General features: G+C 38.4%; 1 protein-coding gene across 2 annotated transcripts; it reads right to left on the reverse strand.

The window, feature by feature from the left end:
- Positions 1-46075: 46075 nt before the first annotated feature.
- Positions 46076-51923, reverse strand: LOC143854271 (uncharacterized). 2 transcript variants are annotated; one of them, XM_077364529.1, is made up of 2 exons: positions 51726-51923; positions 46076-47880 (listed from the first exon to the last, which is right to left on the reverse strand). In XM_077364529.1, exon 2 carries the CDS (start codon positions 47745-47747, stop codon positions 46389-46391), a length of 1359 nt encoding a protein of 452 aa, XP_077220644.1. In that variant the 5' UTR covers positions 47748-47880; positions 51726-51923; the 3' UTR covers positions 46076-46388. The 2 variants fall into 2 exon arrangements, with proteins under 2 accessions (XP_077220644.1, XP_077221308.1); XM_077365193.1 differs by lacking the exon at positions 51726-51923 and adding an exon at positions 51031-51474.
- Positions 51924-72089: the final 20166 nt, after the last annotated feature.

Raw genomic sequence — 72089 nt, forward strand, 5'->3', positions numbered from 1 at the left:
GTGAGTTATGGTCAATCAATCGGAGGTAGGTTTCTAAACCACTAGACTAAAGCGCGAGTGTAACTATTTCCACCATAACTCTCAAAATACATGGTGGTTTTCATCTCCGTTTATTCCGTTTTAAACTACACTTCGACACCTTCGAAAGGGAATAAATTCAAATGAATTATGTGTTGAATTGAGTGAGTCTTGGTCAATCAATCGGAGGTAGGTTTGTAAAATGCTAGACCAAAGCGCGAGTCTAACTATTTCCATCATAACTCTCAAAATACTTGGAGTTTTTCTTCTCCGTTTCTTCCGTTTTAAACTACACTTCGACACCTTCGAAATGGAACAAATTACAATTAATTCCGAGTTGAATTGAGTGAGTCATGGTCAATCAATCGGAGGTAGATCTGAAAAATGCTAGACCAAAGCGCGAGTCTAACTATTTCCATCATAACTCTCAAAATACTTGGAGTTTTTCATCTCCGTTTCTTCCGTTTTAAACTACACTTCGACACCTTCGAAAGGGAATAAATTTCAATGAATTCCGAGTTGAATTGAGTGAGTCTTGGTCAATCAATCGAAGGTAGGTCTGTAAAATGCTAGATCAAAGCGCGAGTCTAACAATTTCCACCATAACTCTCAAAATACTTGGAGTTTTTCATCTCCGTTTCTTCCGTTTTAAACTACTCTTCGACACCTTCGAAATGGAACAAATTTCAATGAATCCCGAGTTGAATTGAATGAGTCATGGTCAATCAATCGGAGGTAGGTCTGTAAAATGCTTGACCAAAGCGCGAGTCTAACTATTTCCATAATAACTCTCAAAATACTTGGAGTTTTTCATCTCCGTTTCTTCCGTTTTAAACTATACTTCGACACCTTCGAAATGGAAGAAATTTCAATGAATTCTGAGTTGAATTGAGTGAGTCATGCTCAATCAATCGGAGGTAGGTCTGTAAAATGCTAGACCAAAGCGCGAGTCTAACTATTTCCATCATAACTCTCAAAATACTTGGAGTTTTTCATCTCCGTTTCTTCCGTTTTAAACTATACTTCGACACCTTCGAAATGGAATAAATTTCAATGAATTCCGAGTTGAATTGAGTGAGTCATGCTCAATCAATCGGAGGTAGGTCTGTAAAATGCTAGACCAAAGCGCGAGTCTAACTATTTCCATCATAACTCTCAAAATACTTGGAGTTTTTCGTCTCCGTTTCTTCCGTTTTAAACTACAATTCGACACCTTAGAAATGGAATAAATTTCAATGAATTCCGAGATGAATTGAGTGAGTTATGGTCAATCAATCGGAGGTAGATATGTAAAATGCTAGACCAAAGCGCGAGTCTAACTATTTCCATCATAACTCTCAAAATACTTCGAGTTTTTCGTCTCTGTTTCTTCCGTTTTAAACTACACTTCGACACCTTCGAAATGGAATAAATTTCAATGAATTCCGAGTTGAATTGAGTGAGTTATGGTCAATCAATCGGAGTTAGGTCTGTAAAATGCTAGACTAAAGCGCGAGTCAAACTATTTCCATCATAACTCTTATAATACTTGGAGTTTTTCATCACCGTTTCTTCCGTTTTAAACTACACTTTGACACCTTCGAAATGGAACAAATTTCAATGAATTCCGAGTTGAATTGAGTGAGTCATGCTCAATCAATCGGAGGTAGGTCTGTAAAATGCTAGACCAAAGCGCGAGTCTAACTATTTCCATCATAACTCTCAAAATACTTGGAGTTTTTCGTCTCCGTTTCTTCCTTTTTAAACTACACTTCGACACCTTTGAAATGGAACAAATTTCAATGAATTCCGAGTTGAATTGAGTGAGTCATGGTCAATCAATCGGAGGTAGGTCTGTAAAATGCTAGACCAAAGCGCGAGTCTAACTATTTCCATCATAACTCTCAAAATACTTGGAGTTTTTCATCTCCGTTTCTTCCGTTTTAAACTACTCTTCGACACCTTCGAAATGGAACAAATTTCAATGAATCCCGAGTTGAATTGAGTGAGTCATGGTCAATCAATCGGAGGTAGGTCTGTAAAATGCTAGACCAAAGCGCGAGTCAAACTATTTCCATCATAACTCTCAAAATACTTGGAGTTTTTCATCTCCGTTTCTTCCGTTTTAAACTACACTTCGACACCTTCGAAAGGGAATAAATTTCAATGAATTCCGAGTTGAATTGAGTGAGTCTTGGTCAATCAATCGAAGGTAGGTCTGTAAAATGCTAGATCAAAGCGCGAGTCTAACAATTTCCACCATAACTCTCAAAATACTTGGAGTTTTTCTCTCCATTTTTCCGTTTTAAACTACTCTTCGACACCTTCGAAATGGAACAAATTTAATGAATTCCGAGTTAAATTTAGTGAGTTATGGTCAATCAATCGGAGGTAGGTTTCTAAACCACTAGACTAAAGCGCGAGTGTAACTATTTCCACCATAACTCTCAAAATACATGGTGGTTTTCATCTCCGTTTATTCCGTTTTAAACTACACATCGACACCTTCGAAAGGGAAAAAATTCAAATGAATTATGTGTTGAATTGAGTGAGTATTGGTCAATCAATCGGAGGTAGGTTTGTAAAATGCTAGACCAAAGCGCGAGTCTAACTATTTCCATCATAACTCTCAAAATACTTGGAGTTTTTCTTCTCCGTTTCTTCCGTTTTAAACTACACTTCGACACCTTCGAAATGGAACAAATTACAATTAATTCCGAGTTGAATTGAGTGAGTCATGGTCAATCAATCGGAGGTAGATCTGAAAAATGCTAGACCAAAGCGCGAGTCTAACTATTTCCATCATAACTCTCAAAATACTTGGAGTTTTTCGTCTCCGTTTCTTCCTTTTTAAACTACACTTCGACACCTTTGAAATGGAACAAATTTCAATGAATTCCGAGTTGAATTGAGTGAGTTATGGTCAATCAATCGGAGTTAGGTCTGTAAAATGCTTGACCAAAGTGCGAGTCTAACTATTTCCATCATAACTCTCAAAATACTTGGAGTTTTTCATCTCCGTTTCTTCCGTTTTAAACTACACTTTGACACCTTCGAAATGTAACAAATTTCAATGAATTCCGAGTTGAATTGAGTGAGTCATGCTCAATCAATCGGAGGTAGGTCTGTAAAATGCTAGACCAAATCGCGAGTCTAACTATTTCCATCATAACTCTCAAAATACTTGGAGTTTTTCGTCTCCGTTTCTTCCTTTTTAAACTACACTTCGACACCTTTGAAATGGAACAAATTTCAATGAATTCCGAGTTGAATTGAGTGAGTCATGGTCAATCAATCGGAGGTAGGTCTGTAAAATGCTAGACCAAAGCGCGAGTCTAACTATTTCCATCATAACTCTCAAAATACTTGGAGTTTTTCGTCTCCGTTTCTTCCGTTTTAAACTACAATTCGACACCTTGGAAATGGAATAAATTTCAATGAATTCCGAGATGAATTGAGTGAGTTATGGTCAATCAATCGGAGTTAGGTCTGTAAAATGCTTGACCAAAGTGCGAGTCTAACTATTTCCATCATAACTCTCAAAATACTTGGAGTTTTTCATCTCCGTTTCTTCCGTTTTAAACTATACTTCGACACCTTCGAAATGGAATAAATTTCAATGAATTCCGAGTTGAATTGAGTGAGTTATGGTCAATCAATCGGAGTTAGGTCCGTAAAATGCTAGACCTAAGCGCGAGTCAAACTATTTCCATCATAACTCTCAAAATACTTGGAGTTTTTCATCTCCGTTTCTTCCGTTTTAAACTACACTTCGACACCTTCGAAAGGGAATAAATTTCAATGAATTCCGAGTTGAATTGAGTGAGTCTTGGTCAATCAATCGAAGGTAGGTCTGTAAAATGCTAGATCAAAGCGCGAGTCTAACTATTTCCATCATAACTCTCAAAATACTTGGAGTTTTTCTCTCCATTTTTCCGTTTTAAACTACTCTTCGACACCTTCGAAATGGAACAAATTTCAATGAATTCCGAGTTAAATTTAGTGAGTTATGGTCAATCAATCGGAGGTAGGTTTCTAAACCACTAGACTAAAGCGCGAGTGTAACTATTTCCACCATAACTCTCAAAATACATGGTGGTTTTCATCTCCGTTTATTCCGTTTTAAACTACACTTCGACACCTTCGAAAGGGAATAAATTCAAATGAATTATGTGTTGAATTGAGTGAGTCTTGGTCAATCAATCGGAGGTAGGTTTGTAAAATGCTAGACCAAAGCGCGAGTCTAACTATTTCCATCATAACTCTCAAAATACTTGGAGTTTTTCGTCTCCGTTTCTTCCGTTTTAAACTACACTTCGACACCTTCGAAATGGAACAAATTACAATTAATTCCGAGTTGAATTGAGTGAGTCATGGTCAATCAATCGGAGGAAGATCTGTAAAATGCTAGACCAAAGCGCGAGTCTAACTATTTCCATCATAACTCTCAAAATACTTGGAGTTTTTCATCTCCGTTTCTTCCTTTTTAAACTACACTTCGACACCTTTGAAATGGAACAAATTTCAATGAATTCCGAGTTGAATTGACTGAGTCATGGTCAATCAATCGGAGGTAGGTCTGTAAAATGCTAGACCAAAGCGCGAGTCTAACTATTTCCATCATAACTCTCAAAATACTTGGAGTTTTTCATCTCCGTTTCTTCCGTTTTAAACTACTCTTCGACACCTTCGAAATGGAACAAATTTCAATGAATCCCGAGTTGAATTGAATGAGTCATGGTCAATCAATCGGAGGTAGGTCTGTAAAATGCTTGACCAAAGCGCGAGTCTAACTATTTCCATAATAACTCTCAAAATACTTGGAGTTTTTCATCTCCGTTTCTTCCGTTTTAAACTATACTTCGACACCTTCGAAATGGAAGAAATTTCAATGAATTCTGAGTTGAATTGAGTGAGTCATGCTCAATCAATCGGAGGTAGGTCTGTAAAATGCTAGACCAAAGCGCGAGTCTAACTATTTCCATCATAACTCTCAAAATACTTGGAGTTTTTCATCTCCGTTTCTTCCGTTTTAAACTATACTTCGACACCTTCGAAATGGAATAAATTTCAATGAATTCCGAGTTGAATTGAGTGAGTCATGCTCAATCAATCGGAGGTAGGTCTGTAAAATGCTAGACCAAAGCGCGAGTCTAACTATTTCCATCATAACTCTCAAAATACTTGGAGTTTTTCGTCTCCGTTTCTTCCGTTTTAAACTACAATTCGACACCTTAGAAATGGAATAAATTTCAATGAATTCCGAGATGAATTGAGTGAGTTATGGTCAATCAATCGGAGGTAGATATGTAAAATGCTAGACCAAAGCGCGAGTCTAACTATTTCCATCATAACTCTCAAAATACTTCGAGTTTTTCGTCTCTGTTTCTTCCGTTTTAAACTACACTTCGACACCTTCGAAATGGAATAAATTTCAATGAATTCCGAGTTGAATTGAGTGAGTTATGGTCAATCAATCGGAGTTAGGTCTGTAAAATGCTAGACTAAAGCGCGAGTCAAACTATTTCCATCATAACTCTTATAATACTTGGAGTTTTTCATCACCGTTTCTTCCGTTTTAAACTACACTTTGACACCTTCGAAATGGAACAAATTTCAATGAATTCCGAGTTGAATTGAGTGAGTCATGCTCAATCAATCGGAGGTAGGTCTGTAAAATGCTAGACCAAAGCGCGAGTCTAACTATTTCCATCATAACTCTCAAAATACTTGGAGTTTTTCGTCTCCGTTTCTTCCTTTTTAAACTACACTTCGACACCTTTGAAATGGAACAAATTTCAATGAATTCCGAGTTGAATTGAGTGAGTCATGGTCAATCAATCGGAGGTAGGTCTGTAAAATGCTAGACCAAAGCGCGAGTCTAACTATTTCCATCATAACTCTCAAAATACTTGGAGTTTTTCATCTCCGTTTCTTCCGTTTTAAACTACTCTTCGACACCTTCGAAATGGAACAAATTTCAATGAATCCCGAGTTGAATTGAGTGAGTCATGGTCAATCAATCGGAGGTAGGTCTGTAAAATGCTAGACCAAAGCGCGAGTCTAACTATTTCCATCATAACTCTCAAAATACTTGGAGTTTTTCGTCTCCGTTTCTTCCGTTTTAAACTACAATTCGACACCTTGGAAATGGAATAAATTTCAATGAATTCCGAGATGAATTGAGTGAGTTATGGTCAATCAATCGGAGTTAGGTCTGTAAAATGCTTGACCAAAGCGCGAGTCTAACTATTTCCATCATAACTCTCAAAATACTTGGAGTTTTTCATCTCCGTTTCTTCCGTTTTAAACTATACTTCGACACCTTCGAAATGGAATAAATTTCAATGAATTCCGAGTTGAATTGAGTGAGTTATGGTCAATCAATCGGAGTTAGGTCCGTAAAATGCTAGACCAAAGCGCGAGTCAAACTATTTCCATCATAACTCTCAAAATACTTGGAGTTTTTCATCTCCGTTTCTTCCGTTTTAAACTACACTTCGACACCTTCGAAAGGGAATAAATTTCAATGAATTCCGAGTTGAATTGAGTGAGTCTTGGTCAATCAATCGAAGGTAGGTCTGTAAAATGCTAGATCAAAGCGCGAGTCTAACAATTTCCACCATAACTCTCAAAATACTTGGAGTTTTTCTCTCCATTTTTCCGTTTTAAACTACTCTTCGACACCTTCGAAATGGAACAAATTTCAATGAATTCCGAGTTAAATTTAGTGAGTTATGGTCAATCAATCGGAGGTAGGTTTCTAAACCACTAGACTAAAGCGCGAGTGTAACTATTTCCACCATAACTCTCAAAATACATGGTGGTTTTCATCTCCGTTTATTCCGTTTTAAACTACACTTCGACACCTTCGAAAGGGAATAAATTCAAATGAATTATGTGTTGAATTGAGTGAGTCTTGGTCAATCAATCGGAGGTAGGTTTGTAAAATGCTAGACCAAAGCGCGAGTCTAACTATTTCCATCATAACTCTCAAAATACTTGGAGTTTTTCTTCTCCGTTTCTTCCGTTTTAAACTACACTTCGACACCTTCGAAATGGAACAAATTACAATTAATTCCGAGTTGAATTGAGTGAGTCATGGTCAATCAATCGGAGGTAGATCTGAAAAATGCTAGACCAAAGCGCGAGTCTAACTATTTCCATCATAACTCTCAAAATACTTCGAGTTTTTCGTCTCTGTTTCTTCCGTTTTAAACTACACTTCGACACCTTCGAAATGGAATAAATTTCAATGAATTCCGAGTTGAATTGAGTGAGTTATGGTTAATCAATCGGAGTTAGGTCTGTAAAATGCTAGACCAAAGCGCGAGTCAAACTATTTCCATCATAACTCTTATAATACTTGGAGTTTTTCATCACCGTTTCTTCCGTTTTAAACTACACTTTGACACCTTCGAAATGTAACAAATTTCAATCAATTCCGAGTTGAATTGAGTGAGTCATGCTCAATCAATCGGAGGTAGGTCTGTAAAATGCTAGACCAAAGCGCGAGTCTAACTATTTCCATCATAACTCTCAAAATACTTGGAGTTTTTCGTCTCCGTTTCTTCCTTTTTAAACTACACTTCGACACCTTTGAAATGGAACAAATTTCAATGAATTCCGAGTTGAATTGAGTGAGTCATGGTCAATCAATCGGAGGTAGGTCTGTAAAATGCTAGACCAAAGCGCGAGTCTAACTATTTCCATCATAACTCTCAAAATACTTGGAGTTTTTCGTCTCCGTTTCTTCCGTTTTAAACTACAATTCGACACCTTGGAAATGGAATAAATTTCAATGAATTTCGAGATGAATTGAGTGAGTTATGGTCAATCAATCGGAGTTAGGTCTGTAAAATGCTTGACCAAAGTGCGAGTCTAACTATTTCCATCATAACTCTCAAAATACTTGGAGTTTTTCATCTCCGTTTCTTCCGTTTTAAACTATACTTCGACACCTTCGAAATGGAATAAATTTTAATGAATTCCGAGTTGAATTGAGTGAGTTATGGTCAATCAATCGGAGTTAGGTCCGTAAAATGCTAGACCAAAGCGCGAGTCAAACTATTTCCATCATAACTCTCAAAATACTTGGAGTTTTTCATCTCCGTTTCTTCCGTTTTAAACTACACTTCGACACCTTCGAAAGGGAATAAATTTCAATGAATTCCGAGTTGAATTGAGTGAGTCTTGGTCAATCAATCGAAGGTAGGTCTGTAAAATGCTAGATCAAAGCGCGAGTCTAACTATTTCCATCATAACTCTCAAAATACTTGGAGTTTTTCTCTCCATTTTTCCGTTTTAAACTACTCTTCGACACCTTCGAAATGGAACTAATTTCAATGAATTCCGAGTTAAATTTAGTGAGTTATGGTCAATCAATCGGAGGTAGGTTTCTAAACCACTAGACTAAAGCGCGAGTGTAACTATTTCCACCATAACTCTCAAAATACATGGTGGTTTTCATCTCCGTTTATTCCGTTTTAAACTACACTTCGACACCTTCGAAAGGGAATAAATTCAAATGAATTATGTGTTGAATTGAGTGAGTCTTGGTCAATCAATCGGAGGTAGGTTTGTAAAATGCTAAACCAAAGCGCGAGTCTAACTATTTCCATCATAACTCTCAAAATACTTGGAGTTTTTCGTCTCCGTTTCTTCCGTTTTAAACTACACTTCGACACCTTCGAAATGGAACAAATTACAATTAATTTCGAGTTGAATTGAGTGAGTCATGGTCAATCAATCGGAGGTAGATCTGAAAAATGCTAGACCAAAGCGCGAGTCTAACTATTTCCATCATAACTCTCAAAATACTTCGAGTTTTTCGTCTCTGTTTCTTCCGTTTTAAACTACACTTCGACACCTTCGAAATGGAATAAATTTCAATGAATTCCGAGTTGAATTGAGTGAGTTATGGTCAATCAATCGGAGTTAGGTCTGTAAAATGCTAGACTAAAGCGCGAGTCAAACTATTTCCATCATAACTCTTATAATACTTGGAGTTTTTCATCACCGTTTCTTCCGTTTTAAACTACACTTTGACACCTTCGAAATGGAACAAATTTCAATGAATTCCGAGTTGAATTGAGTGAGTCATGCTCAATCAATCGGAGGTAGGTCTGTAAAATGCTAGACCAAAGCGCGAGTCTAACTATTTCCATCATAACTCTCAAAATACTTGGAGTTTTTCGTCTCCGTTTCTTCCTTTTTAAACTACACTTCGACACCTTTGAAATGGAACAAATTTCAATGAATTCCGAGTTGAATTGAGTGAGTCATGGTCAATCAATCGGAGGTAGGTCTGTAAAATGCTAGACCAAAGGGCGAGTCTAACTATTTCCATCATAACTCTCAAAATACTTGGAGTTTTTCATCTCCGTTTCTTCCGTTTTAAACTACTCTTCGACACCTTCGAAATGGAACAAATTTCAATGAATCCCGAGTTGAATTGAGTGAGTCATGGTCAATCAATCGGAGGTAGGTCTGTAAAATGCTAGACCAAAGCGCGAGTCTAACTATTTCCATCATAACTCTCAAAATACTTGGAGTTTTTCGTCTCCGTTTCTTCCGTTTTAAACTACAATTCGACACCTTGGAAATGGAATAAATTTCAATGAATTCCGAGATGAATTGAGTGAGTTATGGTCAATCAATCGGAGTTAGGTCTGTAAAATGCTTGACCAAAGCGCGAGTCTAACTATTTCCATCATAACTCTCAAAATACTTGGAGTTTTTCATCTCCGTTTCTTCCGTTTTAAACTATACTTCGACACCTTCGAAATGGAATAAATTTCAATGAATTCCGAGTTGAATTGAGTGAGTTATGGTCAATCAATCGGAGTTAGGTCCGTAAAATGCTAGACCAAAGCGCGAGTCAAACTATTTCCATCATAACTCTCAAAATACTTGGAGTTTTTCATCTCCGTTTCTTCCGTTTTAAACTACACTTCGACACCTTCGAAAGGGAATAAATTTCAATGAATTCCGAGTTGAATTGAGTGAGTCTTGGTCAATCAATCGAAGGTAGGTCTGTAAAATGCTAGATCAAAGCGCGAGTCTAACAATTTCCACCATAACTCTCAAAATACTTGGAGTTTTTCTCTCCATTTTTCCGTTTTAAACTACTCTTCGACACCTTCGAAATGGAACAAATTTCAATGAATTCCGAGTTAAATTTAGTGAGTTATGGTCAATCAATCGGAGGTAGGTTTCTAAACCACTAGACTAAAGCGCGAGTGTAACTATTTCCACCATAACTCTCAAAATACATGGTGGTTTTCATCTCCGTTTATTCCGTTTTAAACTACACTTCGACACCTTCGAAAGGGAATAAATTCAAATGAATTATGTGTTGAATTGAGTGAGTCTTGGTCAATCAATCGGAGGTAGGTTTGTAAAATGCTAGACCAAAGCGCGAGTCTAACTATTTCCATCATAACTCTCAAAATACTTGGAGTTTTTCTTCTCCGTTTCTTCCGTTTTAAACTACACTTCGACACCTTCGAAATGGAACAAATTACAATTAATTCCGAGTTGAATTGAGTGAGTCATGGTCAATCAATCGGAGGTAGATCTGAAAAATGCTAGACCAAAGCGCGAGTCTAACTATTTCCATCATAACTCTCAAAATACTTCGAGTTTTTCGTCTCTGTTTCTTCCGTTTTAAACTACACTTCGACACCTTCGAAATGGAATAAATTTCAATGAATTCCGAGTTGAATTGAGTGAGTTATGGTTAATCAATCGGAGTTAGGTCTGTAAAATGCTAGACCAAAGCGCGAGTCAAACTATTTCCATCATAACTCTTATAATACTTGGAGTTTTTCATCACCGTTTCTTCCGTTTTAAACTACACTTTGACACCTTCGAAATGGAACAAATTTCAATGAATTCCGAGTTGAATTGAGTGCGTCATGCTCAATCAATCGGAGGTAAGTCTGTAAAATTCTAGACCAAAGCGCGAATCTAACTATTTCCATCATAACTCTCAAAATACTTGGAGTTTTTCGTCTCCGTTTCTTCCTTTTTAAACTACACTTCGACACCTTTGAAATGGAACAAATTTCAATGAATTCCGAGTTGAATTGAGTGAGTCATGGTCAATCAATCGGAGGTAGGTCTGTAAAATGCTAGACCAAAGCGCGAGTCTAACTATTTCCATCATAACTCTCAAAATACTTGGAGTTTTTCATCTCCGTTTCTTCCGTTTTAAACTACTCTTCGACACCTTCGAAATGGAACAAATTTCAATGAATCCCGAGTTGAATTGAGTGAGTCATGGTCAATCAATCGGAGGTAGGTCTGTAAAATGCTAGACCAAAGCGCGAGTCTAACTATTTCCATCATAACTCTCAAAATACTTGGAGTTTTTCGTCTCCGTTTCTTCCGTTTTAAACTACAATTCGACACCTTGGAAATGGAATAAATTTCAATGAATTCCGAGATGAATTGAGTGAGTTATGGTCAATCAATCGGAGGTAGATATGTAAAATGCTAGACCAAAGCGCGAGTCTAACTATTTCCATCATAACTCTCAAAATACTTCGAGTTTTTCGTCTCTGTTTCTTCCGTTTTAAACTACACTTCGACACCTTCGAAATGGAATAAATTTCAATGAATTCCGAGTTGAATTGAGTGAGTTATGGTCAATCAATCGGAGTTAGGTCTGTAAAATGCTAGACCAAAGCGCGAGTCAAACTATTTCCATCATAACTCTTATAATACTTGGAGTTTTTCATCACCGTTTCTTCCGTTTTAAACTACACTTTGACACCTTCGAAATGGAACAAATTTCAATGAATTCCGAGTTGAATTGAGTGAGTCATGCTCAATCAATCGGAGGTAGGTCTGTAAAATGCTAGACCAAAGCGCGAGTCTAACTATTTCCATCATAACTCTCAAAATACTTGGAGTTTTTCGTCTCCGTTTCTTCCTTTTTAAACTACACTTCGACACCTTTGAAATGGAACAAATTTCAATGAATTCCGAGTTGAATTGAGTGAGTCATGGTCAATCAATCGGAGGTAGGTCTGTAAAATGCTAGACCAAAGCGCGAGTCTAACTATTTCCATCATAACTCTCAAAATACTTGGAGTTTTTCATCTCCGTTTCTTCCGTTTTAAAATACTCTTCGACACCTTCGAAATTGAACAAATTTCAATGAATCCCGAGTTGAATTGAGTGAGTCATGGTCAATCAATCGGAGGTAGGTCTGTAAAATGCTAGACCAAAGCGCGAGTCTAACTATTTCCATCATAACTCTCAAAATACTTGGAGTTTTTCGTCTCCGTTTCTTCCGTTTTAAACTACAATTCGACACCTTGGAAATGGAATAAATTTCAATGAATTCCGAGATTAATTGAGTGAGTTATGGTCAATCAATCGGAGTTAGGTCTGTAAAATGCTTGACCAAAGCGCGAGTCTAACTATTTCCATCATAACTCTCAAAATACTTGGAGTTTTTCATCTCCGTTTCTTCCGTTTTAAACTATACTTCGACACCTTCGAAATGGAATAAATTTCAATGAATTCCGAGTTGAATTGAGTGAGTTATGGTCAATCAATCGGAGTTAGGTCCGTAAAATGCTAGACCAAAGCGCGAGTCAAACTATTTCCATCATAACTCTCAAAATACTTGGAGTTTTTCATCTCCGTTTCTTCCGTTTTAAACTACACTTCGACACCTTCGAAAGGGAATAAATTTCAATGAATTCCGAGTTGAATTGAGTGAGTCTTGGTCAATCAATCGAAGGTAGGTCTGTAAAATGCTAGATCAAAGCGCGAGTCTAACTATTTCCATCATAACTCTCAAAATACTTGGAGTTTTTCTCTCCATTTTTCCGTTTTAAACTACTCTTCGACACCTTCGAAATAGAACAAATTTCAATGAATTCCGAGTTAAATTTAGTGAGTTATGGTCAATCAATCGGAGGTAGGTTTCTAAACCACTAGACTAAAGCGCGAGTGTAACTATTTCCACCATAACTCTCAAAATACATGGTGGTTTTCATCTCCGTTTATTCCGTTTTAAACTACACTTCGACACCTTCGAAAGGGAATAAATTCAAATGAATTATGTGTTGAATTGAGTGAGTCTTGGTCAATCAATCGGAGGTAGGTTTGTAAAATGCTAGACCAAAGCGCGAGTCTAACTATTTCCATCATAACTCTCAAAATACTTGGAGTTTTTCGTCTCCGTTTCTTCCGTTTTAAACTACACTTCGACACCTTCGAAATGGAACAAATTACAATTAATTCCGAGTTGAATTGAGTGAGTCATGGTCAATCAATCGGAGGTAGGTCTGTAAAATGCTAGACCAAAGCGCGAGTCTAACTATTTCCATCATAACTCTCAAAATACTTGGAGTTTTTCATCTCCGTTTCTTCCGTTTTAAACTACTCTTCGACACCTTCGAAATGGAACAAATTTCAATGAATCCCGAGTTGAATTGAGTGAGTCATGGTCAATCAATCGGAGGTAGGTCTGTAAAATGCTTGACCAAAGCGCGAGTCTAACTATTTCCATCATAACTCTCAAAATACTTGGAGTTTTTCATCTCCGTTTCTTCCGTTTTAAACTATACTTCGACACCTTCGAAATTGAATAAATTTCAATGAATTCCGAGTTGAATTGAGTGAGTTATGGTCAATCAATCGGAGTTAGGTCCGTAAAATGCTAGACCAGAGCGCGAGTCAAACTATTTCCATTATAACTCTCAAAATACTTGGAGTTTTTCATCTCCGTTTCTTCCGTTTTAAACTACACTTCGACACCTTAGAAAGGGAATAAATTTCAATGAATTCCGAGTTGAATTGAGTGAGTCTTGGTCAATCAATCGAAGGTAGGTCTGTAAAATACTAGATCAAAGCGCGAGTCTAACTATTTCCATCATAACTCTCAAAATACTTGGAGTTTTTCTCTCCATTTTTCCGTTTTAAACTACTCTTCGACGCCTTCGAAATGGAACAAATTTCAATGAATTCCGAGTTAAATTTAGTGAGTTATGGTCAATCAATCGGAGGTAGGTTTCTAAACCACTAGACTAAAGCGCGAGTGTAACTATTTCCACCATAACTCTCAAAATACATGGTGGTTTTCATCTCCGTTTATTCCGTTTTAAACTACACTTCGACACCTTCGAAAGGGAATAAATTCAAATGAATTATGTGTTGAATTGAGTGAGTCATGGTCAATCAATCGGAGGTAGGTCTGTAAAATGCTAGACCAAAGCGCGAGTCTAACTATTTCCATCATAACTCTCAAAATACTTGGAGTTTTTCGTCTCCGTTTCTTCCGTTTTAAACTACAATTCGACACCTTGGAAATGGAATAAATTTCAATGAATTCCGAGATGAATTGAGTGAGTTATGGTTAATCAATCGGAGTTAGGTCTGTAAAATGCTTGACCAAAGCGCGAGTCTAACTATTTCCATCATAACTCTCAAAATACTTGGAGTTTTTCATCTCCGTTTCTTCTGTTTTAAACTATACTTCGACACCTTCGAAATGGAATAAATTTCAATGAATTCCGAGTTGAATTGAGTGAGTTATGGTCAATCAATCGGAGTTAGGTCCGTAAAATGCTAGACCAAAGCGCGAGTCAAACTATTTCCATCATAACTCTTAAAATACTTGGAGTTTTTCATCTCCGTTTCTTCCGTTTTAAACTACACTTCGACACCTTCGAAAGAGAATAAATTTCAATGAATTCCGAGTTGAATTGAGTGAGTCTTGGTCAATCAATCGAAGGTAGGTCTGTAAAATGCTAGATCAAAGCGCGAGTCTAACTATTTCCATCATAACTCTCAAAATACTTGGAGTTTTTCTCTCCATTTTTCCGTTTTAAACTACTCTTCGACACCTTCGAAATGGAACAAATTTCAATGAATTCCGAGTTAAATTTAGTGAGTTATGGTCAATCAATCGGAGGTAGGTTTCTAAACCACTAGACTAAAGCGCGAGTGTAACTATTTCCACCATAACTCTCAAAATACATGGTGGTTTTCATCTCCGTTTATTCCGTTTTAAACTACACTTCGACACCTTCGAAAGGGAATAAATTCAAATGAATTATGTGTTGAATTGAGTGAGTCTTGGTCAATCAATCGGAGGTAGGTTTGTAAAATGCTAGACCAAAGCGCGAGTCTAACTATTTCCATCATAACTCTCAAAATACTTGGAGTTTTTCGTCTCCGTTTCTTCCGTTTTAAACTACACTTCGACACCTTCGAAATGGAACAAATTACAATTAATTCCGAGTTGAATTGAGTGAGTCATGGTCAATCAATCGGAGGTAGATCTGAAAAATGCTAGACCAAAGCGCGAGTCTAACTATTTCCATCATAACTCTCAAAATACTTCGAGTTTTTCGTCTCTGTTTCTTCCGTTTTAAACTACACTTCGACACCTTCGAAATGGAATAAATTTCAATGAATTCCGAGTTGAATTGAGTGAGTTATGGTCAATCAATCGGAGTTAGGTCTGTAAAATGCTAGACCAAAGCGCGAGTCAAACTATTTCCATCATAACTCTTATAATACTTGGAGTTTTTCATCACCATTTCTTCCGTTTTAAACTACACTTTGAAACCTTCGAAATGGAACAAATTTCAATGAATTCCGAGTTGAATTGAGTGAGTCATGCTTAATCAATCGGAGGTAGGTCTGTAAAATGCTAGACCAAAGCGCGAATCTAACTATTTCCATCATAACTCTCAAAATACTTGGAGTTTTTCGTCTCCGTTTCTTCCTTTTTAAACTACACTTCGACACCTTTGAAATGGAACAAATTTCAATGAATTCCGAGTTGAATTGAGTGAGTCATGGTCAATCAATCGGAGGTAGGTCTGTAAAATGCTAGACCAAAGCGCGAGTCTAACTATTTCCATCATAACTCTCAAAATACTTGGAGTTTTTCATCTCCGTTTCTTCCGTTTTAAACTACTCTTCGACACCTTCGAAATGGAACAAATTTCAATGAATCCCGAGTTGAATTGAGTGAGTCATGGTCAATCAATCGGAGGTAGGTCTGTAAAATGCTAGACCAAAGCGCGAGTCTAACTATTTCCATCATAACTCTCAAAATACTTGGAGTTTTTCTCTCCATTTTTCCGTTTTAAACTACTCTTCGACACCTTCGAAATAGAACAAATTTCAATGAATTCCGAGTTAAATTTAGTAAGTTATGGTCAATCAATCGGAGGTAGGTTTCTAAACCACTAGACTAAAGCGCGAGTGTAACTATTTCCACCATAACTCTCAAAATACATGGTGGTTTTCATCTCCGTTTATTCCGTTTTAAACTACACTTCGACACCTTCGAAAGGGAATAAATTCAAATGAATTATGTGTTGAATTGAGTGAGTCTTGGTCAATCAATCGGAGGTAGGTTTGTAAAATGCTAGACCAAAGCGCGAGTCTAACTATTTCCATAATAACTCTCAAAATACTTGGAGTTTTTCGTCTCCGTTTCTTCCGTTTTAAACTACACTTCGACACCTTCGAAATGGAACAAATTACAATTAATTCCGAGTTGAATTGAGTGAGTCATGGTCAATCAATCGGAGGTAGGTCTGTAAAATGCTAGACCAAAGCGCGAGTCTAACTATTTCCATCATAACTCTCAAAATACTTGGAGTTTTTCATCTCCGTTTCTTCCGTTTTAAACTACTCTTCGACACCTTCGAAATGGAACAAATTTCAATGAATCCCGAGTTGAATTGAGTGAGTCATGGTCAATCAATCGGAGGTAGGTCTGTAAAATGCTTGACCAAAGCGCGAGTCTAACTATTTCCATCATAACTCTCAAAATACTTGGAGTTTTTCATCTCCGTTTCTTCCGTTTTAAACTATACTTCGACACCTTCGAAATGGAATAAATTTCAATGAATTCCGAGTTGAATTGAGTGAGTTATGGTCAATCAATCGGAGTTAGGTCCGTAAAATGCTAGACCAGAGCGCGAGTCAAACTATTTCCATCATAACTCTCAAAATACTTGGAGTTTTTCATCTCCGTTTCTTCCGTTTTAAACTACACTTCGACACCTTAGAAAGGGAATAAATTTCAATGAATTCCGAGTTGAATTGAGTGAGTCTTGGTCAATCAATCGAAGGTAGGTCTGTAAAATGCTAGATCAAAGCGCGAGTCTAACTATTTCCATCATAACTCTCAAAATACTTGGAGTTTTTCTCTCCATTTTTCCGTTTTAAACTACTCTTCGACACCTTCGAAATGGAACAAATTTCAATGAATTCCGAGTTAAATTTAGTGAGTTATGGTCAATCAATCGGAGGTAGGTTTCTAAACCACTAGACTAAAGCGCGAGTGTAACTATTTCCACCATAACTCTCAAAATACATGGTGGTTTTCATCTCCGTTTATTCCGTTTTAAACTACACTTCGACACCTTCGAAAGGGAATAAATTCAAATGAATTATGTGTTGAATTGAGTGAGTCATGGTCAATCAATCGGAGGTAGGTCTGTAAAATGCTAGACCAAAGCGCGAGTCTAACTATTTCCATCATAACTCTCAAAATACTTGGAGTTTTTCGTCTCCGTTTCTTCCGTTTTAAACTACAATTCGACACCTTCGAAATGGAATAAATTTCAATGAATTCCGAGATGAATTGAGTGAGTTATGGTCAATCAATCGGAGTTAGGTCTGTAAAATGCTTGACCAAAGCGCGAGTCTAACTATTTCCATCATAACTCTTAAAATACTTGGAGTTTTTCATCTCCGTTTCTTCCGTTTTAAACTACTCTTCGACACCTTCGAAATGGAACAAATTTCAATGAATCCCGAGTTGAATTGAGTGAGTCATGGTCAATCAATCGGAGGTAGGTCTGTAAAATGCTAGACCAAAGCGCGAGTCTAACTATTTCCATCATAACTCTCAAAATACTTGGAGTTTTTCTCTCCATTTTTCCGTTTTAAACTACTCTTCGACACCTTCGAAATAGAACAAATTTCAATGAATTCCGAGTTAAATTTAGTAAGTTATGGTCAATCAATCGGAGGTAGGTTTCTAAACCACTAGACTAAAGCGCGAGTGTAACTATTTCCACCATAACTCTCAAAATACATGGTGGTTTTCATCTCCGTTTATTCCGTTTTAAACTACACTTCGACACCTTCGAAAGGGAATAAATTCAAATGAATTATGTGTTGAATTGAGTGAGTCTTGGTCAATCAATCGGAGGTAGGTTTGTAAAATGCTAGACCAAAGCGCGAGTCTAACTATTTCCATAATAACTCTCAAAATACTTGGAGTTTTTCGTCTCCGTTTCTTCCGTTTTAAACTACACTTCGACACCTTCGAAATGGAACAAATTACAATTAATTCCGAGTTGAATTGAGTGAGTCATGGTCAATCAATCGGAGGTAGGTCTGTAAAATGCTAGACCAAAGCGCGAGTCTAACTATTTCCATCATAACTCTCAAAATACTTGGAGTTTTTCATCTCCGTTTCTTCCGTTTTAAACTACTCTTCGACACCTTCGAAATGGAACAAATTTCAATGAATCCCGAGTTGAATTGAGTGAGTCATGGTCAATCAATCGGAGGTAGGTCTGTAAAATGCTTGACCAAAGCGCGAGTCTAACTATTTCCATCATAACTCTCAAAATACTTGGAGTTTTTCATCTCCGTTTCTTCCGTTTTAAACTATACTTCGACACCTTCGAAATGGAATAAATTTCAATGAATTCCGAGTTGAATTGAGTGAGTTATGGTCAATCAATCGGAGTTAGGTCCGTAAAATGCTAGACCAGAGCGCGAGTCAAACTATTTCCATCATAACTCTCAAAATACTTGGAGTTTTTCATCTCCGTTTCTTCCGTTTTAAACTACACTTCGACACCTTAGAAAGGGAATAAATTTCAATGAATTCCGAGTTGAATTGAGTGAGTCTTGGTCAATCAATCGAAGGTAGGTCTGTAAAATGCTAGATCAAAGCGCGAGTCTAACTATTTCCATCATAACTCTCAAAATACTTGGAGTTTTTCTCTCCATTTTTCCGTTTTAAACTACTCTTCGACACCTTCGAAATGGAACAAATTTCAATGAATTCCGAGTTAAATTTAGTGAGTTATGGTCAATCAATCGGAGGTAGGTTTCTAAACCACTAGACTAAAGCGCGAGTGTAACTATTTCCACCATAACTCTCAAAATACATGGTGGTTTTCATCTCCGTTTATTCCGTTTTAAACTACACTTCGACACCTTCGAAAGGGAATAAATTCAAATGAATTATGTGTTGAATTGAGTGAGTCATGGTCAATCAATCGGAGGTAGGTCTGTAAAATGCTAGACCAAAGCGCGAGTCTAACTATTTCCATCATAACTCTCAAAATACTTGGAGTTTTTCGTCTCCGTTTCTTCCGTTTTAAACTACACTTCGACACCTTCGAAATGGAACAAATTACAATTAATTCCGAGTTGAATTGAGTGAGTCATGGTCAATCAATCGGAGGTAGGTCTGTAAAATGCTAGACCAAAGCGCGAGTCTAACTATTTCCATCATAACTCTCAAAATACTTGGAGTTTTTCATCTCCGTTTCTTCCGTTTTAAACTACTCTTCGACACCTTCGAAATGGAACAAATTTCAATGAATCCCGAGTTGAATTGAGTGAGTCATGGTCAATCAATCGGAGGTAGGTCTGTAAAATGCTTGACCAAAGCGCGAGTCTAACTATTTCCATCATAACTCTCAAAATACTTGGAGTTTTTCATCTCCGTTTCTTCCGTTTTAAACTATACTTCGACACCTTCGAAATTGAATAAATTTCAATGAATTCCGAGTTGAATTGAGTGAGTTATGGTCAATCAATCGGAGTTAGGTCCGTAAAATGCTAGACCAGAGCGCGAGTCAAACTATTTCCATTATAACTCTCAAAATACTTGGAGTTTTTCATCTCCGTTTCTTCCGTTTTAAACTACACTTCGACACCTTAGAAAGGGAATAAATTTCAATGAATTCCGAGTTGAATTGAGTGAGTCTTGGTCAATCAATCGAAGGTAGGTCTGTAAAATACTAGATCAAAGCGCGAGTCTAACTATTTCCATCATAACTCTCAAAATACTTGGAGTTTTTCTCTCCATTTTTCCGTTTTAAACTACTCTTCGACGCCTTCGAAATGGAACAAATTTCAATGAATTCCGAGTTAAATTTAGTGAGTTATGGTCAATCAATCGGAGGTAGGTTTCTAAACCACTAGACTAAAGCGCGAGTGTAACTATTTCCACCATAACTCTCAAAATACATGGTGGTTTTCATCTCCGTTTATTCCGTTTTAAACTACACTTCGACACCTTCGAAAGGGAATAAATTCAAATGAATTATGTGTTGAATTGAGTGAGTCATGGTCAATCAATCGGAGGTAGGTCTGTAAAATGCTAGACCAAAGCGCGAGTCTAACTATTTCCATCATAACTCTCAAAATACTTGGAGTTTTTCGTCTCCGTTTCTTCCGTTTTAAACTACAATTCGACACCTTGGAAATGGAATAAATTTCAATGAATTCCGAGATGAATTGAGTGAGTTATGGTTAATCAATCGGAGTTAGGTCTGTAAAATGCTTGACCAAAGCGCGAGTCTAACTATTTCCATCATAACTCTCAAAATACTTGGAGTTTTTCATCTCCGTTTCTTCTGTTTTAAACTATACTTCGACACCTTCGAAATGGAATAAATTTCAATGAATTCCGAGTTGAATTGAGTGAGTTATGGTCAATCAATCGGAGTTAGGTCCGTAAAATGCTAGACCAAAGCGCGAGTCAAACTATTTCCATCATAACTCTTAAAATACTTGGAGTTTTTCATCTCCGTTTCTTCCGTTTTAAACTACACTTCGACACCTTCGAAAGAGAATAAATTTCAATGAATTCCGAGTTGAATTGAGTGAGTCTTGGTCAATCAATCGAAGGTAGGTCTGTAAAATGCTAGATCAAAGCGCGAGTCTAACTATTTCCATCATAACTCTCAAAATACTTGGAGTTTTTCTCTCCATTTTTCCGTTTTAAACTACTCTTCGACACCTTCGAAATGGAACAAATTTCAATGAATTCCGAGTTAAATTTAGTGAGTTATGGTCAATCAATCGGAGGTAGGTTTCTAAACCACTAGACTAAAGCGCGAGTGTAACTATTTCCACCATAACTCTCAAAATACATGGTGGTTTTCATCTCCGTTTATTCCGTTTTAAACTACACTTCGACACCTTCGAAAGGGAATAAATTCAAATGAATTATGTGTTGAATTGAGTGAGTCTTGGTCAATCAATCGGAGGTAGGTTTGTAAAATGCTAGACCAAAGCGCGAGTCTAACTATTTCCATCATAACTCTCAAAATACTTGGAGTTTTTCGTCTCCGTTTCTTCCGTTTTAAACTACACTTCGACACCTTCGAAATGGAACAAATTACAATTAATTCCGAGTTGAATTGAGTGAGTCATGGTCAATCAATCGGAGGTAGATCTGAAAAATGCTAGACCAAAGCGCGAGTCTAACTATTTCCATCATAACTCTCAAAATACTTCGAGTTTTTCGTCTCTGTTTCTTCCGTTTTAAACTACACTTCGACACCTTCGAAATGGAATAAATTTCAATGAATTCCGAGTTGAATTGAGTGAGTTATGGTCAATCAATCGGAGTTAGGTCTGTAAAATGCTAGACCAAAGCGCGAGTCAAACTATTTCCATCATAACTCTTATAATACTTGGAGTTTTTCATCACCATTTCTTCCGTTTTAAACTACACTTTGAAACCTTCGAAATGGAACAAATTTCAATGAATTCCGAGTTGAATTGAGTGAGTCATGCTTAATCAATCGGAGGTAGGTCTGTAAAATGCTAGACCAAAGCGCGAATCTAACTATTTCCATCATAACTCTCAAAATACTTGGAGTTTTTCGTCTCCGTTTCTTCCTTTTTAAACTACACTTCGACACCTTTGAAATGGAACAAATTTCAATGAATTCCGAGTTGAATTGAGTGAGTCATGGTCAATCAATCGGAGGTAGGTCTGTAAAATGCTAGACCAAAGCGCGAGTCTAACTATTTCCATCATAACTCTCAAAATACTTGGAGTTTTTCATCTCCGTTTCTTCCGTTTTAAACTACTCTTCGACACCTTCGAAATGGAACAAATTTCAATGAATCCCGAGTTGAATTGAGTGAGTCATGGTCAATCAATCGGAGGTAGGTCTGTAAAATGCTAGACCAAAGCGCGAGTCTAACTATTTCCATCATAACTCTCAAAATACTTGGAGTTTTTCTCTCCATTTTTCCGTTTTAAACTACTCTTCGACACCTTCGAAATAGAACAAATTTCAATGAATTCCGAGTTAAATTTAGTAAGTTATGGTCAATCAATCGGAGGTAGGTTTCTAAACCACTAGACTAAAGCGCGAGTGTAACTATTTCCACCATAACTCTCAAAATACATGGTGGTTTTCATCTCCGTTTATTCCGTTTTAAACTACACTTCGACACCTTCGAAAGGGAATAAATTCAAATGAATTATGTGTTGAATTGAGTGAGTCTTGGTCAATCAATCGGAGGTAGGTTTGTAAAATGCTAGACCAAAGCGCGAGTCTAACTATTTCCATAATAACTCTCAAAATACTTGGAGTTTTTCGTCTCCGTTTCTTCCGTTTTAAACTACACTTCGACACCTTCGAAATGGAACAAATTACAATTAATTCCGAGTTGAATTGAGTGAGTCATGGTCAATCAATCGGAGGTAGGTCTGTAAAATGCTAGACCAAAGCGCGAGTCTAACTATTTCCATCATAACTCTCAAAATACTTGGAGTTTTTCATCTCCGTTTCTTCCGTTTTAAACTACTCTTCGACACCTTCGAAATGGAACAAATTTCAATGAATCCCGAGTTGAATTGAGTGAGTCATGGTCAATCAATCGGAGGTAGGTCTGTAAAATGCTTGACCAAAGCGCGAGTCTAACTATTTCCATCATAACTCTCAAAATACTTGGAGTTTTTCATCTCCGTTTCTTCCGTTTTAAACTATACTTCGACACCTTCGAAATGGAATAAATTTCAATGAATTCCGAGTTGAATTGAGTGAGTTATGGTCAATCAATCGGAGTTAGGTCCGTAAAATGCTAGACCAGAGCGCGAGTCAAACTATTTCCATCATAACTCTCAAAATACTTGGAGTTTTTCATCTCCGTTTCTTCCGTTTTAAACTACACTTCGACACCTTAGAAAGGGAATAAATTTCAATGAATTCCGAGTTGAATTGAGTGAGTCTTGGTCAATCAATCGAAGGTAGGTCTGTAAAATGCTAGATCAAAGCGCGAGTCTAACTATTTCCATCATAACTCTCAAAATACTTGGAGTTTTTCTCTCCATTTTTCCGTTTTAAACTACTCTTCGACACCTTCGAAATGGAACAAATTTCAATGAATTCCGAGTTAAATTTAGTGAGTTATGGTCAATCAATCGGAGGTAGGTTTCTAAACCACTAGACTAAAGCGCGAGTGTAACTATTTCCACCATAACTCTCAAAATACATGGTGGTTTTCATCTCCGTTTATTCCGTTTTAAACTACACTTCGACACCTTCGAAAGGGAATAAATTCAAATGAATTATGTGTTGAATTGAGTGAGTCATGGTCAATCAATCGGAGGTAGGTCTGTAAAATGCTAGACCAAAGCGCGAGTCTAACTATTTCCATCATAACTCTCAAAATACTTGGAGTTTTTCGTCTCCGTTTCTTCCGTTTTAAACTACAATTCGACACCTTCGAAATGGAATAAATTTCAATGAATTCCGAGATGAATTGAGTGAGTTATGGTCAATCAATCGGAGTTAGGTCTGTAAAATGCTTGACCAAAGCGCGAGTCTAACTATTTCCATCATAACTCTTAAAATACTTGGAGTTTTTCATCTCCGTTTCTTCCGTTTTAAACTACACTTCGACACCTTCGAAAGGGAATAAATTTCAATGAATTCCGAGTTGAATTGAGTGAGTCTTGGTCAATCAATCGAAGGTAGGTCTGTAAAATGCTAGATCAAAGCGCGAGTCTAACTATTTCCATCATAACTCTCAAAATACTTGGAGTTTTTCTCTCCATTTTTCCGTTTTAAACTACTCTTCGACACCTTCGAAATGGAACAAATTTCAATGAATTCCGAGTTAAATTTAGTGAGTTATGGTCAATCAATCGGAGGTAGGTTTCTAAACCACTAGACTAAAGCGCGAGTGTAACTATTTCCACCATAACTCTCAAAATACATGGTGGTTTTCATCTCCGTTTATTCCGTTTTAAACTACACTTCGACACCTTCGAAAGGGAATAAATTCAAATGAATTATGTAATGAATTGAGTGAGTCATGGTCAATCAATCGGAGGTAGGTCTGTAAAATGCTAGACCAAAGCGCGAGTCTAACTATTTCCATCATAACTCTCAAAATACTTGGAGTTTTTCGTCTCCGTTTCTTCCGTTTTAAACTACAATTCGACACCTTCGAAATGGAATAAATTTCAATGAATTCCGAGATGAATTGAGTGAGTTATGGTCAATCAATCGGAGTTAGGTCTGTAAAATGCTTGACCAAAGCGCGAGTCTAACTATTTCCATCATAACTCTCAAAATACTTGGAGTTTTTCATCTCCGTTTCTTCCGTTTTAAACTATACTTCGACACCTTCGAAATGGAACAAATTACAATTAATTCCGAGTTGAATTGAGTGAGTCATGGTCAATCAATCGGAGGTAGATCTGAAAAAAGCTAGACCAAAGCGCGAGTCTAACTATTTCCATCATAACTCTCAAAATACTTCGAGTTTTTCGTCTCTGTTTCTTCCGTTTTAAACTACACTTCGACACCTTCGAAATGGAATAAATTTCAATGAATTCCGAGTTGAATTGAGTGAGTCATGCTCAATCAATCGGAGGTAGGTCTGTAAAATGCTAGACCAAAGCGCGAATCTAACTATTTCCATCATAACTCTCAAAATACTTGGAGTTTTTCGTCTCCGTTTCTTCCTTTTTAAACTACACTTCGACACCTTTGAAATGGAACAAATTTCAATGAATTCCGAGTTGAATTGAGTGAGTCATGGTCAATCAATCGGAGTTAGGTCTGTAAAATGCTAGACCAAAGCGCGAGTCAAACTATTTCCATCATAACTCTTATAATACTTGGAGTTTTTCATCTCCGTTTCTTCCGTTTTAAACTACACTTTGACACCTTCGAAATGGAACAAATTTCAATGAATTCCGAGTTGAATTGAGTGAGTCATGCTCAATCAATCGGAGGTAGGTCTGTAAAATGCTAGACCAAAGCGCGAATCTAACTATTTCCATCATAACTCTCAAAATACTTGGAGTTTTTCGTCTCCGTTTCTTCCTTTTTAAACTACACTTCGACACCTTTGAAATGGAACAAATTTCAATGAATTCCGAGTTGAATTGAGTGAGTCATGGTCAATCAATCGGAGGTAGGTCTGTAAAATGCTAGACCAAAGCGCGAGTCTAACTATTTCCATCATAACTCTCAAAATACTTGGAGTTTTTCATCTCCGTTTCTTCCGTTTTAAACTACTCTTCGACACCTTCGAAATGGAACAAATTTTAATGAATCCCGAGTTGAATTGAGTGAGTCATGGTCAATCAATCGGAGGTAGGTCTGTAAAATGCTAGACCAAAGCGCGAGTCTAACTATTTCCATCATAACTCTCAAAATACTTGGAGTTTTTCTCTCCATTTTTCCGTTTTAAACTACTCTTCGACACCTTCGAAATAGAACAAATTTCAATGAATTCCGAGTTAAATTTAGTGAGTTATGGTCAATCAATCGGAGGTAGGTTTCTAAACCACTAGACTAAAGCGCGAGTGTAACTATTTCCACCATAACTCTCAAAATACATGGTGGTTTTCATCTCCGTTTATTCCGTTTTAAACTACACTTCGACACCTTCGAAAGGGAATAAATTCAAATGAATTATGTGTTGAATTGAGTGAGTCTTGGTCAATCAATCGGAGGTAGGTTTGTAAAATGCTAGACCAAAGCGCGAGTCTAACTATTTCCATCATAACTCTCAAAATACTTGGAATTTTTCGTCTCCGTTTCTTCCGTTTTAAACTACACTTCGACACCTTCGAAATGGAACAAATTACAATTAATTCCGAGTTGAATTGAGTGAGTCATGGTCAATCAATCGGAGGTAGGTCTGTAAAATGCTAGACCAAAGCGCGAGTCTAACTATTTCCATCATAACTCTCAAAATACTTGGAGTTTTTCATCTCCGTTCTTCCGTTTTAAACTACTCTTCGACACCTTCGAAATGGAACAAATTTCAATGAATCCCGAGTTGAATTGAGTGAGTCATGGTCAATCAATCGGAGGTAGGTCTGTAAAATGCTTGACCAAAGCGCGAGTCTAACTATTTCTATCATAACTCTCAAAATACTTGGAGTTTTTCATCTCCGTTTCTTCCGTTTTAAACTATACTTCGACACCTTCGAAATGGAATAAATTTCAATGAATTCGGAGTTGAATTGAGTGAGTTATGGTCAATCAATCGGAGTTAGGTCCGTAAAATGCTAGACCAGAGCGCGAGTCAAACTATTTCCATCATAACTCTCAAAATACTTGGAGTTTTTCATCTCCGTTTCTTCCGTTTTAAACTACACTTCGACACCTTAGAAAGGGAATAAATTTCAATGAATTCCGAGTTGAATTGAGTGAGTCTTGGTCAATCAATCGAAGGTAGGTCTGTAAAATGCTAGATCAAAGCGCGAGTCTAACTATTTCCATCATAACTCTCAAAATACTTGGAGTTTTTCTCTCCATTTTCCCGTTTTAAACTACTCTTCGACACCTTCGAAATGGAACAAATTTCAATGAATTCCGAGTTAAATTTAGTGAGTTATGGTCAATCAATCGGAGGTAGGTTTCTAAACCACTAGACTAAAGCGCGAGTGTAACTATTTCCACCATAACTCTCAAAATACATGGTGGTTTTCATCTCCGTTTATTCCGTTTTAAACTACACTTCGACACCTTCGAAAGGGAATAAATTCAAATGAATTATGTGTTGAATTGAGTGAGTCATGGTGAATCAATCGGAGGTAGGTCTGTAAAATGCTAGACCAAAGCGCGAGTCTAACTATTTCCATCATAACTCTCAAAATACTTGGAGTTTTTCGTCTCCGTTTCTTCCGTTTTAAACTACAATTCGACACCTTCGAAATGGAATAAATTTCAATGAATTCCGAGATGAATTGAGTGAGTTATGGTCAATCAATCGGAGTTAGGTCTGTAAAATGCTTGACCAAAGCGCGAGTCTAACTATTTCCATCATAACTCTCAAAATACTTGGAGTTTTTCATCTCCGTTTCTTCCGTTTTAAACTATACTTCGACACCTTCGAAATGGAATAAATTTCAATGAATTCCGAGTTGAATTGAGTGAGTTATGGTCAATCAATCGGAGTTAGGTCCGTAAAATGCTAGACCAAAGCGCGAGTCAAACTATTTCCATCATAACTCTTAAAATACTTGGAGTTTTTCATCTCCGTTTCTTCCGTTTTAAACTACACTTCGACACCTTCGAAAGGGAATAAATTTCAATGAATTCCGAGTTGAATTGAGTGAGTCTTGGTCAATCAATCGAAGGTAGGTCTGTAAAATGCTAGATCAAAGCGCGAGTCTAACTATTTCCGTCATAACTCTCAAAATACTTGGAGTTTTTCTCTCCATTTTTCCGTTTTAAACTACTCTTCGACACCTTCGAAATGGAACAAATTTCAATGAATTCCGAGTTAAATTTAGTGAGTTATGGTCAATCAATCGGAGGTAGGTTTCTAAACCACTAGACTAAAGCGCGAGTGTAACTATTTCCACCATAACTCTCAAAATACATGTTGGTTTTCATCTCCGCTTATTCCGTTTTAAACTACACTTCGACACCTTCGAAAGGGAATAAATTCAAATGAATTATCTGTTGAATTGAGTGAGTCTTGGTCAATCAATCGGAGGTAGGTTTGTAAAATGCTAGACCAAAGCGCAAGTCTAACTATTTCCATCATAACTCTCAAAATACTTGGAGTTTTTCGTCTCCGTTTCTTCCGTTTTAAACTACACTTCGACACCTTCGAAATGGAACAAATTACAATTAATTCCGAGTTGAATTGAGTGAGTCATGGTCAATCAATCGGAGGTAGATCTGAAAAATGCTAGACCAAAGCGCGAGTCTAACTATTTCCATCATAACTCTCAAAATACTTCGAGTTTTTCGTCTCTGTTTCTTCCGTTTTAAACTACACTTCGACACCTTCGAAATGGAATAAATTTCAATGAATTCCGAGTTGAATTGAGTGAGTTATGGTCAATCAATCGGAGTTAGGTCTGTAAAATGCTAGACCAAAGCGCGAGTCAAACTATTTCCATCATAACTCTTATAATACTTGGAGTTTTTCATTACCGTTTCTTCCGTTTTAAACTACACTTTGACACCTTCGAAATGGAACAATTTTCAATGAATTCCGAGTTGAATTGAGTGAGTCATGCTCAATCAATCGGAGGTAGGTCTGTAAAATGCTAGACCAAAGCGCGAATCTAACTATTTCCATCATAACTCTCAAAATACTTGGAGTTTTTCGTCTCCGTTTCTTCCTTTTTAAACTACACTTCGACACCTTTGAAATGGAACAAATTTTAATGAATTCCGAGTTGAATTGAGTGAGTCATGGTCAATCAATCGGAGGTAGGTCTGTAAAATGCTAGACCAAAGCGCGAGTCTAACTATTTCCATCATAACTCTCAAAATACTTGGAGTTTTTCATCTCCGTTTCTTCCGTTTTAAACTACTCTTCGACACCTTCGAAATGGAACAAATTTCAATGAATCCCGAGTTGAATTGAGTGAGTCATGGTCAATCAATCGGAGGTAGGTCTGTAAAATGCTAAACCAAAGCGCGAGTCTAACTATTTCCATCATAACTCTCAAAATACTTGGAGTTTTTCGTCTCCGTTTCTTCCGTTTTAAACTACAATTCGACACCTTGGAAATGGAATAAATTTCAATGAATTCCAAGATGAATTGAGTGAGTTATGGTCAATCAATCGGAGGTAGATATGTAAAATGCTAGACCAAAGCGCGAGTCTAACTATTTCCATCATAACTCTCAAAATACTTCGAGTTTTTCGTCTCTGTTTCTTCCGTTTTAAACTACACTTCGACACCTTCGAAATTGAATAAATTTCAATGAATTCCGAGTTGAATTGAGTGAGTTATGGTCAATCAATCGGAGTTAGGTCTGTAAAATGCTAGACCAAAGCGCGAGTCAAACTATTTCCATCATAACTCTCAAAATACTTGGAGTTTTTCGTCTCTGTTTCTTCCGTTTTAAACTACTCTTCGACACCTTCGAAATGGAACAAATTTCAATGAATCCCGAGTTGAATTGAGTGAGTCATGGTCAATCAATCGGAGGTAGGTCTGTAAAATGCTAGACCAAAGCGCGAGTCTAACTATTTGCATCATAACTCTCAAAATACTTGGAGTTTTTCGTCTCCGTTTCTTCCGTTTTAAACTACAATTCGACACCTTGGAAATGGAATAAATTTCAATGAATTCCGAGATGAATTGAGTGAGTTATGGTCAATCAATCGGAGTTAGGTCTGTAAAATGCTTGACCAAAGTGCGAGTCTAACTATTTCCATCATAACTCTCAAAATACTTGGAGTTTTTCATCTCCGTTTCTTCCGTTTTAAACTATACTTCGACACCTTCGAAATGGAATAAATTTCAATGAATTCCGAGTTGAATTGAGTGAGTTATGGTCAATCAATCGGAGTTAGGTCCGTAAAATGCTAGACCAAAGCGCGAGTCAAACTATTTCCATCATAACTCTCAAAGTACTTGGAGTTTTTCATCTCCGTTTCTTCCGTTTTAAACTACACTTCGACACCTTCGAAAGGGAATAAATTTCAATGAATTCCGAGTTGAATTGAGTGAGTCTTGGTCAATCAATCGAAGGTAGGTCTGTAAAATGCTAGATCAAAGCGCGAGTCTAACTATTTCCATCATAACTCTCAAAATACTTGGAGTTTTTCTCTCCATTTTTCCGTTTTAAACTACTCTTCGACACCTTCGAAATGGAACAAATTTCAATGAATTCCGAGTTAAATTTAGTTAGTTATGGTCAATCAATCGGAGGTAGGTTTCTAAACCACTAGACTAAAGCGCGAGTGTAACTATTTCCACCATAACTCTCAAAATACATGGTGGTTTTCATCTCCGTTTATTCCGTTTTAAACTACAATTCGACACCTTGGAAATGGAATAAATTTCAATGAATTCCGAGATGAATTGAGTGAGTTATGGTCAATCAATCGGAGGTAGATATGTAAAATGCTAGACCAAAGCGCGAGTCTAACTATTTCCATCATAACTCTCAAAATACTTCGAGTTTTTCGTCTCTGTTTCTTCCGTTTTGAACTACACTTCGACACCTTCGAAATTGAATAAATTTCAATGAATTCCGAGTTGAATTGAGTGAGTTATGGTCAATCAATCGGAGTTAGGTCTGTAAAATGCTAGACCAAAGCGCGAGTCAAACTATTTCCATCATAACTCTCAAAATACTTGGAGTTTTTCGTCTCTGTTTCTTCCGTTTTAAACTACTCTTCGACACCTTCGAAATGGAACAAATTTCAATGAATCCCGAGTTGAATTGAGTGAGTCATGGTCAATCAATCGGAGGTAGGTCTGTAAAATGCTAGACCAAAGCGCGAGTCTAACTATTTGCATCATAACTCTCAAAATACTTGGAGTTTTTCGTCTCCGTTTCTTCCGTTTTAAACTACAATTCGACACCTTGGAAATGGAATAAATTTCAATGAATTCCGAGATGAATTGAGTGAGTTATGGTCAATCAATCGGAGTTAGGTTTGTAAAATGCTAGACCAAAGCGCGAGTCTAACTATTTCCATCATAACTCTCAAAATACTTGGAGTTTTTCATCTCCGTTTCTTCCATTTTAAACTATACTTCGACACCTTCAAAATGGAATAAATTTCAATGAATTCCGAGTTGAATTGAGTGAGTAATGGTCAATCAATCGGAGTTAGGTCCGTAAAATGCTAGACCAAAGCGCGAGTCAAACTATTTCCATCATAACTCTCAAAATACTTGGAGTTTTTCATCTCCGTTTCTTCCGTTTTAGACCACAATTCGACACCTTCGAAAGGGAATAAATTTCAATGAATTCCGAGTTGAATTGAGTGAGTCTTGGTCAATCAATCGAAGGTAGGTCTGTAAAATGCTAGATCAAAGCGCGAGTCTAACTATTTCCATCATAACTCTCAAAATACATGGAGTTTTTCTCTCCATTTTTCCGTTTTAAACTACTCTTCGACACCTTCGAAATGGAACAAATTTCAATGAATTCCGAGTAAAATTTAGTGAGTTATGGTCAATCAATCGGAGGTAGGTTTCTAAACCGCTAGACCAAAGCACGAGTGTAACTATTTCCACCATAACTCTCAAAATACATGGTGGTTTTCATCTCCGTTTATTCCGTTTTAAACTACACTTCGACACCTTCGAAAGGGAATAAATTCAAATGAATTTTGTGTTGAATTGAGTGAGTCATGGTCAATCAATCGGAGGTAGGTCTGTAAAATGCTAGACCAAAGCGCGAGTCTAACTATTTCCATCATAACTCTCAAAATACTTGGAGTTTTTCGTCTCCGTTTCTTCCGTTTTAAACTACACTTCGACACCTTCGAAATGGAATAAATTTCAATGAATTCCGAGTTGAATTGAGTGAGTTATGGTCAATCAATCAGAGTTAGGTCTGTAAAATGCTAGACCAAAGCGCGAGTCAAACTATTTCCATCATAACTCTTATAATACTTGGAGTTTTTCGTCACCGTTTCTTCCGTTTTAAACTACACTTTGACACCTTCGAAATGGAACAAATTTCAATGAATTCCGAGTTGAATTGAGTGAGTCATGCTCAATCAATCGGAGGTAGGTCAGTAAAATGCTAGACTAAAGCGCGAGTCTAACTATTTCCATCATAACTCTCAAAATACTTGGAGTTTTTCGTCTCCGTTTCTTCCTTTTTAAACTACACTTCGACACCTTTGAAATGGAACAAATTTCAATGAATTCCGAGTTGAATTGAGTGAGTCATGGTCAATCAATCGGAGGTAGGTCTGTAAAATGCTAGACCAAAGCGCGAGTCTAACTATTTCCATCATAACTCTCAAAATACTTGGAGTTTTTCGTCTCCGTTTCTTCCGTTTTAAACTACTCTTCGACACCTTCGAAATGGAACAAATTTCAATGAATCCCGAGTTGAATTGAGTGAGTCATGGTCAATCAATCGGAGGTAGGTCTGTAAAATGCTAGACCAAAGCGCGAGTCTAACTATTTCCATCATAACTCTCAAAATACTTGGAGTTTTTCGTCTCCGTTTCTTCCGTTTTAAACTACAATTCGACACCTTGGAAATGGAATAAATTTCAATGAATTCCGAGATGAATTGAGTGAGTTATGGTCAATCAATCGGAGTTAGGTCTGTAAAATGCTTGACCAAAGCGCGAGTCTAACTATTTCCATCATAACTCTAAAAATACTTGGAGTTTTTCGTCTCCGTTTCTTCCTTTTTAAACTACACTTCGACACCTTTGAAATTGAACAAATTTCCGTTTCTTCCGTTTTAAACTACAATTCGACACCTTGGAAATGGAATAAATTTCAATGAATTCCGAGATAAATTGAGTGAGTTATGGTCAATCAATCAGAGTTAGGTCTGTAAAATGCTAGACCAAAGCGCGAGTCTAACTATTTCCATCATAACTCTCAAAATACTTGGAGTTTTTCATCTCCGTTTCTTTCGTTTTAAACTACACTTCGACACCTTCGAAATGGAATAAATTTCAACGAATTCCGAGTTGAATTGAGTGAGTTATGGTCAATCAATCGGAGTTAGGTCTGTAAAATGCTAGACGAAAGCGCGAGTCAAACTATTTCCATCATAACCCTCATAATACTTGGAGATTTTCATCACCGTTTCTTCCGTTTTAAACTACACTTTGACACCTTCGAAATGGAACAAATTTCAATGAATTCCGAGTTGAATTGAGTGAGTAATGGTCAATCAATCGGAGGTAGGTCTGTAAAATGCTAGACCAAAGCGCGAGTCTAACTATTTGCATCATAACTCTCAAAATACTTGGAGTTTTTCGTCTCCGTTTCTTCCGTTTTAAACTACAATTCGACACCTTGGAAATGGAATAAATTTCAATGAATTCCGAGATGAATTGAGTGAGTTATGGTCAATCAATCGGAGTTAGGTTTGTAAAATGCTAGACCAAAGCGCGAGTCTAACTATTTCCATCATAACTCTCAAAATACTTGGAGTTTTTCATCTCCGTTTCTTCCATTTTAAACTATACTTCGACACCTTCAAAATGGAATAAATTTCAATGAATTCCGAGTTGAATTGAGTGAGTAATGGTCAATCAATCGGAGTTAGGTCCGTAAAATGCTAGACCAAAGCGCGAGTCAAACTATTTCCATCATAACTCTCAAAATACTTGGAGTTTTTCATCTCCGTTTCTTCCGTTTTAGACCACAATTCGACACCTTCGAAAGGGAATAAATTTCAATGAATTCCGAGTTGAATTGAGTGAGTCTTGGTCAATCAATCGAAGGTAGGTCTGTAAAATGCTAGATCAAAGCGCGAGTCTAACTATTTCCATCATAACTCTCAAAATACATGGAGTTTTTCTCTCCATTTTTCCGTTTTAAACTACTCTTCGACACCTTCGAAATGGAACAAATTTCAATGAATTCCGAGTAAAATTTAGTGAGTTATGGTCAATCAATCGGAGGTAGGTTTCTAAACCGCTAGACCAAAGCACGAGTGTAACTATTTCCACCATAACTCTCAAAATACATGGTGGTTTTCATCTCCGTTTATTCCGTTTTAAACTACACTTCGACACCTTCGAAAGGGAATAAATTCAAATGAATTTTGTGTTGAATTGAGTGAGTCATGGTCAATCAATCGGAGGTAGGTCTGTAAAATGCTAGACCAAAGCGCGAGTCTAACTATTTCCATCATAACTCTCAAAATACTTGGAGTTTTTCGTCTCCGTTTCTTCCGTTTTAAACTACACTTCGACACCTTCGAAATGGAATAAATTTCAATGAATTCCGAGTTGAATTGAGTGAGTTATGGTCAATCAATCAGAGTTAGGTCTGTAAAATGCTAGACCAAAGCGCGAGTCAAACTATTTCCATCATAACTCTTATAATACTTGGAGTTTTTCGTCACCGTTTCTTCCGTTTTAAACTACACTTTGACACCTTCGAAATGGAACAAATTTCAATGAATTCCGAGTTGAATTGAGTGAGTCATGCTCAATCAATCGGAGGTAGGTCAGTAAAATGCTAGACTAAAGCGCGAGTCTAACTATTTCCATCATAACTCTCAAAATACTTGGAGTTTTTCGTCTCCGTTTCTTCCATTTTAAACTACACTTCGACACCTTTGAAATGGAACAAATTTCAATGAATTCCGAGTTGAATTGAGTGAGTCATGGTCAATCAATCGGAGGTAGGTCTGTAAAATGCTAGACCAAAGCGCGAGTCTAACTATTTCCATCATAACTCTCAAAATACTTGGAGTTTTTCGTCTCCGTTTCTTCCGTTTTAAACTACTCTTCGACACCTTCGAAATGGAACAAATTTCAATGAATCCCGAGTTGAATTGAGTGAGTCATGGTCAATCAATCGGAGGTAGGTCTGTAAAATGCTAGACCAAAGCGCGAGTCTAACTATTTCCATCATAACTCTCAAAATACTTGGAGTTTTTCGTCTCCGTTTCTTCCGTTTTAAACTACAATTCGACACCTTGGAAATGGAATAAATTTCAATGAATTCCGAGATGAATTGAGTGAGTTATGGTCAATCAATCGGAGTTAGGTCTGTAAAATGCTTGACCAAAGCGCGAGTCTAACTATTTCCATCATAACTCTAAAAATACTTGGAGTTTTTCGTCTCCGTTTCTTCCTTTTTAAACTACACTTCGACACCTTTGAAATTGAACAAATTTCCGTTTCTTCCGTTTTAAACTACAATTCGACACCTTGGAAATGGAATAAATTTCAATGAATTCCGAGATAAATTGAGTGAGTTATGGTCAATCAATCAGAGTTAGGTCTGTAAAATGCTAGACCAAAGCGCGAGTCTAACTATTTCCATCATAACTCTCAAAATACTTGGAGTTTTTCATCTCCGTTTCTTTCGTTTTAAACTACACTTCGACACCTTCGAAATGGAATAAATTTCAACGAATTCCGAGTTGAATTGAGTGAGTTATGGTCAATCAATCGGAGTTAGGTCTGTAAAATGCTAGACGAAAGCGCGAGTCAAACTATTTCCATCATAACCCTCATAATACTTGGAGATTTTCATCACCGTTTCTTCCGTTTTAAACTACACTTTGACACCTTCGAAATGGAACAAATTTCAATGAATTCCGAGTTGAATTGAGTGAGTAATGGTCAATCAATCGGAGGTAGGTCTGTAAAATGCTAGACCTAAGCGCGAGTCTAACTATTTCCATCATAACTCTCAAAATACTTGGAGTTTTTCGTCTCCGTTTCTTCCGTTTTAAACTACACTTCGACACCTTTGAAATGGAACAAATTTCAATGAATTCCGAGTTGAATTGAGTGAGTCATGGTCAATCAATCGGAGGTAGGTCTGTAAAATGCTAGACCAAAGCGCGAGTCTAACTATTTCCATCATAACTCTCAAAATACTTGGAGTTTTTCATCTCCGTTTCTTTCGTTTTAAACTGCACTTCGACACCTTCGAAATGGAAGAAATTTCAACGAATTCCGAGTTGAATTGAGTGAGTTATGGTCAATCAATCGGAGTTAGGTCTGTAAAATGTTAGATCAAAGCGCGAGTCAAACTATTTCCATCATAACCCTCATAATACTTGGAGTTTTTCATCTCCGTTTCTTCCGTTTTAAACTACACTTCGACACCTTCGAAAGGGAATAAATTTCAATGAATTCCGAGTTGAATTGAGTGAGTCTTGGTCAATCAATCGAAGGTAGGTCTGTAAAATGCTAGATCAAAGCGCGAGTCTAACTATTTCCATCATAACTCTCAAAATACTTGGAGTTTTTCTCTCCATTTTTCCGTTTTAAACTACTCTTCGACACCTTCGAAATGGAACAAATTTCAATGAATTCCGAGTTAAATTTAGTTAGTTATGGTCAATCAATCGGAGGTAGGTTTCTAAACCACTAGACTAAAGCGCGAGTGTAACTATTTCCACCATAACTCTCAAAATACATGGTGGTTTTCATCTCCGTTTATTCCGTTTTAAACTACAATTCGACACCTTGGAAATGGAATAAATTTCAATGAATTCCGAGATGAATTGAGTGAGTTATGGTCAATCAATCGGAGGTAGATATGTAAAATGCTAGACCAAAGCGCGAGTCTAACTATTTCCATCATAACTCTCAAAATACTTCGAGTTTTTCGTCTCTGTTTCTTTCGTTTTAAACTACACTTCGACACCTTCGAAATTGAATAAATTTCAATGAATTCCGAGTTGAATTGAGTGAGTTATGGTCAATCAATCGGAGTTAGGTCTGTAAAATGCTAGACCAAAGCGCGACTCAAACTATTTCCATCATAACTCTCAAAATACTTGGAGTTTTTCGTCTCCGTTTCTTCCGTTTTAAACTACTCTTCGACACCTTCGAAATGGAACAAATTTCAATGAATCCCGAGTTGAATTGAGTGAGTCATGGTCAATCAATCGGAGGTAGGTCTGTAAAATGCTAGACCAAAGCGCGAGTCTAACTATTTGCATCATAACTCTCAAAATACTTGGAGTTTTTCGTCTCCGTTTCTTCCGTTTTAAACTACAATTCGACACCTTGGAAATGGAATAAATTTCAATGAATTCCGAGATGAATTGAGTGAGTTATGGTCAATCAATCGGAGTTAGGTTTGTAAAATGCTAGACCAAAGCGCGAGTCTAACTATTTCCATCATAACTCTCAAAATACTTGGTGTTTTTCGTCTCCGTTTCTTCCGTTTTAAACTACACTTCGACACCTTCGAAAGGGAATAAATTTCAATGAATTCCGAGTTGAATTGAGTGAGTCTTGGTCAATCAATCGAAGGTAGGTCTGTAAAATGCTAGATCAAAGCGCGAGTCTAACTATTTCCATCATAACTCTCAAAATACTTGGAGTTTTTCTCTCCATTTTTCCGTTTTAAACTACTCTTCGACACCTTCGAAATGGAACAAATTTCAATGAATTCCGAGTAAAATTTAGTGAGTTATGGTCAATCAATCGGAGGTAGGTTTCTAAACCGCTAGACCAAAGCACGAGTGTAACTATTTCCACCTGTGGGACATGATCCCGCGAGAGGGGCGTGGGGCGCGAGCCGCCGCGCGCTCTCTCTTGGTCTCTCGTACCCACGCGATTGGCGTGTGCATTTTAATGTTGATTTGAATTAATCTTTCCTGTGAACTTGGGATCACTAAGGCAATCCGAATTCCACACGAAAGAGACTGACAGAGTCGCCACCTAGATGTGGGATCTAGGACCCGTAATTAACCAGAAATCTAGACTCGCTACCTGGTTACGAGAATGGAAGGTATGGGGAGTTATCCGCCACATGCACCATTCCTGCCCGATAATCGGTCTTCGATTCCAAAAGCTAATTCTTTTAAATTTATTTTAAATGGCTCATTCAACTCTATGTTAATGTGCGAACTAAGTGACATGCATCCTATGATCTAATTTTAATGTGAATCCTAGATGTGTATCTTGATTTATTAATTTGTCTGGATTCATTCTAAGTGAAAGTTCTCCTAGAATTCTAATTTCATGGAAAATCCTAAGTGATTTGATTAAGCATTTACAAGAAAATTAATATACAAAACACCACAATTTGTTTGTGGTGCCGACTCGCGGGTGGTATGCCATCAGACATCCAAGCTGCCTACGTACCCAAGCCTTACTGGGATCAGAGTCGACGTAGTTCGGTGCACCTAAGCTAAGTTACATATGCCTAACTCAACTAAGACACCGACCTAGACGGGATTGACTGTTTCAACAGTTTTAGGAGAAGTTATTTAATTCAAGTTGAAGATTTTATTATCTTAGGATTTCATCTAAGATGCTATATGATTCTCATCTAAATGCAAATGGTCCCTTAGACTAATGCAGGTTTGCCTTACATCCTAGTTTACTAGGCTTGTCCTAGGGAAAGATTGGGTGACTAGTGTAACTAGACCTATGGCACGGTTGCTATACATAGCAAGCGTCCGTGATGAGGCCGGACTCCTAACTCTAGGACTCCCTAAAACTTAGGACACGACACGACACCGGTGTTCCTAAATTGGGCTCTAAGGGTCCTTACGACGGAAACCGTGATCCAACGGTTCTGAAAGACACAAGACAAATCGATTTAAATTCTCGAGGTTAGTGAAAAAAGGGATGGAAGAGATGATGAAATAGTGTGAGGGAATGAGAAAGATAGAGAAAGGTGCGACTGAACTTGGGAGTACCAAATTGCCTACGTACCCCGCGATGGGGATCAAGCCACACGTAGTTCCGTTGGGGAGGTTGCTTGGATTTTGGAAAACAGGATTGGTATTTGGATCAGGAATCGGGTTTGTATTTGAGCATTGGACTTGAGATTCAGAAACATTGATTTAGCAATGGGATTTTGGAATTGGGAATTTGCATCAAAGAATTGAGCATACAGGAATCATCAAGGGTTTGAATTTTGGGAATTCAAAATGGGCGGGCTTATGAGATTCGGCCAAATGGATTCAAACATGCGACTCAGATTGTGTTGGGATATGACTTGGTTAGGCAAAAGGGAGGAAGTTCTATTAGGTGTAAAAGGGCATTAGTAGAATAGGGGAATGACTCGGTTGTGACATGGAAGGCCGCAACTTGGTCGAATGCGACTCGGTTGCATTGGGATGGGTTGATTAAGGAATTGGATTGAGTCAACTAAGGGGAGAGTCCAATTAGTTAAAGAGGTTGAGCATACTCGACTAGAGAGTTGGGTCAACTCGACTAGGGAGGTTGGCTAGAGTTGACTCAGTTGAGCTGGGTTGGGATCCCACTTGGTTGGATTGTATTGGGGCGATTTGACTTAAGCTGCAGGTGGCCTGGCTGGGTTAGATTTAATGTAACCAAATTTATGGATAAATGGTGTGCCTCAGTGAGTGGACAAAGGTATGGCTTGGGTTGATGTGTGGCTATGGTTATAGGGTTTAAGGCTTATGGGTATGGGGTTTAGTGAGTCGGGTCTAAGTTAGGAGCAAACCCGAGACTAGCCATGGTCTAACCAGGAGGAAGCAGGGTACAAACCAGGGTGCGGACCAGGGTGCACCAGGGTGCGAACCAGCAGGGAACCAGGGTGCGAACCAGCAGGGGAACCAGGGTGCAACCAGCATCGAACCTGGGTGCAACCAGCAGCGAACCTGGGTGCAACCAGGGTCTAACCAGAGGCTAACCAGGGGGAACCAGGGTGTGAACCAGGGTGCGAACCAGCAGGGAACCAGGGTGCGAACCAGCAGGGGAACCTGGGTGCAACCAGCAGCGAACCTGGGTGCAACCAGGGTCTAACCAGAGGCTAACCAGGGGGAACCAGGGTGTGAACCAGGGTGCGAACCAGAGTACAACCAGGGGCTGGCCAGGGTGCGAACCAGGGTGCGAATTAGTAGGGAACCAGGGTGCGAACCAGCAGGGGAACCAGGGTGCGAACCAGCAGGGAACCAGGGTGCAACCAGCATCAACCTGGGTGCAACCAGCAACGAACCTGGGTGCAACCAGGGTCTAACCAGAGGCTAACCAGGGGGAACCAGGGTGTGAACCATTAGGGAAAAATAAAAATGAAGATAAGATGGGTTAAGAGAAGAGGGAAACATGTATAACTTCAAAGTCTACCATCAAGAAGAATATGATTAAGGATTGATCCTAGATGCTTCCTAACATGGTTTTTCTTTTAAAGTAAAAGATATGCATGAAAGCAGACCCTACATAGAATTGAAATAAATGCCTACCTCTTTGAAAATCCACTTTGTGTTTGATTTTTCTTTGATGTTAATTCCTTGAAGATGATTCCTTGCTTGATAATGACTGCTTTTGATATATATCACCCAACGTATAAAATCACCCGATCCGGCAAGGATGGCCGAACCCTTGAAGAGATGAGGGAGAGGGATGAATTTTCTAAGAGAGGGGTTCCTTTTCCTCTTTTCTTTTTTTTCCTCTTTTTTTTGGTGAGATGAGAGGGTATTTATAGGAGAATGGGATAGGAGGTTAGGTGAGGTTAGGTGAGGTTAGGTAAGGTTAGGTGAGGTTAGGTGATGTTAGGTGAGGTTAGGTGAGGTTAGGTGAGGTTTGGATGGTTATGATGGGAGGAGAGGTTAGGTGAGGTTAGGTGAGGTTTGAATGGTTAGGATGAGAGGAGAGGTTAGGTGGTTTTGGATGGTTAGACCCAGGTCATGATCTGCCATTGATCTAACGATTTACGGAAATCGGGTCTCGGAATGGAATCAGGGTCCGGGCTATGAAGTGACCCTAGCTTATTTTGTCCCGATTGATGATCCGTAAAGTCAGATCAAGATATTAATGACCTAAAACATATAAATCAATGATAGAGGGGGTTCTCACATGGATTTAACACACTAAATTCACCAATCAGGGTATTTTTCAATTTTTCGGATCTAATCATCTCACCAGGTACATCTCTTTATCATTTTGTTTTTTTCAAAAAATTTGAGGATGCATACTTTACCAATGAAATTCTACGGATCAATATATTAGGTTATTGTTGGTTAAAGTAAAGCAAAATGTGGGTGTCTACAGATGCCCCTCTTTGGTAGAGACGACGTAGTCATCGAATACCAAAGTCAAAATGACAGAACCATTTTGCGTAGCTTTAATCGACAAATGACTCCCTAGACATAATGCAACCTACTATAATGCAAGACCCTAGATGAAATCCTAGAATAAAAAAACTCGATGCGGCGCCGTTCACAAACGGGCAATTAGAGAATGAGATATCATTTTCGAATGGATTCTGAAGGGAAAGGACAAAGATCGTTCTCAAACAGTTTTTAGAAGGAGATGAGACGCCGCTCACAAGCGGGTTCAACGAGGATAAGAAGCATTCCCAAATGGACTTGGACAATGAGGCACCGTTCACAAACGGCCTCAAGGAGGATAGAAAACCATTCACAAATGGACTCGAGAAAAGAGGCACCGTTCACAAACGGGCTCAAGGAGAAGACAAGACCATTCACAAATGGACTCGAGAAATGAGGCACCGATCACAAACGGGCTCAAGGAGGACGATACCATTCACAAATGGATTCGAGAAAAGAGGCACCGTTCACAAACGGGCTCAAGGAGAAGACAAGACCATTCACAAATGGACTCGAGAAATGAGGCACCGTTCACAAACGGGCTCAAGGAGGACGATACGATTCACAAATGGATTCGAGAAAAGAGGCACCATTCACAAACGGGCTCAAGGATAAGACAAGATTATTCACAAATGGACTCGAGAAATGAGGCACCATTCACAAACGGGCTCAAGGAGAAGATGAGACCATTCACAAATGGACTCAGAGAATGAGACACCGTTCACAAACGGGTTCAAGGAGAAGACGAGACCATTCACAAATGGACTCAAAAAAATGAGGCACCGTTCACAAACGGGCTCAAGGAGAAGACGAGACCATTCACAAATGGACTCGAGAAAAGAGGCACCGTTCACAAACGGGCTCAAGGAGAAGACAAGACCATTCACAAATGGACTCGAGAAATGAGGCACCGTTCACAAACGGGCTCAAGGAGAAGATGAGACCATTCACAAATGGACTCAGAGAATGAGACACCGTTCACAAACGGGTTCAAGGAGAAGACGAGACCATTCACAAATGGACTCAAAAAAATGAGGCACCGTTCACAAACGGGCTCAAGGAGAAGACGAGACCATTCACAAATGGACTCGAGAAAAGAGGCACCGTTCACAAACGGGCTCAAGGAGAAGACAAGACCATTCACAAATGGACTCGAGAAATGAGGCACCGTTCACAAACGGGTTCAAGGAGGACAATACCATTCACAAATGGATTCGAGAAAAGAGGCACCATTCACAAACGGGCTCAAGGATAAGACAAAACCATTCACAAATGGACTCGAGAAATGAGGCACCGTTCACAAACGGGCTCAAAGAGGACACGAGACCATTCACAAATGGACTCAGAAAATGAGGCACCGTTCACAAACGGGCTCAAGGAGAAGATGAGACCATTCACAAATGGACTCAGAGAATGAGACATCGTTCACAAACGGGTTCAAGGAGAAGACGAGACCATTCACAAATGGACTCGAGAAATGAGACCCTGTTCACAAACGGGCTCGAAGAATTTAGAGATTTTTTATGAACTTGAATTTGACGTAGGAATGGATTTTTATTTTTATTTTTTAATTAAGGATTTGGATTTGATAAATTTTTTTATTTTTGGAAAATGAGGTACCGTCCGCAAACGGGCTCAAGGAGAAGATGAGACCATTCACAAATGGCCTCGAGAAAAGAGGCACCGTTCACAAACGGGCTCAAAGAGGACATGAGACCATTCACAAATGGACTCAGAGAATGAGAAACCTGTTCACAAACGGGTTCAAGGAGAAGACGAGACCATCCCCAAATGGCCTCGAGAAAAGAGGCACCGTTCACAAACGGGCTCAAAGAGGGCATGAGATTTTTCATGAACTTGAATTTGACGTAAGATTGGATTTGTTTGAATCGGGGATTGGTTTTGATGAATTTTTTATTTTTGGGAAATGAGGTACCGTCCGCAAACGGGCTCAAGGAGAAGACGAGACCATTCACAAACGGCCTCGAGAAATGAGGCACCTTTCACAGAAGGGCTCAAAGAGGACATGAGATTTTTCATGAACTTGAATTTGACGTAAGATTGGATTTGTTTGAATCGGGGATTGGATTTGATGAATTTTTATTTTTGGGAAATGAGGTACCGTCCGCAAACGGGCTCAAGGAGAAGACGAGACCATTCACAAATGGGCTCGAGAAATGAGGCACCGTTCACAAACGGGCTCGACGACACAAGATAGCTTTGATTGATGAATTCAACAATGAAAAATTTAGAGATTTTTATGAATTTGAATTTGACGTAGGATTGGATTTTTTGAATTGGGGATTGGATTTGATGAATTTTTGATTTTTTGAGAAATGAGGCACCGTCCACAAACGGGCTCAAGGAGGACATGAGACCATTCATAAATGAACTCAGAAAATGAGGCACCGTTCACAAATGGGCTCAAGGAGGAGACGAAACCATTCACAAATGGACTCGAGAGATGAGGCACCGTTCACAAACGGGCTCAAGGAGAAGACGAGGCCATTTGCAAATGGGCTCGAGAAAAGAGGTACCGTTCACAAACGGGCTCGAAGAATTTAGAGATTTTCCATGAACTTGAATTTGACGTAAGATTGGATTTGATGAATTTTTTATTTTTTTGAACTCAATGAAATCGGGGATATTATGGATCGTGCCCGACAAAGATATCGGAAACTAGGACTTTGACGAATGATGAAACGGCAAACCGAAGAACCATTACTAACAAGAATGGATTAGAAACACTTTTATGAAACTTCAACAAGATTTTTCTCAAAGAGACTGCTGGTCTTGTCTTTGGGGATTTGGATGACTGAAACCTTGAACAAGACACTTGAAATTGGTAATCTAGAACAACGGCTCTCTTGGATATAATCATGGAAAAGTGGGACTTGCCTCTTGATAGGTGTTTAGATAAACATTTCTTGACCAGGAAAGTATTTAACTAACTGGAAGGAAATTCTGAATTTTAACGGTTCATCTTTCTGAGAAATTGGCTCGACCATCATTGCATCTGAGGCTCTTCCAAGCTTAAGATGCCTTCCTGGGGTATGATCTTTTTACGGAAGCTGGGCTTTCTGATGTTTCTACTTCTGAATTCTTCTGGGTTGATCATCTTTGAAATATAGCTGTTTGACTAGATTCTCGAACTTTTTCAGGTACAATCGCAGGGAGCTGACGAGGCCGGGCCTCCTTCACCGAGACAGTTGCATCATTTGGACATATGGATGACGATTGACTCTTTTTAAATAGAAAACTTAGATAAAAGGCACTACTCAAAGGATTGAGGAGCTCTAAAGGAGTGAACATAGAATAACAACGATTGATTAACTACACTGACAGACACAGTAATGCTTCTGACTTAGTTAACGTTTTATTTGGTAAGTCTATCCTTTCAAGGAATATTTTTTTCAATTGGTAAACACTGGACTTTTTCCTTAAAACAGTAATGCCTCAATGATTTAATTACAACTCCTAGGATTGCTTAGCTCCAATGCCCCCAGTTTTGAGGATGTCACTTGAATTTGTTTGAACTTCAATTGATCTTCAGTCCTGATACCGGCTGTAACCTTCTTATAAATTTGCTTGAACTTCAGTTGATCTTCAGTCTTGATACTGGCTGTAGCCTTCTTATAATGATTCTCTTACCGTGACCAAGTCACCTCTTCAGGGTTTTTAACTTGGCGGACCGTGGTAGCCTTAACTTTTGCCTGAACCGTCTTTCTAGGTTTTCGATTCAGCAGGCTATCCCCTTAGCTTTTGCCTAAGCCGCCCTTTCGGGTTTTCAACTTAACAGGGGAATGATCTTAAATTTTGCCTAAACCGCCCTTTCAGGTTTTCAGTCTAGCAGATCTTCAAACTCCATTTTTTTTTATTCATCATCATTTTTTTTTGTTTCGGGACCTAGATCATTAGTTCTGAACACCGGAAGGACTTTATAGGTAGGATAGGGCTTTTCAAAGAATGGCTTAAGGTTCAACAAAGATTTCGACCGAACCTGTGAATAGGTTGCCTACATATCCCCATGTAGGAATTAGGACGTGTGTAGTTCAGGGCAAATGCCCCTAGTTTGAAAATAAATTGTTTGAAGGTTAATTGATTTTTCTTTTTTTCTTTTCTTTCTGGAATAATTATCTTCTCTTCTTTTGGAACTTGTCCCTCTTTTTTTTTGGAACGATTGATTTTTCTTTTTCTTTTTCTTTTGAATCGACCGAACTCGGTTTAACCGAGCTGCCTACGTACCCCAGTGTAGGGATCAGGTCTCGTGTAGTTCGGGGGAATGCCCCAAGTTTGATGGGTTTTCAAGAAAATTTGATTTAGGCTCGAAGGGTTTGCAAATCGGTATTCTTTTGACATTGGGTTTTGATTTTGGGATTTAATCGGCCAAAGGGGGCCTTCCGATGTTCAGATTGGCTAGAGTCCGTCTGGTACTGATTATTTTTTTCTTTTTTGTTTTGTTTTGTTTTTTTTTTTTTTTTTACGGAGTTTGACGGCATTTCCAGGTAAGATAATGGATTTTCTTCTTTCAAGATTCTAATGCGTGCTTTCGGCTTTCATAGAGCGAAACTTGTTCCTTGACATCCTCCATCTATGGATTTGTAACTCTTGATATCTGATGACCACTTTTCAATACTTGCTCTTGAACTTCTTATCTTGAATTTGTTGGCTTCATGTTATGAATTTGAGAACCAAGGTCATTGATTGGAAATATGAAAGTTATTTCCACTCTATGCCCCTTGCATAGCATATGATATTCACTTCATTCTTTCTTGAACCTTCTATCTGGGTCTTTCTCTTGACATTAATGGTAACGCTTACGGGACCATCTTTTTATCCTCAAAACGGGTTTACCAATTCTTCACAATCTTCAGAGGGTAATGTATTTTCAATCGGCATTTATTGGATCAAGGTTTCAGTGCCAGTGTTTACCACTTCAATTTCATCTTTGAAAGGCTGAGATTGGCGCTCCTCCTCTTGTTCAAGTAATCGTTGTGACTCAAGTGGAGTTTCGTCAATTTTGTTCTCATTTGAGGAGGGAGTCTTATTTTAAGATCAGAAGCACACTTAAGAAATAGACACAAGTGAACTATTGGAACTGAAACTTTATTTAAAGAAAAAGATACTACATCTGACAACCTATCCTGAACATGTTCAGGATTCACAACTCTAAAAGAAAAACAAAAGATAACTTGCCTAGACTAGGCATTAACCTAGAACTGTAGAACCGGACTCAACAATTGTACTGACCATGATGGCTGACTCAAAATAAAATAGTAAACGACTAAAACTTTAACTGCCGCAACTGTCTAGCTTCGGAGGCTCGGTGAAAGCTGGCTCATAAATGGTACTTTCAACTTTGGATTCGCAACCGGACCTGTGCCCCTTTGAACCTTCAGTTATTTAAGCATTGCGAACGGCTGGCGGCAGTACTGCATGATTCGGTAATAGGTTATTGGTAGCAACGGGACTTGGCTCAAACACAAGGCTTTTATTGTCGAGCAACCTCTGGATTCTGAATTTTAAGGCAATGCAATTATCAGTGAGATGGCCAGAATTTCTATGGTATTCGCAGTGTTGATCTGTTCGCCAATTTGCTGGTAAAGGATTAGGAAGAGCCCTAATGTCGGGCAGGATTATGCGACCTGAAGCTAGACACTCCTTGAGTATCTCAGATGGCGGAAGAGGGAGAGGGGTAAATTCTGTCTGGGCCTGTGGCCGAGGTGCGACAGCAAGTTGGGTATAATCCATCACCATGGGGTTCTGAGGTTTTGAAGGCTGAGGCTTGGAGCGGGAAAGGTTATTAATTTCAGCTGATGGAGGCTTCCTGAATTCTCTGGTATTCGGGTTACTTCGGTTGAACACACCTTGAGCCATAGCCTCCTCTATTTGGGTGCCTGCCACGATAAAGTGTTTGAAGTCCGGATAATACTGCAACGACATGTGATATTGGAGCTGGGGGGAAATATTTTTCATGATTATTTGGACCTGCTCTTCCTCAGAAGGGCGCTCCATCATCTGCGCTGCTGTTCTCCTCCATCTTTTCACAAAAATTAGGAAGGACTCCCTCGAGTCTTGCTTGGTCCTTTCCAAATCCTTTCTAGTGATTTCTGTACCATCATCATATTTGAACTGCCTGATGAATTGCTCGCCGATATCCTTCCATGTCTTGTAACGAGTCTTGTCCAAGACCATGAACCACCTCCTGGCAACCTTGGTCAGGGAAACCGGGAACAATTGAGCCATTTGCTCAGAAGATAAGCCTTGAGGCTGACACATGATGGTGAACATTTGCAAATGTGTGATTGGACAACCCACACCATCATATTTATCAAAGTCCGGCATTTGAAAATTGGCTGGGAGACGGATTTCTGGGAACAGTGTGAGATCACTCGGATTGAAACCACCTTGGTCTTGAAACTGAATGTCCTGAACCTTCCTGGTAAGACTTTCTAATTTCTCCATAACTACTTTATCAACCATGGACTGAGAAGGCCTGCTGCGATTTTCGCTGTACTGCTCTTTTTCAAAATCTTCTTCAGTTTTGTCAGGGATAGGAATGAACACTGGCTGGGCAGGTGCGGCTGAAGTAACTGTATGGTGCATGGACCCTTTATCTTTGGACAACGATGGCCCCAACTTTTCAGAAAGCTGGGCCTTGATAACTCGGTTCTCTTCTTTGAGTTCTTGAAGCTGCTGGAGAATCAAGGTAAGAGTATCGATAATGGCAGCGGGTGGAAGACCATCTTGGTTGTCTGCCATTGGCGAAGATGAGGTTGAGAAAGAAGGAGATGCTGGGATTCTCAGGGAAGGTGGCGGAGAGACAGATTTTCTCTTTAACCGTGAAGAAATCCGAACCCAAGGAGTAGCAGGGTTAGCTATGGTGTTTACTGCTCTGTCATGGAAATAATGAACACGAGGTATATGAGCTTGACATTCATGGAGTGTTTCTTCTCAATGACTGAAAAATATTACACATTTAAGCAAGTAATTGGGATAATAGAATGAATCCTAAAGGACCAAGACATGACAATGATGACAGATTCGCATAGGGGAATGCCCTTAGTTCAAGGATTATGAGAGTAAACTCTGAAGGATTTAGCAGAAATATTCTTGAAAAAGGTAGCCCCTAGAGGAGGAAGAGATCAAGGGTACAGGCAAGATTGGATCATCAAGATTGCACGATCAAATGATTGAGACACAATTTCCGCCAATGAAGACACAATCGAATCCCACAAAAGACGAATGATAGACACATGATCAAAAGATGAGATTGCATAGGATTACTTTCAACGGATAGATCATGAATGACTAATCCTATGAGATCTTTGGAAATGATGGGATTTATATCCTAACCCCAAAGGGAAAGTTTTTATTCTTCACACATTTTATCAGTGTTACCTGAAGGCATCAACCCTAATCCTAATCTAGCGGAGTGGAGATAGGATCTCAACTCATGACTTTGTTTGTGTACCTAGGACCGATCGTAGCCATTGGAAGATGGACTACGGTCTAATCTAGACACAAATGGGTAGGATATCCTAAACTAGGCTCACACATGTGATGCACATGTGTTCGTATACTACATGCATGTGTGGGTTAATCTAGGGGTAAGGCCAAGAGTTCCCTTAGCGCGAATCCATGTTCGATATACTGTACCAGTGTCCGGCGTATCAGTACGTGAACAATAGATCCGTTTACGCACCATAAAGGTACTAGGCTAAGGGTGGAATGCTTCTCTAGCACAGAGGCACCAGGTGATGAAATCCCAGTCAACCATGCTAGATAACACTCCGGGTTCCTAAAATAGGACGTGTGTGAATGTGAGATGCAAGGGTTTAGATGCAAGTGATGTAAGTGTGTGCAATAAGTTCGCGCAATCTATGATGCCTTCAGGTTTTGTTAAATTAAGTTCGAGTAAAATGTGATGAGAGAAAATAAAACAAGACAAACTAATCTAACAAGTATAGAGTTTTTATGAGCCAGTTAAATTAAATTCAAATGAATTATCTTTTGAAATTTTAATGAAGTTAGGTGGTCCCCAGCAGAGTCGCCAGACTGTGGTACCCTGATCCCGCGAGAGGGGCGTGGGGCGCGAGCCGCCGCGCGCTCTCTCTTGGTCTCTCGTACCCACGCGATTGGCGTGTGCATTTTAATGTTGATTTGAATTAATCTTTCCTGTGAACTTGGGATCACTAAGGCAATCCGAATTCCACACGAAAGAGACTGACAGAGTCGCCACCTAGATGTGGGATCTAGGACCCGTAATTAACCAGAAATCTAGACTCGCTACCTGGTTACGAGAATGGAAGGTATGGGGAGTTATCCGCCACATGCACCATTCCTGCCCGATAATCGGTCTTCGATTCCAAAAGCTAATTCTTTTAAATTTATTTTAAATGGCTCATTCAACTCTATGTTAATGTGCGAACTAAGTGACATGCATCCTATGATCTAATTTTAATGTGAATCCTAGATGTGTATCTTGATTTATTAATTTGTCTGGATTCATTCTAAGTGAAAGTTCTCCTAGAATTCTAATTTCATGGAAAATCCTAAGTGATTTGATTAAGCATTTACAAGAAAATTAATATACAAAACACCACAATTTGTTTGTGGTGCCGACTCGCGGGTGGTATGCCATCAGACATCCAAGCTGCCTACGTACCCAAGCCTTACTGGGATCAGAGTCGACGTAGTTCGGTGCACCTAAGCTAAGTTACATATGCCTAACTCAACTAAGACACCGACCTAGACGGGATTGACTGTTTCAACAGTTTTAGGAGAAGTTATTTAATTCAAGTTGAAGATTTTATTATCTTAGGATTTCATCTAAGATGCTATATGATTCTCATCTAAATGCAAATGGTCCCTTAGACTAATGCAGGTTTGCCTTACATCCTAGTTTACTAGGCTTGTCCTAGGGAAAGATTGGGTGACTAGTGTAACTAGACCTATGGCACGGTTGCTATACATAGCAAGCGTCCGTGATGAGGCCGGACTCCTAACTCTAGGACTCCCTAAAACTTAGGACACGACACGACACCGGTGTTCCTAAATTGGGCTCTAAGGGTCCTTACGACGGAAACCGTGATCCAACGGTTCTGAAAGACACAAGACAAATCGATTTAAATTCTCGAGGTTAGTGAAAAAAGGGATGGAAGAGATGATGAAATAGTGTGAGGGAATGAGAAAGATAGAGAAAGGTGCGACTGAACTTGGGAGTACCAAATTGCCTACGTACCCCGCGATGGGGATCAAGCCACACGTAGTTCCGTTGGGGAGGTTGCTTGGATTTTGGAAAACAGGATTGGTATTTGGATCAGGAATCGGGTTTGTATTTGAGCATTGGACTTGAGATTCAGAAACATTGATTTAGCAATGGGATTTTGGAATTGGGAATTTGCATCAAAGAATTGAGCATACAGGAATCATCAAGGGTTTGAATTTTGGGAATTCAAAATGGGCGGGCTTATGAGATTCGGCCAAATGGATTCAAACATGCGACTCAGATTGTGTTGGGATATGACTTGGTTAGGCAAAAGGGAGGAAGTTCTATTAGGTGTAAAAGGGCATTAGTAGAATAGGGGAATGACTCGGTTGTGACATGGAAGGCCGCAACTTGGTCGAATGCGACTCGGTTGCATTGGGATGGGTTGATTAAGGAATTGGATTGAGTCAACTAAGGGGAGAGTCCAATTAGTTAAAGAGGTTGAGCATACTCGACTAGAGAGTTGGGTCAACTCGACTAGGGAGGTTGGCTAGAGTTGACTCAGTTGAGCTGGGTTGGGATCCCACTTGGTTGGATTGTATTGGGGCGATTTGACTTAAGCTGCAGGTGGCCTGGCTGGGTTAGATTTAATGTAACCAAATTTATGGATAAATGGTGTGCCTCAGTGAGTGGACAAAGGTATGGCTTGGGTTGATGTGTGGCTATGGTTATAGGGTTTAAGGCTTATGGGTATGGGGTTTAGTGAGTCGGGTCTAAGTTAGGAGCAAACCCGAGACTAGCCATGGTCTAACCAGGAGGAAGCAGGGTACAAACCAGGGTGCGGACCAGGGTGCACCAGGGTGCGAACCAGCAGGGAACCAGGGTGCGAACCAGCAGGGGAACCAGGGTGCAACCAGCATCGAACCTGGGTGCAACCAGCAGCGAACCTGGGTGCAACCAGGGTCTAACCAGAGGCTAACCAGGGGGAACCAGGGTGTGAACCAGGGTGCGAACCAGCAGGGAACCAGGGTGCGAACCAGCAGGGGAACCTGGGTGCAACCAGCAGCGAACCTGGGTGCAACCAGGGTCTAACCAGAGGCTAACCAGGGGGAACCAGGGTGTGAACCAGGGTGCGAACCAGAGTACAACCAGGGGCTGGCCAGGGTGCGAACCAGGGTGCGAATTAGTAGGGAACCAGGGTGCGAACCAGCAGGGGAACCAGGGTGCGAACCAGCAGGGAACCAGGGTGCAACCAGCATCAACCTGGGTGCAACCAGCAACGAACCTGGGTGCAACCAGGGTCTAACCAGAGGCTAACCAGGGGGAACCAGGGTGTGAACCATTAGGGAAAAATAAAAATGAAGATAAGATGGGTTAAGAGAAGAGGGAAACATGTATAACTTCAAAGTCTACCATCAAGAAGAATATGATTAAGGATTGATCCTAGATGCTTCCTAACATGGTTTTTCTTTTAAAGTAAAAGATATGCATGAAAGCAGACCCTACATAGAATTGAAATAAATGCCTACCTCTTTGAAAATCCACTTTGTGTTTGATTTTTCTTTGATGTTAATTCCTTGAAGATGATTCCTTGCTTGATAATGACTGCTTTTGATATATATCACCCAACGTATAAAATCACCCGATCCGGCAAGGATGGCCGAACCCTTGAAGAGATGAGGGAGAGGGATGAATTTTCTAAGAGAGGGGTTCCTTTTCCTCTTTTCTTTTTTTTCCTCTTTTTTTTGGTGAGATGAGAGGGTATTTATAGGAGAATGGGATAGGAGGTTAGGTGAGGTTAGGTGAGGTTAGGTAAGGTTAGGTGAGGTTAGGTGATGTTAGGTGAGGTTAGGTGAGGTTAGGTGAGGTTTGGATGGTTATGATGGGAGGAGAGGTTAGGTGAGGTTAGGTGAGGTTTGAATGGTTAGGATGAGAGGAGAGGTTAGGTGGTTTTGGATGGTTAGACCCAGGTCATGATCTGCCATTGATCTAACGATTTACGGAAATCGGGTCTCGGAATGGAATCAGGGTCCGGGCTATGAAGTGACCCTAGCTTATTTTGTCCCGATTGATGATCCGTAAAGTCAGATCAAGATATTAATGACCTAAAACATATAAATCAATGATAGAGGGGGTTCTCACATGGATTTAACACACTAAATTCACCAATCAGGGTATTTTTCAATTTTTCGGATCTAATCATCTCACCAGGTACATCTCTTTATCATTTTGTTTTTTTCAAAAAATTTGAGGATGCATACTTTACCAATGAAATTCTACGGATCAATATATTAGGTTATTGTTGGTTAAAGTAAAGCAAAATGTGGGTGTCTACACCACCATAACTCTCAAAATACATGGTGGTTTTCATCTCCGTTTATTCCGTTTTAAACTACACTTCGACACCTTCGAAAGGGAATAAATTCAAATGAATTTTGTGTTGAATTGAGTGAGTCATGGTCAATCAATCGGAGGTAGGTCTGTAAAATGCTAGACCAAAGCGCGAGTCTAACTATTTCCATCATAACTCTCAAAATACTTGGTGTTTTTCGTCTCCGTTTCTTCCGTTTTAAACTACACTTCGACACCTTCGAAATGGAATAAATTTCAATGAATTCCGAGTTGAATTGAGTGAGTTATGGTCAATCAATCGGAGTTAGGTCTGTAAAATGCTAGACCAAAGCGCGAGTCAAACTATTTCCATCATAACTCTTATAATACTTGGAGTTTTTCGTCACCGTTTCTTCCGTTTTAAACTACACTTTGACACCTTCGAAATGGAACAAATTTCAATGAATTCCGAGTTGAATTGAGTGAGTCATGCTCAATCAATCGGAGGTAGGTCAGTAAAATGCTAGACTAAAGCGCGAGTCTAACTATTTCCATCATAACTCTCAAAATACTTGGAGTTTTTCGTCTCCGTTTCTTCCTTTTTAAACTACACTTCGACACCTTTGAAATGGAACAAATTTCAATGAATTCCGAGTTGAATTGAGTGAGTCATGGTCAATCAATCGGAGGTAGGTCTGTAAAATGCTAGACCAAAGCGCGAGTCTAACTATTTCCATCATAACTCTCAAAATACTTGGAGTTTTTCGTCTCCGTTTCTTCCGTTTTAAACTACTCTTCGACACCTTCGAAATGGAACAAATTTCAATGAATCCCGAGTTGAATTGAGTGAGTCATGGTCAATCAATCGGAGGTAGGTCTGTAAAATGCTAGACCAAAGCGCGAGTCTAACTATTTCCATCATAACTCTCAAAATACTTGGAGTTTTTCGTCTCCGTTTCTTCCGTTTTAAACTACAATTCGACACCTTGGAAATGGAATAAATTTCAATGAATTCCGAGATGAATTGAGTGAGTTATGGTCAATCAATCGGAGTTAGGTCTGTAAAATGCTTGACCAAAGCGCGAGTCTAACTATTTCCATCATAACTCTAAAAATACTTGGAGTTTTTCGTCTCCGTTTCTTCCTTTTTAAACTACACTTCGACACCTTTGAAATTGAACAAATTTCCGTTTCTTCCGTTTTAAACTACAATTCGACACCTTGGAAATGGAATAAATTTCAATGAATTCCGAGATAAATTGAGTGAGTTATGGTCAATCAATCAGAGTTAGGTCTGTAAAATGCTAGACCAAAGCGCGAGTCTAACTATTTCCATCATAACTCTCAAAATACTTGGAGTTTTTCATCTCCGTTTCTTTCGTTTTAAACTACACTTCGACACCTTCGAAATGGAATAAATTTCAACGAATTCCGAGTTGAATTGAGTGAGTTATGGTCAATCAATCGGAGTTAGGTCTGTAAAATGCTAGACGAAAGCGCGAGTCAAACTATTTCCATCATAACCCTCATAATACTTGGAGATTTTCATCACCGTTTCTTCCGTTTTAAACTACACTTTGACACCTTCGAAATGGAACAAATTTCAATGAATTCCGAGTTGAATTGAGTGAGTAATGGTCAATCAATCGGAGGTAGGTCTGTAAAATGCTAGACCTAAGCGCGAGTCTAACTATTTCCATCATAACTCTCAAAATACTTGGAGTTTTTCGTCTCCGTTTCTTCCGTTTTAAACTACACTTCGACACCTTTGAAATTGAGCAAATTTCAATGAATTCCGAGTTGAATTGAGTGAGTCATGGTCAATCAATCGGAGGTAGGTCTGTAAAATGCTAGACCAAAGCGCGAGTCTAACTATTTCCATCATAACTCTCAAAATACTTGGAGTTTTTCATCTCCGTTTCTTTCGTTTTAAACTGCACTTCGACACCTTCGAAATGGAAGAAATTTCAACGAATTCCGAGTTGAATTGAGTGAGTTATGGTCAATCAATCGGAGTTAGGTCTGTAAAATGTTAGATCAAAGCGCGAGTCAAACTATTTCCATCATAACCCTCATAATACTTGGAGTTTTTCATCACCGTTTCTTCCGTTTTAAACTACACTTCGACACCTTCGAAATGGAACAAATTTCAATGAATTCCGAGTTGAATTGAGTGAGTCATGATCAATCAATCGGAGGTAGGTCTGTAAAATGCTAGACCAAAGCACGAGTCTAACTATTTCCATCGTAACTCTCAAAATACTTGGAGTTTTTCGTCTCCGTTTCTTCCGTTTTAAATTACACTTCGACACCTTTGAAATGGAACAAATTTCAATGAATTCCGAGTTGAATTGAGTGAGTCATGGTCAATCAATCGGAGGTAGGTCTGTAAAATGCTAGACCAAAGCGCGAGTCTAACTATTTCCATCATAACTCTCAAAATACTTGGAGTTTTTCGTCTCTGTTTCTTCCGTTTTAAACTACTCTTCGACACCTTCGAAATGGAACAAATTTCAATGAACCCCGAGTTGAATTAAGTGAGTCATGGTCAATCAATCGGAGGTAGGTCTGTAAAATGCTAGACCAAAGCGCGAGTCTAACTATTTCAATCATAACTCTCAAAATACTTGGAGTTTTTCGTCTCCGTTTTTCCGTTTTAAACTACAATTCGACACCTTGGAAATAGAATAAATTTCAAAGAAATCCAAGATGAATTGAGTGAGTTATGGTCAATCGATCGGAGTTAGGTCTGTAAAATGCTAGACCAAAGCGCGAGTCTAAGTATTTCCATCATAACTCTCAAAATACTTGGAGATTCTCGTCTCCGTTTCTTCCGTTTTAAACTACTCTTCGACACCTTCGAAATGGAACAAATTTCAATGAATTTCGAGTTGAATTGAGTGAGTCATGGTCAATCAATCGGAGGTAGGTCTGTAAAATGCTAGACCAAAGCGCGAGTCTAACTATTTCCATCATAACTCTCAAAATACTTGGAGTTTTTCGTCTCCGTTTCTTCCGTTTTAAACTACACTTCGACACCTTCGAAATGGAATAAATTTCAATGAATTCCGAGTTGAATTGAGTGAGTTATGGTCAATCAATCAGAGTTAGGTCTGTAAAATGCTAGACCAAAGCGCGAGTCAAACTATTTCCATCATAACTCTTATAATACTTGGAGTTTTTCGTCACCGTTTCTTCCGTTTTAAACTACACTTTGACACCTTCGAAATGGAACAAATTTCAATGAATTCCGAGTTGAATTGAGTGAGTCATGCTCAATCAATCGGAGGTAGGTCAGTAAAATGCTAGACTAAAGCGCGAGTCTAACTATTTCCATCATAACTCTCAAAATACTTGGAGTTTTTCGTCTCCGTTTCTTCCATTTTAAACTACACTTCGACACCTTTGAAATGGAACAAATTTCAATGAATTCCGAGTTGAATTGAGTGAGTCATGGTCAATCAATCGGAGGTAGGTCTGTAAAATGCTAGACCAAAGCGCGAGTCTAACTATTTCCATCATAACTCTCAAAATACTTGGAGTTTTTCGTCTCCGTTTCTTCCGTTTTAAACTACTCTTCGACACCTTCGAAATGGAACAAATTTCAATGAATCCCGAGTTGAATTGAGTGAGTCATGGTCAATCAATCGGAGGTAGGTCTGTAAAATGCTAGACCAAAGCGCGAGTCTAACTATTTCCATCATAACTCTCAAAATACTTGGAGTTTTTCGTCTCCGTTTCTTCCGTTTTAAACTACAATTCGACACCTTGGAAATGGAATAAATTTCAATGAATTCCGAGATGAATTGAGTGAGTTATGGTCAATCAATCGGAGTTAGGTCTGTAAAATGCTTGACCAAAGCGCGAGTCTAACTATTTCCATCATAACTCTAAAAATACTTGGAGTTTTTCGTCTCCGTTTCTTCCTTTTTAAACTACACTTCGACACCTTTGAAATTGAACAAATTTCCGTTTCTTCCGTTTTAAACTACAATTCGACACCTTGGAAATGGAATAAATTTCAATGAATTCCGAGATAAATTGAGTGAGTTATGGTCAATCAATCAGAGTTAGGTCTGTAAAATGCTAGACCAAAGCGCGAGTCTAACTATTTCCATCATAACTCTCAAAATACTTGGAGTTTTTCATCTCCGTTTCTTTCGTTTTAAACTACACTTCGACACCTTCGAAATGGAATAAATTTCAACGAATTCCGAGTTGAATTGAGTGAGTTATGGTCAATCAATCGGAGTTAGGTCTGTAAAATGCTAGACGAAAGCGCGAGTCAAACTATTTCCATCATAACCCTCATAATACTTGGAGATTTTCATCACCGTTTCTTCCGTTTTAAACTACACTTTGACACCTTCGAAATGGAACAAATTTCAATGAATTCCGAGTTGAATTGAGTGAGTAATGGTCAATCAATCGGAGGTAGGTCTGTAAAATGCTAGACCTAAGCGCGAGTCTAACTATTTCCATCATAACTCTCAAAATACTTGGAGTTTTTCGTCTCCGTTTCTTCCGTTTTAAACTACACTTCGACACCTTTGAAATGGAACAAATTTCAATGAATTCCGAGTTGAATTGAGTGAGTCATGGTCAATCAATCGGAGGTAGGTCTGTAAAATGCTAGACCAAAGCGCGAGTCTAACTATTTCCATCATAACTCTCAAAATACTTGGAGTTTTTCATCTCCGTTTCTTTCGTTTTAAACTGCACTTCGACACCTTCGAAATGGAAGAAATTTCAACGAATTCCGAGTTGAATTGAGTGAGTTATGGTCAATCAATCGGAGTTAGGTCTGTAAAATGTTAGATCAAAGCGCGAGTCAAACTATTTCCATCATAACCCTCATAATACTTGGAGTTTTTCATCTCCGTTTCTTCCGTTTTAAACTACACTTCGACACCTTCGAAAGGGAATAAATTTCAATGAATTCCGAGTTGAATTGAGTGAGTCTTGGTCAATCAATCGAAGGTAGGTCTGTAAAATGCTAGATCAAAGCGCGAGTCTAACTATTTCCATCATAACTCTCAAAATACTTGGAGTTTTTCTCTCCATTTTTCCGTTTTAAACTACTCTTCGACACCTTCGAAATGGAACAAATTTCAATGAATTCCGAGTTAAATTTAGTTAGTTATGGTCAATCAATCGGAGGTAGGTTTCTAAACCACTAGACTAAAGCGCGAGTGTAACTATTTCCACCATAACTCTCAAAATACATGGTGGTTTTCATCTCCGTTTATTCCGTTTTAAACTACAATTCGACACCTTGGAAATGGAATAAATTTCAATGAATTCCGAGATGAATTGAGTGAGTTATGGTCAATCAATCGGAGGTAGATATGTAAAATGCTAGACCAAAGCGCGAGTCTAACTATTTCCATCATAACTCTCAAAATACTTCGAGTTTTTCGTCTCTGTTTCTTTCGTTTTAAACTACACTTCGACACCTTCGAAATTGAATAAATTTCAATGAATTCCGAGTTGAATTGAGTGAGTTATGGTCAATCAATCGGAGTTAGGTCTGTAAAATGCTAGACCAAAGCGCGACTCAAACTATTTCCATCATAACTCTCAAAATACTTGGAGTTTTTCGTCTCCGTTTCTTCCGTTTTAAACTACTCTTCGACACCTTCGAAATGGAACAAATTTCAATGAATCCCGAGTTGAATTGAGTGAGTCATGGTCAATCAATCGGAGGTAGGTCTGTAAAATGCTAGACCAAAGCGCGAGTCTAACTATTTGCATCATAACTCTCAAAATACTTGGAGTTTTTCGTCTCCGTTTCTTCCGTTTTAAACTACAATTCGACACCTTGGAAATGGAATAAATTTCAATGAATTCCGAGATGAATTGAGTGAGTTATGGTCAATCAATCGGAGTTAGGTTTGTAAAATGCTAGACCAAAGCGCGAGTCTAACTATTTCCATCATAACTCTCAAAATACTTGGTGTTTTTCGTCTCCGTTTCTTCCGTTTTAAACTACACTTCGACACCTTCGAAAGGGAATAAATTTCAATGAATTCCGAGTTGAATTGAGTGAGTCTTGGTCAATCAATCGAAGGTAGGTCTGTAAAATGCTAGATCAAAGCGCGAGTCTAACTATTTCCATCATAACTCTCAAAATACTTGGAGTTTTTCTCTCCATTTTTCCGTTTTAAACTACTCTTCGACACCTTCGAAATGGAACAAATTTCAATGAATTCCGAGTAAAATTTAGTGAGTTATGGTCAATCAATCGGAGGTAGGTTTCTAAACCGCTAGACCAAAGCACGAGTGTAACTATTTCCACCATAACTCTCAAAATACATGGTGGTTTTCATCTCCGTTTATTCCGTTTTAAACTACACTTCGACACCTTCGAAAGGGAATAAATTCAAATGAATTTTGTGTTGAATTGAGTGAGTCATGGTCAATCAATCGGAGGTAGGTCTGTAAAATGCTAGACCAAAGCGCGAGTCTAACTATTTCCATCATAACTCTCAAAATACTTGGTGTTTTTCGTCTCCGTTTCTTCCGTTTTAAACTACACTTCGACACCTTCGAAATGGAATAAATTTCAATGAATTCCGAGTTGAATTGAGTGAGTTATGGTCAATCAATCGGAGTTAGGTCTGTAAAATGCTAGACCAAAGCGCGAGTCAAACTATTTCCATCATAACTCTTATAATACTTGGAGTTTTTCGTCACCGTTTCTTCCGTTTTAAACTACACTTTGACACCTTCGAAATGGAACAAATTTCAATGAATTCCGAGTTGAATTGAGTGAGTCATGCTCAATCAATCGGAGGTAGGTCAGTAAAATGCTAGACTAAAGCGCGAGTCTAACTATTTCCATCATAACTCTCAAAATACTTGGAGTTTTTCGTCTCCGTTTCTTCCTTTTTAAACTACACTTCGACACCTTTGAAATGGAACAAATTTCAATGAATTCCGAGTTGAATTGAGTGAGTCATGGTCAATCAATCGGAGGTAGGTCTGTAAAATGCTAGACCAAAGCGCGAGTCTAACTATTTCCATCATAACTCTCAAAATACTTGGAGTTTTTCGTCTCCGTTTCTTCCGTTTTAAACTACTCTTCGACACCTTCGAAATGGAACAAATTTCAATGAATCCCGAGTTGAATTGAGTGAGTCATGGTCAATCAATCGGAGGTAGGTCTGTAAAATGCTAGACCAAAGCGCGAGTCTAACTATTTCCATCATAACTCTCAAAATACTTGGAGTTTTTCGTCTCCGTTTCTTCCGTTTTAAACTACAATTCGACACCTTGGAAATGGAATAAATTTCAATGAATTCCGAGATGAATTGAGTGAGTTATGGTCAATCAATCGGAGTTAGGTCTGTAAAATGCTTGACCAAAGCGCGAGTCTAACTATTTCCATCATAACTCTAAAAATACTTGGAGTTTTTCGTCTCCGTTTCTTCCTTTTTAAACTACACTTCGACACCTTTGAAATTGAACAAATTTCCGTTTCTTCCGTTTTAAACTACAATTCGACACCTTGGAAATGGAATAAATTTCAATGAATTCCGAGATAAATTGAGTGAGTTATGGTCAATCAATCAGAGTTAGGTCTGTAAAATGCTAGACCAAAGCGCGAGTCTAACTATTTCCATCATAACTCTCAAAATACTTGGAGTTTTTCATCTCCGTTTCTTTCGTTTTAAACTACACTTCGACACCTTCGAAATGGAATAAATTTCAACGAATTCCGAGTTGAATTGAGTGAGTTATGGTCAATCAATCGGAGTTAGGTCTGTAAAATGCTAGACGAAAGCGCGAGTCAAACTATTTCCATCATAACCCTCATAATACTTGGAGATTTTCATCACCGTTTCTTCCGTTTTAAACTACACTTTGACACCTTCGAAATGGAACAAATTTCAATGAATTCCGAGTTGAATTGAGTGAGTAATGGTCAATCAATCGGAGGTAGGTCTGTAAAATGCTAGACCTAAGCGCGAGTCTAACTATTTCCATCATAACTCTCAAAATACTTGGAGTTTTTCGTCTCCGTTTCTTCCGTTTTAAACTACACTTCGACACCTTTGAAATTGAGCAAATTTCAATGAATTCCGAGTTGAATTGAGTGAGTCATGGTCAATCAATCGGAGGTAGGTCTGTAAAATGCTAGACCAAAGCGCGAGTCTAACTATTTCCATCATAACTCTCAAAATACTTGGAGTTTTTCATCTCCGTTTCTTTCGTTTTAAACTGCACTTCGACACCTTCGAAATGGAAGAAATTTCAACGAATTCCGAGTTGAATTGAGTGAGTTATGGTCAATCAATCGGAGTTAGGTCTGTAAAATGTTAGATCAAAGCGCGAGTCAAACTATTTCCATCATAACCCTCATAATACTTGGAGTTTTTCATCACCGTTTCTTCCGTTTTAAACTACACTTCGACACCTTCGAAATGGAACAAATTTCAATGAATTCCGAGTTGAATTGAGTGAGTCATGATCAATCAATCGGAGGTAGGTCTGTAAAATGCTAGACCAAAGCACGAGTCTAACTATTTCCATCGTAACTCTCAAAATACTTGGAGTTTTTCGTCTCCGTTTCTTCCGTTTTAAATTACACTTCGACACCTTTGAAATGGAACAAATTTCAATGAATTCCGAGTTGAATTGAGTGAGTCATGGTCAATCAATCGGAGGTAGGTCTGTAAAATGCTAGACCAAAGCGCGAGTCTAACTATTTCCATCATAACTCTCAAAATACTTGGAGTTTTTCGTCTCTGTTTCTTCCGTTTTAAACTACTCTTCGACACCTTCGAAATGGAACAAATTTCAATGAACCCCGAGTTGAATTAAGTGAGTCATGGTCAATCAATCGGAGGTAGGTCTGTAAAATGCTAGACCAAAGCGCGAGTCTAACTATTTCAATCATAACTCTCAAAATACTTGGAGTTTTTCGTCTCCGTTTTTCCGTTTTAAACTACAATTCGACACCTTGGAAATAGAATAAATTTCAAAGAAATCCAAGATGAATTGAGTGAGTTATGGTCAATCGATCGGAGTTAGGTCTGTAAAATGCTAGACCAAAGCGCGAGTCTAAGTATTTCCATCATAACTCTCAAAATACTTGGAGATTCTCGTCTCCGTTTCTTCCGTTTTAAACTACTCTTCGACACCGTCGAAATGGAACAAATTTCAATGAATTTCGAGTTGAATTTAGTGAGTTTTGGTCAATCAATCGGAGGTAGGTCTGTAAAATGCTACACCAAAGAGCGAGTCTAACTATTTCCATCATAACTCCCAAAATTCTTGGAGTTTTTTGTCTCCGTTTCTTCCCTTTTAAACTACACTTCGACACCTTCGAAATGGAATAACTTTCAATGAATTCCGAGTTGAATTGAGTGAGTTATGGTCAATCAATCGGAGTTAGGTCTGTAAAATGCTAGACCAAAGCGCCAGTCTAAATATTTCCATCATAACTCTAAAAATACTTGCAGTTTTTCATCTCCGCTTCTTCCGTTTTAAACTACACTTCGACACCTTCGAAAGTGAATAAATTTCAATGAATTCCGAGTTGAATTGAGTGAGTCATAGTCAACCAATCGGAGTTAGGTCTGTAAAATGCTAGACCAAAGCGCGAGTCAACCTATTTCCATCATAACTCTCATAATACTTAGAGTTTTTCATCTCCGTTTCTTCCGTTTTAAACTACACTTTGACACCTTCGAAATTGAACAAATTTCAATTAATTCCGAGTTGAATTGAGTGAGTTATGATGAATCAATCGGAGGTAGGTTTCTAAACCGCTAGACCAAAGCGCGAGTGTAACTATTGCCATCATAAATCTCAAAATACTTGGAGTTTTTCATCTCCGTTTATTCCGTTTTAAACTACACTTCAACACCTTGGAAATGGAATAAATTTCAATGAATTCCGAGTTGAATTGAGTGAGTTATGCTCAATCAATCGGAGTTAGGTCTGTAAAACGCTAGACCAAAGCGCGAGTCTAACTATTTCCATCATAACTCTCAAAATACATGGAGTTTTTCGTCTCTGTTTCTTCCATTTTAAACTACACTTCAAAACCTTCGAAATGGAATAAATTTCAACGAATTCCGAGTTGAATTGAGTGAGTTCTGGTCAATCAATCGGAGTTAGGTCTGTAAAATGCTAGACCAAAGCGCCAGTCTAAATATTTCCATCATAACTCTCAAAATACTTGGAGTTTTTCATCTCCGCTTCTTCCGTTTTAAACTACATTTCGACACCTTCGAAATGGAATAAATATCAATGAATTCCGAGTTGAATTGAGTGAGTTATGCTCAATCAATCGGAGTTAGGTCTGTAAAACGCTAGACCAAAGCGCGAGTCTAACTATTTCCATCATAACTCTCAAAATACATGGAGTTTTTCGTCTCCGTTTCTTCCATTTTAAACTACACTTCAAAACCTTCGAAATGGAATAAATTTCAACGAATTCCGAGTTCAATTGAGTGAGTTCTGGTCAATCAATCGGAGTTAGGTCTGTAAAATGCTAGACCAAAGCGCGAGTCTAACTATTTCCATCATAACTCTCATAATACTTGGAGTTTTTCATCACAGTTTCTTCCGTTATAAACTACACTTCGACACCTTCGAAATGGAACAAATTTCAATGAATTCCGAGTCAAATTGAGTGAGTTTTGATCAATCAATCGGAGGTAGGTTCCTAAACCGCTAGACCAAAGCGCGAGTGTAACTATTTCCATCATAACTCTCAAAATACTTGGAGTTTTTCATCTCCGTTTCTTCCGTTTTAATCTACACTTCGACACCTTCGAAAGGGAATAAATTTCAATGAATTCCGAGTTGAATTGAGTGAGTCATGGTCAATCAATCGGAGGTAGGTCTGTAAAATGCTAGACCAAAGCGCGAGTCTAACTATTTCCATCATAACTCTGAAAATACTTGGAGTTTTTTGTCTCCGTTTCTTCCGTTTTAAACTACACTTCGACACCTTCGAAATGGAACAAGTTTCAATTAATTCCGAGTTGAATTGAGTGAGTCATGGTCAATCAATCGGAGGTAGATCTGTAAAATGCTAGACCAAAGCGCGAGTCTAAATATTTCCATCATAACTCTCAAAATACTTGGAGTTTTTCGTCTCCGTTTCTCCCGTTTTAAACTACACTTCGACACCTTCGAAATGGATTAAATTTCAATGAATTCCGAGTTGAATTGAGTGAGTTATGGTCAATCAATCGGAGTTAGGTGTGTAAAATGCTAGACCAAAGCGCGAGTCAAACTATTTCCATCATAACTTTCATAATACTTGGAGTTTTTCATCCCCGTTTCTTCCGTTTTAAACTACACTTCGATACCTTCGAAATGGAACAAATTTCAATGAATTCCGAGTTGAATTGAGTGAGTCATGGTCAATCAATCGGACGTAGGTCTGTAAAATGCTAGACCAAAGCGCGAGTTTAACTATTTCCATCATAACTCTCAAAATACTTGGAGTTTTTCGTCTCCGTTTCTTCCGTTTTAAACTACACTTCAACACCTTTGAAATGGAACAAATTTCAATGAATTCCGAGTTGAATTGAGTGAGTCATGGTCAATTAATCGGAGGTAGGTCTATAAAATGCTAGACCAAAGCGCGAGTCTAACTATTTCCATCATAACTCTCAAAATACTTGGAGTTTTTCGTCTCCGTTTCTTCCGTTTTAAACTACTCTTCGACACCTTCGAAATGGAACAAATTTCAATGAATCCCGAGTTGAATTGAGTGAGTCATGGTCAATCAATCGGAGGTAGGTCTGTAAAATGCTGGACCAAAGCGCGAGTCTAACTATTTCCATCATAGCTCTCAAAATACTTGGAGTTTTTCGTCTCCGTTTCTTCCGTTTTAAACTACAATTCGACACCTTGGAAATGGAATAAATTTCAATGAATTCCGAGATGAATTGAGTGAGTTATGGTCAATCAATCAGAGTTAGGTCTGTAAAATGCTAGACCAAAGCGCGAGTCTAACTATTTCTATTATAACTCTCATAATACTTGGAGTTTTTCATCTCCCTTTCTTCCGTTTTAAACTACACTTCGACACCTTCGAAATGGAACAAATTGCAATTAATTCCGAGTTGAATTGAGTGAGTCATGGTCAATCAATCGGAGGTAGATCTGTAAAATGCTAGACCAAAGCGCGAGTCTAACTATTTCCATCATAACTCTCAAAATACTTGGAGTTTTTTGTCTCCGTTTCTTCCGTTTTAAACTACACTTCGACACCTTCGAAATGGAACAAGTTTCAATTAATTCCGAGTTGAATTTAGTGAGTCATGGTCAATCAATCGGAGGTAGATCTGTAAAATGCTAGACCAAAGCGCGAGTCTAAATATTTCCATCATAACTCTCAAAATACTTGGAGTTTTTCGTCTCCGTTTCTCCCGTTTTAAACTACACTTCGACACCTTCGAAATGGATTAAATTTCAATGAATTCCGAGTTGAATTGAGTGAGTTATGGTCAATCAATCGGAGTTAGGTGTGTAAAATGCTAGACCAAAGCGCGAGTCAAACTATTTCCATCATAACTCTAAAAATACTTGCAGTTTTTCATCTCCGCTTCTTCCGTTTTAAACTACACTTCGACACCTTCGAAAGTGAATAAATTTCAATGAATTCCGAGTTGAATTGAGTGAGTCATAGTCAACCAATCGGAGTTAGGTCTGTAAAATGCTAGACCAAAGCGCGAGTCTAACTATTTCCATCATAACTCTCAAAATACTTGGAGTTTTTCATCTCCGTTTCTTTCGTTTTAAACTGCACTTCGACACCTTCGAAATGGAAGAAATTTCAACGAATTCCGAGTTGAATTGAGTGAGTTATGGTCAATCAATCGGAGTTAGGTCTGTAAAATGTTAGATCAAAGCGCGAGTCAAACTATTTCCATCATAACCCTCATAATACTTGGAGTTTTTCATCACCGTTTCTTCCGTTTTAAACTACACTTCGACACCTTCGAAATGGAACAAATTTCAATGAATTCCGAGTTGAATTGAGTGAGTCATGATCAATCAATCGGAGGTAGGTCTGTAAAATGCTAGACCAAAGCACGAGTCTAACTATTTCCATCGTAACTCTCAAAATACTTGGAGTTTTTCGTCTCCGTTTCTTCCGTTTTAAATTACACTTCGACACCTTTGAAATGGAACAAATTTCAATGAATTCCGAGTTGAATTGAGTGAGTCATGGTCAATCAATCGGAGGTAGGTCTGTAAAATGCTAGACCAAAGCGCGAGTCTAACTATTTCCATCATAACTCTCAAAATACTTGGAGTTTTTCGTCTCTGTTTCTTCCGTTTTAAACTACTCTTCGACACCTTCGAAATGGAACAAATTTCAATGAACCCCGAGTTGAATTAAGTGAGTCATGGTCAATCAATCGGAGGTAGGTCTGTAAAATGCTAGACCAAAGCGCGAGTCTAACTATTTCAATCATAACTCTCAAAATACTTGGAGTTTTTCGTCTCCGTTTTTCCGTTTTAAACTACAATTCGACACCTTGGAAATAGAATAAATTTCAAAGAAATCCAAGATGAATTGAGTGAGTTATGGTCAATCGATCGGAGTTAGGTCTGTAAAATGCTAGACCAAAGCGCGAGTCTAAGTATTTCCATCATAACTCTCAAAATACTTGGAGATTTTCGTCTCCGTTTCTTCCGTTTTAAACTACTCTTCGACACCGTCGAAATGGAACAAATTTCAATGAATTTCGAGTTGAATTTAGTGAGTTTTGGTCAATCAATCGGAGGTAGGTCTGTAAAATGCTACACCAAAGAGCGAGTCTAACTATTTCCATCATAACTCCCAAAATTCTTGGAGTTTTTTGTCTCCGTTTCTTCCCTTTTAAACTACACTTCGACACCTTCGAAATGGAATAACTTTCAATGAATTCCGAGTTGAATTGAGTGAGTTATGGTCAATCAATCGGAGTTAGGTCTGTAAAATGCTAGACCAAAGCGCCAGTCTAAATATTTCCATCATAACTCTAAAAATACTTGCAGTTTTTCATCTCCGCTTCTTCCGTTTTAAACTACACTTCGACACCTTCGAAAGTGAATAAATTTCAATGAATTCCGAGTTGAATTGAGTGAGTCATAGTCAACCAATCGGAGTTAGGTCTGTAAAATGCTAGACCAAAGCGCGAGTCAACCTATTTCCATCATAACTCTCATAATACTTAGAGTTTTTCATCTCCGTTTCTTCCGTTTTAAACTACACTTTGACACCTTCGAAATTGAACAAATTTCAATTAATTCCGAGTTGAATTGAGTGAGTTATGATGAATCAATCGGAGGTAGGTTTCTAAACCGCTAGACCAAAGCGCGAGTGTAACTATTGCCATCATAAATCTCAAAATACTTGGAGTTTTTCATCTCCGTTTATTCCGTTTTAAACTACACTTCAACACCTTGGAAATGGAATAAATTTCAATGAATTCCGAGTTGAATTGAGTGAGTTATGCTCAATCAATCGGAGTTAGGTCTGTAAAACGCTAGACCAAAGCGCGAGTCTAACTATTTCCATCATAACTCTCAAAATACATGGAGTTTTTCGTCTCTGTTTCTTCCATTTTAAACTACACTTCAAAACCTTCGAAATGGAATAAATTTCAACGAATTCCGAGTTGAATTGAGTGAGTTCTGGTCAATCAATCGGAGTTAGGTCTGTAAAATGCTAGACCAAAGCGCCAGTCTAAATATTTCCATCATAACTCTCAAAATACTTGGAGTTTTTCATCTCCGCTTCTTCCGTTTTAAACTACATTTCGACACCTTCGAAATGGAATAAATATCAATGAATTCCGAGTTGAATTGAGTGAGTTATGCTCAATCAATCGGAGTTAGGTCTGTAAAACGCTAGACCAAAGCGCGAGTCTAACTATTTCCATCATAACTCTCAAAATACATGGAGTTTTTCGTCTCCGTTTCTTCCATTTTAAACTACACTTCAAAACCTTCAAAATGGAATAAATTTCAACGAATTCCGAGTTCAATTGAGTGAGTTCTGGTCAATCAATCGGAGTTAGGTCTGTAAAATGCTAGACCAAAGCGCGAGTCTAACTATTTCCATCATAACTCTCATAATACTTGGAGTTTTTCATCACAGTTTCTTCCGTTATAAACTACACTTCGACACCTTCGAAATGGAACAAATTTCAATGAATTCCGAGTCAAATTGAGTGAGTTTTGATCAATCAATCGGAGGTAGGTTCCTAAACCGCTAGACCAAAGCGCGAGTGTAACTATTTCCATCATAACTCTCAAAATACTTGGAGTTTTTCATCTCCGTTTCTTCCGTTTTAATCTACACTTCGACACCTTCGAAAGGGAATAAATTTCAATGAATTCCGAGTTGAATTGAGTGAGTCATGGTCAATCAATCGGAGGTAGGTCTGTAAAATGCTAGACCAAAGCGCGAGTCTAACTATTTCCATCATAACTCTGAAAATACTTGGAGTTTTTTGTCTCCGTTTCTTCCGTTTTAAACTACACTTCGACACCTTCGAAATGGAACAAGTTTCAATTAATTCCGAGTTGAATTGAGTGAGTCATGGTCAATCAATCGGAGGTAGATCTGTAAAATGCTAGACCAAAGCGCAAGTCTAAATATTTCCATCATAACTCTCAAAATACTTGGAGTTTTTCGTCTCCGTTTCTCCCGTTTTAAACTACACTTCGACACCTTCGAAATGGATTAAATTTCAATGAATTCCGAGTTGAATTGAGTGAGTTATGGTCAATCAATCGGAGTTAGGTGTGTAAAATGCTAGACCAAAGCGCGAGTCAAACTATTTCCATCATAACTTTCATAATACTTGGAGTTTTTCATCCCCGTTTCTTCCGTTTTAAACTACACTTCGATACCTTCGAAATGGAACAAATTTCAATGAATTCCGAGTTGAATTGAGTGAGTCATGGTCAATCAATCGGACGTAGGTCTGTAAAATGCTAGACCAAAGAGCGAGTTTAACTATTTCCATCATAACTCTCAAAATACTTGGAGTTTTTCGTCTCCGTTTCTTCCGTTTTAAACTACACTTCAACACCTTTGAAATGGAACAAATTTCAATGAATTCCGAGTTGAATTGAGTGAGTCATGGTCAATTAATCGGAGGTAGGTCTATAAAATGGTAGACCAAAGCGCGAGTCTAACTATTTCCATCATAACTCTCAAAATACTTGGAGTTTTTCGTCTCCGTTTCTTCCGTTTTAAACTACTCTTCGACACCTTCGAAATGGAACAAATTTCAATGAATCCCGAGTTGAATTGAGTGAGTCATGGTCAATCAATCGGAGGGAGGTCTGTAAAATGCTGGACCAAAGCGCGAGTCTAACTATTTCCATCATAGCTCTCAAAATACTTGGAGTTTTTCGTCTCCGTTTCTTCCGTTTTAAACTACAATTCGACACCTTGGAAATGGAATAAATTTCAATGAATTCCGAGATGAATTGAGTGAGTTATGGTCAATCAATCAGAGTTAGGTCTGTAAAATGCTAGACCAAAGCGCGAGTCTAACTATTTCTATTATAACTCTCATAATACTTGGAGTTTTTCATCTCCCTTTCTTCCGTTTTAATCTACACTTCGACACCTTCGAAAGGGAATAAATTTCAATGAATTCCGAGTTGAATTGAGTGAGTCATGGTCAATCAATCGGAGGTATGTCTGTAAAATGCTAGACCAAAGCGCGAGTCTAACTATTTCCATCATAACTCTCAAAATACTTGGAGTTTTTCGTCTCCGTTTCTTCCGTTTTAAACTACACTTCGACACCTTCGAAATGGAACAAATTGCAATTAATTCCGAGTTGAATTGAGTGAGTCATGGTCAATCAATCGGAGGTAGATCTGTAAAATGCTAGACCAAAGCGCGAGTCTAACTATTTCCATCATAACTCTCAAAATACTTGGAGTTTTTTGTCTCCGTTTCTTCCGTTTTAAACTACACTTCGACACCTTCGAAATGGAACAAGTTTCAATTAATTCCGAGTTGAATTTAGTGAGTCATGGTCAATCAATCGGAGGTAGATCTGTAAAATGCTAGACCAAAGCGCGAGTCTAAATATTTCCATCATAACTCTCAAAATACTTGGAGTTTTTCGTCTCCGTTTCTCCCGTTTTAAACTACACTTCGACACCTTCGAAATGGATTAAATTTCAATGAATTCCGAGTTGAATTGAGTGAGTTATGGTCAATCAATCGGAGTTAGGTGTGTAAAATGCTAGACCAAAGCGCGAGTCAAACTATTTCCATCATAACTTTCATAATACTTGGAGTTTTTCATCCCCGTTTCTTCCGTTTTAAACTACACTTCGATACCTTCGAAATGGAACAAATTTCAATGAATTCCGAGTCGAATTGAGTGAGTCATGGTCAATCAATCGGAGGTAGGTCTATAAAATGCTAGACCAAAGCGCGAGTCTAACTATTTCCATCATAACTCTCAAAATACTTGGAGTTTTTCGTCTCCGTTTCTTCCGTTTGAAACTACTCTTCGACACCTTCGAAATGGAACAAATTTCAATGAATCCCGAGTTGAATTGAGTGAGTCATGGTCAATCAATCGGAGGTAGGTCTGTAAAATGCTGGACCAAAGCGCGAGTCTAACTATTTCCATCATAGCTCTCAAAATACTTGGAGTTTTTCGTCTCCGTTTCTTCCGTTTTAAACTACAATTCGACACCTTGGAAATGGAATAAATTTCAATGAATTCTGAGATGAATTGAGTGAGTTATGGTCAATCAATCGGAGTTAGGTCTGTAAAATGCTAGACCAAAGCGCGAGTCTAACTATTTCTATTATAACTCTCATAATACTTGGAGTTTTTCATCTCCCTTTCTTCCGTTTTAATCTACACTTCGACACCTTCGAAAGGGAATAAATTTCAATGAATTCCGAGTTGAATTGAGTGAGTCATGGTCAATCAATCGGAGGTAGGTCTGTAAAATGCTAGACCAAAGCGCGAGTCTAACTATTTCCATCATAACTCTCAAAATACTTGGAGTTTTTCGTCTCCGTTTCTTCCGTTTTAAACTACACTTCGACACCTTCGAAATGGAACAAATTGCAATTAATTCCGAGTTGAATTGAGTGAGTCATGGTCAATCAATCGGAGGTAGATCTGTAAAATGCTAGACCAAAGCGCGAGTCTAACTATTTCCATCATAACTCTCAAAATACTTAGAGTTTTTCGTCTCCGTTTCTTCTGTTATAAACTACACTTCGACACCTTCGAAATGGAATAAATTTCAATGAATTCCGAGTTTAATTGAGTGAGTTATGGTCAATCAATCGGAGTTAGGTCTGTAAAATGCTAGACCAAAGCGCGAGTCAAACTATTTCCATCATAACTCTCATAATACTTGGAGTTTTGCATCACCGTTTCTTTAGTTTTAAACTACACTTCGACACCTTCAAAATGGAACAAATTTTAATGAATTCCGAGTTGAATTGAGTGAGTTATGATCAATCAATCAGAGGTAGGTTTCTAAACCGCTAGAACAAAGCGCGAGTGTAACTATTTCCATCATAACTCTCAAAATACTTGGAGTTTTTCATCTCCGTTTCTTCCGTTTTAAACTACACTTCGACACCTTCGAAAGGGAATAAATTTCAATGAATTCCGAGTTGAATTGAGTGAGTCATGGTCAATCAATCGGAGGTAGGTCTGTAAAATGCTAGACCAAAGCGCGAGTCTAACTATTTCCATCATAACTCTCAAAATACTTGGAGTTTTTCGTCACCGTTTCTTCCGTTTTAAACTACTCTTCGACACCTTCGAAATGGAACAAATTTAAATGACTCCCGAGTTGAATTGAGTGAGTCATGGTCAATCAATCGGAGGTAGGTCTGTAAAATGCTAGACCAAAGCGCGAGTCTAACTATTTCCATCATAACTCTCAAAATACTTGGAGTTTTTCGTCTCCGTTTCTTCCGTTTTAAACTACAATTCGACACCTTGGAAATGGAATAAATTTCAATGAATTCCGAGATGAATTGAGTGAGTTATGGTCAACCAATCGGAGTTAGGTCTGTAAAATGCTAGACCAAAGCGCGAGTCTAACTATTTCCATCATAACTCTCAAAATACTTGGAGTTTTTCATCTCCGTTTCTTCCGTTTTAAACTACACTTCGACACCTTCGAAATGGAATAAATTTCAAGAATTCCGAGTTCAATTGAGTGAGTTATAGTCAATCAATCGGAGTTAGGTCTGTAAAATGCTAGACCAAAGCGCGAGTCAAACTATTTCAATCATAACTCTCATAATACTTGGAGTTTTTCATCCTTGTTTCTTCCGTTTTAAACTACACTTCGACACCTTCGAAATTGAACAAATTTCAATGAATTCCGAGTTGAATTGAGTGAGTCATGGTCAATCAATCGGAGGTAGGTCTGTAAAATGCTAGACCAAAGCGTGAGTCTAACTATTTCCATCATAACTCTCAAAATACTTGGAGATTTTCGTCTCTGTTTCTTCCGTTTTAAGCTACTCTTCGACACCGTCGAAATGGATCAAATTTCAATGAATTTCGAGTTGAATTTAG

Source organism: Tasmannia lanceolata, unplaced genomic scaffold (genome assembly GCF_043159265.1).
Source record: "Tasmannia lanceolata isolate RefF3 unplaced genomic scaffold, GAP_Taslan_0.1 ptg000001l, whole genome shotgun sequence".
In the NCBI taxonomy this organism is placed as follows: Eukaryota; Viridiplantae; Streptophyta; class Magnoliopsida; order Canellales; family Winteraceae; genus Tasmannia; species Tasmannia lanceolata.

Bases quoted from the DNA above. Each gene is read 5' to 3' on its own strand.
- LOC143854271 (XM_077364529.1), bottom strand. From the start codon at position 47,747: ATGGCAGACAACCAAGATGGTCTTCCACCCGCTGCCATTATCGATACT.